General features: G+C 45.9%; 2 protein-coding genes across 2 annotated transcripts in view; one reads left to right on the top strand and one right to left on the bottom strand.

The window, feature by feature from the left end:
* The first annotated feature begins 5,516 nt into the window (after window positions 1-5,516).
* CD9 (CD9 molecule) lies at window positions 5,517-44,012 on the top strand. The gene is made up of 8 exons (XM_055000461.1): window positions 5,517-5,722; window positions 32,359-32,458; window positions 34,651-34,748; window positions 38,060-38,134; window positions 38,819-38,911; window positions 40,153-40,242; window positions 41,895-41,978; window positions 43,621-44,012. The coding sequence occupies exons 1-8, from the start codon at window positions 5,657-5,659 to the stop codon at window positions 43,684-43,686; spliced, it is 672 nt and encodes a 223-aa protein (XP_054856436.1). The 5' UTR covers window positions 5,517-5,656; the 3' UTR covers window positions 43,687-44,012.
* Window positions 44,013-68,011: 23,999 nt separating this feature from the next.
* Window positions 68,012-71,507, bottom strand: part of LOC129344167 (uncharacterized) — a 6,017-nt gene continuing 2,521 nt past the window's right edge. The window contains exons 3-4 of the mRNA XM_055000686.1: window positions 70,982-71,329; window positions 68,012-69,410 (exon numbers count right to left, since the gene is read on the bottom strand). Of these exons, the coding sequence (XP_054856661.1) occupies window positions 69,385-69,410; window positions 70,982-71,329 (374 nt within the window). The 3' untranslated portion in view covers window positions 68,012-69,384. The remainder of the gene's footprint in view (window positions 69,411-70,981; window positions 71,330-71,507) is intronic.

The following is a 71,507-nucleotide window of genomic DNA, read 5'->3' on the forward strand; positions in this document are numbered from 1 at the left end:
TAAGAGAAGCAATGAGAGATCTGTAGAAGACAAGCAAGTCATCACTGGAAAAGCAAATATGGAAGAGAATATAGATATTTGGATGAATATTTGGATGTTTGTCAGAGATGCTTTAGGCTGATCCTGCGCTGGGCAGGGGGTTGGACTAGATGGTCTGTATGGACCCTTCCAACTCTATGATTCTATGAAATCACGGCACAAGAGGAGGTGACATAAGAATATGGACAGACTTATAAGAGCCCTGCTGCATCAGACCAATGATCCATTCAATCCAACTTCCTGTCTCACACACCGGCCAATCCATTTATCCTCGAGAGTCAACAAACAGGGCACAAAGGACACAGGGCCTCCTAATGCTGCGGTTCAGAAGTTCACTGCCTCTGACTACAGGGGTTCTATTGAGTTCCATGGCTAGTAGCTACTGATCAACTTTTCCTCCAAGAATCTGGCTAATCCCCCATTTAATCTATCTATGCTTGCGGCCATTGCTACTTCCAGTGACAGCAAATTCCTCACTTTTATTAATCAATGCATAAGAAGGATTTTATTTCCTAAGGTTCTTCCTAAAAGAAGCTTATATTTGACATGAGACAAGCCAGTGAATAGCCAAGAGAGAAACCGAGGGAGGGAGTAGTGGTCAAAATGATGAGCAAGATAATTACCCGTGCCAAAATGTTAAGAACTGGAACTGCAGGAAAAATATGAGAAGCTGGAAGAAAGGTAAGTAATACACACCAGTAGGAAACAGGATGAGTCCGTGAAACGGGTGAGGTATTCATAAAAAGGAAAGGTTGAATCCTGGCAATGTCATAAAGGGGCAAACAGTGGCACTTTGCTAGAGTTTATATATATATATCCTCAGACCAGAATTCTAAAAAAGATTTAGTTAATTGATTTATTTTATTTATGGCAGCACACTAGCTGTTCTCCCACAGTATACAGTTTAGGAATTACTGGTCTAAACAGTAACTGTGTCTCAGAATACCATTAGGAATACTAGATCCAGTCACAGGAAGCAAATCTATCTTGACATTGGCAAAAAGTAGGATGCTTTTCTGAGAAACTTCCCCTTTTTTTAAAAAAAAAGCCCTTTAGCCCTTCTTTCAACTAAATTCCCCTCCACTGACAAACGCAGATGGATCCCAAAGCTTCCTTTTCTCCACCTCCGCTGAGGTTAAAAGCAAAAGACGTAGGAGGAAGACAAGAACATTTGTGGAAATATTATGACCAGCTTCATCTGACATCATCCTGGGAAAAGAGGGAAGTTTAAAAAAAATGTGGCAGTGGAAACAGGAAGGCCTGTAAGAAAGCCAACAACATGCTGGGGCAGCTTGAACAAGCAGAGAAGTGAACAAGTGTCTTTCCGGGCATCCACCAAGAGGCACATTAAATGCAATGCGATGCGGCTATTCCACTCCTCTTGTGGAACACAGCACTGCCAACTCTACGCTGTTAAAAGACACACCCAGATGACAGCATACCCATCTTTTCTTTAAACCAAGCAGCAGGATAAGGAGCCTTTAAGTGCATATGTATATTACAGTGTAATCAATGGGCTTCGATGGAGGGAACTCTTCATAGGATTGCAAGATTAGGGTCCAGTAGCACCTTAAGGACCAATTAGATTTTCAGGGTATGAGCTTTCAAGAGTCAAAGCTCATGACCTGGAAATCTAGTTGGTGTTAAGGTGCTACTGGACCCTAATCTTGCTCTTCTACTACAGACTAACATGGCTACCCACCTGAAACTATCTTCATAGGACTGTGTTCTTACACACTTAAAAATTGGTTTAACAGGTATTGTCTCTTGCCCAGAAACTCTGGGAATTGAAGTTCTGAGTGAAGAGTATCCCAAGGGATCTTTAACAAAAGTGCTTGTAAAGGGCTATAGGCACACACCTCCGCAGTCCCTGCTGACATCCCTTGTCTAAAACTCAGCTGGTTTACTACTTTTAACACCCAATGCAAAACATGTTAGACAGCAGTCCTTACCATGGGTGTGTTTCCTGGTACCATCTTTGGATAAAAGAGGCTCCTTGGGGAGGCGGGAGGTTTAGGGGATATCTTGGCAGCTGCCAAACGTTTCTATCTCTCTTCTCTCTCACTCTGGTCTGCAGGTAAGAAGTATGGAGGCGGCCAGAGGCACAGGCCAAAGGGCTCTTTGGCCTGAGCCTTGCAGCTTTGGCCCTTTAACAGCAAACCCAGAAAACTAGGACACAGACACACCCAGAACGTGTGGCCTCTTTGGGGAGCAAAGCAACATCAGAGTGCCTTAATTAACAAATAAAATCCAAATCTTGAAAGAAATAAGGGTGCGGACTTGTGAGTTTGGGGTCACTCCTGACCAGCTGATCAATTAACAGAGAACCAATCCTGCCCTCCTGCCCCATGGCAGCCATTTTGTGACCGATCACAGCCCCACCCCCACCCCCCACTTTCTATTCTTCCTCAAAATTGCAAGTGCCCTCAGGGTCAAAAAGGTTGGGGGACCCCTGACATAGGATTTTCATCACAGAGATGCTACAGGAAGTTGGCACATATTGAGAACCACGGCCAACAACAGCCTTACCTTTTAACCCAAACTTCAGGCTTTGCGTGGATAGTATTTTTCTGTGCTTCTAAAAAGAGTACTAACCGCTCTCACCAAACTATGATTCCCAGGAATCTCTAGGGGGAGCCAGGTCAACAAAAGTGGAATAAAATTCATTTTATTTATTAAAGCATTTATACCCCATCTTTCCACATAGTTCAAACCAACTTAAGTGCCTAGTATGACACCACGCATTCATACAGACCTTCCCTTAATACTCTTTTGCAAGCAAGGAACAAACCAGCCAAATTTGCTGTTCCTTCTTCCCTCTGGCTGACGCTGGTCATTCTTGAGTGCATCATTTTTTTATGCAATGAGAAATTTGCCCAGCACACCACTGAGCAACTGTGTGGACCGCAGAACCATTATTAGGCTCGGTTAGAGCATAAGAGAGTATTCCGTTTCCATTTTATGTTGTTGAGTAAGAAAAGAACAAGAGGCTCCGCCAGATTCTAAATGAGTAGTGGCTAAGGTGTCAGGCTAGGATCTGGGAGAACCAGTTTGGAACCCCCACTCTGCCATGGAAGCTTGCTGGGTGACCTTGGGCCAGTCACACACACTTGCTGGGTGGAAGCTTGGGCCTGTCGGCCTAATCTATCCCACAGGGTGTGTTGTGCAGAAGAAATGGAAGAGAGAAAAAATGGAGGAAACTGCTTTGGATCCCCATTGAAGAGAAAGGTGGGGTATAAATGAAGTAAAATAAACAAATAAAATACTCAAAAGTGAGTCCTACTGAGCTTTCCTAAGCATATTAGCAGCTGAGTCCTACCACATTTACTCAGAAGTAAGTCCATTTACATATTATACTTGTAACCTCACCTTTTCTCCAAGGAGTTCAGGAGTACACCCAAGGGGCTGATCGAAGGCCAGTGCCTTGACCAGTCTCTGCTCCCCCTCCAGCTGGCAGCTCATCAAGGAGGGGACAGGCATCTCCTCCAAGGCCTACAGCACTACCAAGCAGGTCTAAGCCTGCCACTGGCTGGAGGGGGTAAGGGGTCTAGAAGGGGGGTGGGTGAACCATGCTTGGGGGAACAGAATACATTGAACCAGCCCTGGGATCATGGTCGGCAACTCTGATTTGGAAAATTCCTGGAGATTTGGAGGTGCAGCTTGGAGAGAGTGGGGTTCAAAGAGGGAACGAATCTCAGCAGGATCTGCCCTGGATAGCCCAGGCAATCCCAATCTCATCACATCTCAGAAGCTAAGCAGGGTCAGCCTTGGTTAGTAATTGGGAGACCTCCAAAGAAAACCAGGATCACTATGCATGGACAGGCAACGGCAAACCAACCATGCCAGTCGCTCTGCCTTGAAAACCCCGGCAAGGGGGGAGGGGGGGTGTCAGCAAAAGCCTCCCACCACTGTAATGCCATCGACTCCACCCTCCAAAGCATCCATTTTTTCCAAGAGAACTGATCTGTGCTGTCTGGAGATCAGTTGTAATTCTGGAAGATCTCCAAGCCCCACCTGGAGGCTGGCAACCTTGCCTAGCTGCTCCTGTGTCATCAGCTTCCTGAAACAACCCAGGAGAAAGTGAGTGGCCCACAGTCACCCACTGAGGCCCAAGGCACTCCCCTGCAGCCAGCGATACACCAGACCAGGCATGGGCCTGGGGAAGCTTGCGCAGGAGGAAGTAAATGCTTTAGCACATACACCCTTCCATGCTAAAACATGCTCAACTTCTTTAAGAGGAGATGCTGGAACTCCCTCCAGTTTATGGACACCATGACCTGAAAGCCCTCCTCCCCAGCCAGCCCTGCGGCGATCCTCTAGAGCAGGGTGTGCCCTTGGGATTCTGAGGAGTGGCGAGTGGCACCTCGAAATGGCCTCTGCAGGAGGTGAATCCAAACCCAATTTGAAAAAAGAGTCCTAGAAAGAAAAGAAAAAGAAACAAAGAAAAATCCTGGAGGAAAGGGAGGGGGAGAGATACAAAAAGGAAAAGCTGAAGAGGGGGAGGAACCGCAAGCTGGCTCACTGGTCTTCCTGATCCTCCAGTGACTCTGCCAGAGGAGCTACGAAGCTTTTATTTGAATGGCAGCAGCCAATAACAAGCCTGCCTTTCAGTGGCCCTGCCTGTGCCTTGGTGCCCATGGGCACCATATTGGGTAACTCTTAGACAATGACGCAGATGTCTCAAGTGGGCACAAAATCCCAGAGGCTCTGCTCAGCCACAAGTAAGTGGCCCACAGAACCTCTTTGGTCGTGCAATTTGCTTTCAAAAGATGTGCGGGTTGGATCAGAATGGTGTGAGTAGATAAAAGGAGGGGGGGGGCTCTAGCAGAAGCCAGAGGAACACTCTGCATGTGCTCAAGAGCTCTTTCCTCTATTTTAGGGACATTCCCGAGAGGAGCCCTGAGGGCGCCTGGCACCAGTAAAACCCAGAATGCCGGAAAGCATGATGAATATATTTATTACTGTTGGTTATTTATGTTCGTCCCGCCCAAGGAGCTCAGAGCTGCGCCCCCCCCCCCGTTCTCCCTGCCTCCATTTTATCCTCACAAGCACCCCGTGAGGTGGGTTAGGCTGGGAACGACTGGCCCAGGGTCTCCCAGGTGTTTCCTTGGCTGAAGGGGAGACGTGCTCTCCACAACCCCGGCGGAATGCCCGGCCTTACAGGGGGCAGCGCCAATGCCAGAGCGCCAAGGACGAGGCCCCAAAGCAGGAGGCGGCGGGGGCGCAGAGCCATGCCGAGAAGCGCCCTCTCCCGCGGCGATCAACAGGAGTCTCCTCCGGCCGAGCCTAGGTCGGGCGCTTCCTTGGGGAGAAGTCGCGCGGCTCGAGGTGGCGCGGCCGGCTGCGCCGAGCGGGAAAGTTGCCGAAGCCGCGCCGGCGGCCCGGGGCCTCGGCGGGGCGGAGGAAGGGAGCGGCCTTCAGGTCGGGGTGGGGCTTGGGGGAGGCAGGGGCAGGCGCGAGCAAAAGGCGCGGCCGGCGGGGCTGGGCTTGGCACAGAAGGGCCGGCGAGCCGCGCAAGGAGCCTCCGGAGCGGCACTCGGCGCAGCCAGGACGACGCCTCGGCCAAGTTCGCCCTCTCGCCCCGCCGCAGCGCCTCCGCCTCGCCCCGCGCGCCACCATGCCGGTGAAGGGCGGCACCAAGTGCATCAAGTACCTGCTCTTCGGCTTCAACTTCGTCTTCTGGGTAAGGCCCCGGCCCGGCCCGCCGCCCCCCCCCCCACGGGGGCCCTCGCGGAGGGGCCGCGGACGCGGGCAGAGCGCGGCGCGGCTCTCGGGGCTGCACAGGCAGGCGCACCTGGGCGAGGCGAGGCCGCCTCCTCCGCGCCCCCGGGGGCGACTGGTAGCCCCCGGCCGACAGCAAGCCAGGGGGCAGCCCTGGCCCTGGCGGAGCCCTCCCCGGAGCAGCCCGCCCGCCTCAGGGGCCCCGTCCTTGTTTCGCCCGCGAGGCGAGCGTCGAGCGGGCTGGAGCGCCGAGACGCTGAGGGGACACGCGAGGGAGCGGGACTCGGCTCCCCTTGGGCTGCCTCCACTCCTGTGCCGGCGTGGGGGGGAAAGCTCCTGTGCGCGTACAGAGTGCGCCCCCCTCACTCCTGCGGCGCCAGCGAGGGTCTGGGGAGCGGGATGCGGACCTTGAGCCCCGGGGCGCGCTGCGAGCCGCGTCCCGAGGGGGAGTTTGCCAGCGCCTGAGCGCGCCTGGCGCAGCCTGCCTTTGCTTGGCCCGGCGTCAGGGGAGGGCGGGGCAGGGCAGGAGGCGCGCCTGTGCCGAGGCGCTCCGGCGGCGTGTCCCGGGCGGGCTGGCGGGGGCGGGCGCTGGAGCAGCAGGGTGTTGCCTGTTTTTCTCCCTGCGCTCCCTTGGCGAGGGCTGGGCCGGGCTCCTTCCCTCGCGCAGGCCCCCGGGGGAGCTGGCTCGAGCTTTCCCACCCGCGGCCGCGCCTCGACAGCCCCCCGCCGGCCGCGAGCCGGGCTGCTTGGGAAAGCCGCGCGCGGAAGGCGGGGTTCACGCTTGGTGTCACGCCGGAGCCCCTCGGGGGCAACCCGGAGGCCCGAGGCTGTGGTTTCTGGGGGCTTTCGTAGCCCAGGTGCCTCCCTTTTAAAAGAGACGGGCTGTTGAAATGTTGTTTCCTGTACATGTTTGCTAAGGTGCCTGAAGTAAAAAAAAATAAGCCTATTGTTATAACTCAACAGTTACACGCTTGAGCAGGTTGATTGCCAAGTTCTTTTTATGGTATTCGGAAACCAGTTTACCTCTCAGGGAAGTTTCTTAGTGGCCTGGTGGTTGCCCTACTTTCCATAGTCAATTCACCACTATCTTGCTGTTAAATTCTGTATTTGGCCCTTCTCTTATTTGTACTAACATTATAACATTCATTTATACACCACCCTTCAGGACACCTGCCCACTCGGAGCGATTTACAAAGTATGCTATTATTATCCTCACAACAATCACCCTGTGAGGTGGGTGGGCTGAGAGAGCTGTGATTGACCCAAAATCACCCAGCTGGCTTCAAGTGGAGGAGTGGGGAATCGAACCCTGCTCTACCACTACATGAAACTGGCTGTCATTTTCTCACGTTGGATTTGCCTTAGGTCTACACACACACAAAATTTTTTCCCAGGACACAGGTAATAACCATAAATAAATTCAGACATTTAGGCCACCGGGCATGGTGGAGAGAGCAAGGCACTGACTCCGTGGGATTGGACTGTGGTCAGTTAGACCAGGCTTGTTTGAAACTGCCCATCTGTGGGAGAGAAAGTGCCCCTTGACAAAACTGGTAGCTCTGGGGAGGGGGCGACTTTTCGTCAAGAGGGAGGCTTCCTGTAAGTTTCCCCAGAGATAAGGAACAGTTCCTGGGCCCATGACAGAGTTGTGTCACCTCAGCACGTGATCAGCATTGAGGGAATTCCAACGTAAGGCTGAACCAGAGCTCTGTTTTTGTCAAGTCAGTGATGTCATTCTTTCCCACGCAGACACACACAGGCCCCTATTTTCCTAGACTTGCATTAATGAAGACTGACGTCATCAACAAGGTAGTTTCCCAATAATCGCTCCACCCACGGAGAGAATCTAAAACCCAAGACTTCCTGTCTTTCTTCACCCTCATTGGACGTTGAGAGTGGTACACGTAAGCTGCCCGATGGCCTAAATACGTAATACAAAGTACTCAAAGTATTTTTTTTCTCATTCATGAAAACCTTGGAAGAAGGCAAAAATTGGAGAATATCAGGGACTTGTATGCAAATAACACAGTGTAAGTCGATACGATCAATGGCTGAGACATTCAATGAACAATAGGGTATAGATTGCCGAAATTTGAAAGCAAAGCAAAAAGAGGGCTCCTCCGAGTCTGGAAAGCTACCCAATGAACAAGAAAAACCTCAGAGGTACACTAAAGATAAATGGAATATTTTTTAAAAAAAAATTGTGCAAAGTGCCAAAGTGCTAATGTACATCATTCAATAAATATTATATATAAATATCCAATAATTACATATATATACACAAATTCAATCAAAAGTCCAACCGGTATAGCTTCACCACAGGGTGGTGACTTGAAACCTCCAGAGATGCAGTTCACAATGAATTAATCCTTTTTTTGTTGTTCTCTTGTAAATTGCGTTGGTTTCTGTGTGGAGTCTTTCCAGGAGACAACATGGTCTAATGGTTATAGTTGGAAGCCAAAAATGTGGCTGAAGAGCCTGACGGGTTTTGCCAGCTTGTAATCCCGTTTTGGCAAAATGCTTTTTCAAAGGCTCATAACTATATTATACAAGTTACTCCAACATCATAACACTCAGTGTCGAAATTTGAAAGCAAGCAGAAATCTGATAGGGAACTGAATTAATGCTGAAATAAAATATAAGTAAATTAACTGACATATTAAACTATACAGGAATTACCTAATAGGAACATATTGCAGCAAACAGTATGCAGTAGTATAGTCTACAGTCCCTTACCAGTACATCTCTCTCAACCATTTTCTTACATCAACCATCCTGCCTGTCTAGGAAAGCCCAAGTTTTTAGAAAGCCAGGAGAATGGGAGCTTTCTTGACCTTGTCAGACAGGTCATTCCATATGGTGGGGGCCACCACTGAAAATGTTTCAGCCATTTGACCACAGCTGTCAAGCAATGACCCAAGACCTCTGTTGTATCACCAGGGGATTGGGATTGCAAGAAATAAAGAACTGGGAGTCATCTGCATTTAATGGCATCCAGTTTGAAAGCTATGAATATTTTCTCCTAAAGGCTTTACATAAAGGCTGAATAACATGGGGGATAAGATTGCGCCTTGTGGAACCCTGTAAGATAATTGCCACACTGATGGTAGCTGGTTTCCAACAGCAGCTCCATGAGTTCTGCCGAAGGGCAGAGAATGTTACAGTAAATTAAGTATAATACAGAATCCTGAGATTTCCAGTCACTCTATAAATCAAGAAGTTTCTAGCCCTTATAATTGTGCAGCGAATATTTATACAGTCACCGTTTTCACACGTTTTACTGGCCGTGCAAAACTACGCAAAACTCCCAGAATGACGGTATCTTCCTGGCACGATTTCCCATCATGACTCCGGTTTGTGATGCGATTCGCACCACAAACCGGAGTCATGATGGGAAATCACACCGGAAGATGCTGTCGTTCCAGGAGTTTTGCACAATTTTGCACGGCTGGTAAGACGTGTGAAAACGGCCCCTATCTTACCTGAGTGGGCCTCTTACTTATTTGTTTATTTATTTATGTCATTTATAGTCTCCTTTTCTCACTGAAATTCAAGGTGGATTACATAGTGTAAGTCCATGCAGTCAATGACTGAAGCTGCTTAACAAGCTAAACATACTGACTCTGTTTAGTGTGTGTGAGTAACACAAGATGAAATCCTGTAGTTAAGCTTGTAGGATCTCTGGTGGCCAGGAAATGTGGCTTTAGGTACCAAACAACTGTTCAGTGCTACAAACAGGTGAGGAAAGATGGGGGATTTGTATTTAAATATTCTAGAGACACGTGCTGATGAGATGAATGTGCAGTTTTGCAGAATTCTGCTCTTCATAGGGCAGATTTTTGACTGGAATTCTTTTTAGGGTGTAGCGCACACTCCCTTGAGCATATTTCATTTTGTTTGTCTTGGCATTTCATCTCTGTTATTCTTTATTTCTTGCTTTGGATAAGCTAGGGTGGAGTGGCTTTTGCTGCTTCTGTGCTATCCGGTGTTCTCTATGTTTATAGACTGGTGTCTCAGGTCTTGAATTACTGATGGGATACTGTAGCTTGAGGAGAAGCTCAGTAAATAAGATTGGTAGGCTGGAAACCCCCAGTTTAGGTAGTTCCCCCGCATTTGCGGAGTGTAGCATAGCTTGCAGCTGGCAGTGATTGGCAGCTATGGGACGGGGGTGGGGGCTAGGAACAATTTTCCAGAACTAAAAACAGGTGTGCACAGATGATGTGCTAAAATGAAGGGTGTATTATTTATTTATTTAAAGCATTTACATGCTGCCTTTCCACCCAAAATATGGTCTCAAAGGCAGCAAACAGCAGATAACTACAACAATAAACTTTAAAATGTGTATATAAGTAGAATAAAAACATATAGACCTATAAACAAACACAAAAACCAGGTGGAGGGCCTATAAAAGGTAACTAGGTATACACCAAAGGAAACAAAGAGGTCTTCACCCACTGGTAGAAGACAACGGCAGAAGGATACATGGAAATCTCCCCGGGTAGGACCAAAGTTTTGTTGCTGTGGATGAAGGCCCTTTCGTGCGCTGCCACCTGTCTTGCCTTAGATGGCAGGGGCACCCCCCAAAGCAAGGCCTCTAAACATGACCAAAGTGGACAGGAAGGTTCATACGGGGGAAGGTCGTCCTTAAATTATGCTGGCCTCAAACTGTATAGGGTCAATACCAGCACCTTGAATTGGGCCCAGAAACAAACTGGGAGCCAATGGAGATAGAACAACATTGGATTGGTGCAGTCCCTACAACAAAGTCGGCACTCTGACTGCAGCATTCTATACCAGTTGCAGCTTCCAAACAGTGTTCAAGGGCAGCCCCGCATACAGCACATCGCAGTAATCTAATTTAGATGTTAATAGAGCATGCACCACAATGGCAAATTCTTTCATGCCCAAGTAGGGCCTCAGCTGGCTCAGTGCTGGTGAAGGGTGCCCCTGACCACCACAGCTAACAGTTTATCCAACAGGAAGTTCAGGTCCAGCAGCACCTCCAAGCTACAAGGTGCCACTGAACTCTACTATTGTGCAACTACAGACTAACGTGGTTAACTCCTCAGGATCAAAGTCTCACTTAATCTATGTTAAAAATAAAAGCCCCCTTTTTCTGTTGTTCATGTTTCTTAATCCATAAATCCACATTATCATCAAATCATTGTTGTCTATTTCATGTAAAAAGTCTATAAATGGTTTCCATTCAACCAAAAACGTAGATAATGTCCCCTCTCTAATCAGTGAAGTAAATTTTGCCATCGACGCAAATTCCAAAACCTTTATCCACTATTCCTCCATTGTAGGCAATATTGAAGTTTTCCATGTTTGTGCATACAGTAGTTTTGCTGTCATGATCATATATAAAAATAAAGTTCCAAAACTTCTTTTCAACTGACTGTTGGAAAGCAGTAGCAACTCCCATTTTGTCAGAATTAAGTTTCAGCTTTTTAGTCTTCATCCATCCCGAATATTTTTTCTTCTCTTTTGAGAAAATAAAAACCAGAGTAGTTTTTAAGAAAGGGCTTCAACGTGTGGATTTTTGTTTCCCTCCATGATAAATCTAGACTTATTTCTGCCAATGTGATTTTTGAAGAAAAGCGTGAAAGACATTCTAAAAGCTCCTCTAAATGTTATGACTCCAGTCAAAATCTAACAAAATATCCAAAAGACAGGAAACCTCAACCTCCTGTTGGATCTCTTTCCGATTCATCATTTTAATTTTATTCACTTTGCTGTCTCCTGGGGTAGGGGGATGCCAGAGATGGCTTATGATAGTATCAAAACAGAATAAGACCATACAACAATCAACCAACAATTAAAACAACTAATCTACAATACAATCTGTGCAAGAGATTAAAGGGCAGCATCTCACCTGAGCTCTTCTGAGTCATGTGCTTAGGCTCCCAGGGTAAACTGTGAAGTCTCAGCCTTCATTTTTTTAAAGGACGGATATAGTTAGAAGTTTCCAGTTCCCAAGTCTTTTGCTTCTTGCTGGAACGGTTCTTCTGTCAGTTCATCCTGCTAAACATGCAAGCTTTGCCTCTGACTCAGAGAGCAATAAAGCCAGATCCAAAGGCACAGGGATAGATCTTTCTTTGCTGATGCTGTGACCCTAAGCAGTGAGGACAATGATACAATTTCGGGATGATACAATTGCACACTTTGTTTCTATTATTACATTATATAATTATACAACTCGCCACTGCAGAATCAGGGGGAGCCCTGAGCCTCGCTGCTCGCCTTCCTGCCCCTTCGCTGGCGCTACCGGGTGCCCTGGCAGCACAGCAAGCAGGGAAGCAGGGAGGCAAGCGGGGAAGTGGGCTGCCTCGCCACTCGCCTTCCCGCCCCTTCACTGGCGCTGCCATAGACCACACTACGCCACTGGTGCGGCTCAGTTGCTAACAGGCCACGGACTGGTACCAGTCTGTGGCCCGGGGGTTGGGGACCCCTGACCTAGAGGAAGCTCTTTCCTTTGGAGGGAGGAGCCCTTGGGGAAAGCTCCTTCCGCTGGAGGAAAGTATGTCCGCTAACGGAACAAATCTGCGGGACCCATCCCATTCTGTAGTTTTCAATGGTTCTGCCTTTGGGGAAATCTTTCCACCTTGACACACCTTTCTTTGAGCCCCTGCAGATTCTGCTGAATTTGAGGGTGTCACAAAGTATATGTGAAGTGCTAGCCAAGCATGTTGGGAATTGCTGTTCTTTCATACCTCTCGTGACTGTCACAGAGGAGAAGATGAAAGAACAGTGGCAGACTGCACAAGGAAAGAGTTTGCAGTGTTGTTCAGAAATGAAAATTTTCCATTCATGCAGTGTTATGATGACCATTCTTCAGGTGCATGCTTTGCCTCGAGGGTCTTTTAGTTGTCGCTTCTCAACAACAGACACCGTTCTCCTAGTGGGAGACTCATTTATCTGTCTAGGCAAACGGAAATGTTCTTTCAGATTACTATGCAGGAGAAAGCCCACTGAAGTAAAAGCCCCCTAGCAAGATACAGCACTTTGGAGAGAGGAGACTTGTATATCTCGTTCTCACGAAAGCGTCCTTCTGGAAGATGAACCTTTGCCTTCAGTCTCCCTGGTCGTGTGGGCTGGTTCCATGAAATGTGAACCCCCCCCCCAAAAGAACTTGTAGCACTTTATGAAGAATAACCCAAAAGCTCCATGCCAGTTTGTGCAGCTCCAGGATGTGGCAACATATACTACCCTACTCTCAAATACCAGTTGGTAATAAAAATGACTAACTTTGCAGAAACGTTGAGAATAAGGCCAGCCTCTTGCTTAGACAATAAACCGTGATCTGAAGTGAATTGGGCTGTAATCCAGAGCCTGCTCACTGTGGAGTAGGTCGTATTGTGTTGGATCTTGTCAGCTTTTCCCACTTGCAATAGGGAGAGATGAACCAAAAGCCTCTGCTAGGGATCTTGGGACTCTTGTGGGATAGGACCTGCCAGGGAACTGGGTCAAGTTGAGTGAGAAAGCTGGTGGAAGCCCATCTATTGAACTTGATAGAAATTACGTCTGGTAATACGCCTAGGAATAGGTTCATCTGTAACTATATGTATAAAGTGCCATCAAGTCACAGCTGGCTTATGGTGACCCCTGCTGGGGCTTTCAAGACCAGTGGGAAGCAAAGGTAGGTTGCCATTGCCTTCCTCTGCAGAGTCTTCCTTGGTGGTCTCCCATCCAAGTTCTGACCCTGTTGAGCTTCCGAGATCAGATGAGATTGGGCTATACCATGCCGCCTTCCCTCCCTGTTCTCTACTACCTGATAGTAAAAGCCTTTTCTTTAGCTAACAAAGCAAAGAGGACTTCCAGGGCATGTTAAAGGTCTCATAGCAGTGGCAATGGATTCTTGCAATAAAACTTTATTTTCGTACCAAGAAGAATTCAGAGTGGAGTGCTGTGAGGTGTATAGTGTGTTTGTGCTGTTTGAGCCAATTTGGCACACCGCAAAATTCCAATGTGATAACCACATATAAGATGCTCATATATGTGTGTAAATCTCTATCTGGTGTATATGCTGGAAGGCATGCACATTGAGAGCCAGTTTGCTGTAGTGGTTATGAGCGGCAGGACTCTAATCTGGAGAGCCGGGTTTGATTCCCCACACCTCCGCTTGAAGCCAGCTGGGAGACCGTGGGTCAGTCACAGCTCTCTCAGAGCTCTCTCAGCCCCACCCACCTCACAGAGTGATTGTCGTGAGGATAAACCACTCTGAGGAGTGTATAAATTGAATGCTATTATTATTATCATGCAAATAGGGTTCCCCCAAATACTTACCTGGAAGTGGTTTCCTCCTGGAGTGCCTCTTCCACAAGTTAAACAGACATTTGTTTGGGAATACAATTCAGTGTACAGATACGTGTGGATTGAGAAAGAAGCACATTTCAAGTGTTCAGAGAACTTCACAGTTCTAAATGATTTCATTTATCTTTAAGACAAGCCTGTGTTTGTTGTAGCTGAGGCTGAAGGTCGATTCACATGTTACAAAGCGTATGTGATTGCTGCAAGGCATTTAGGTCAGATGTGGGCCTGGAGTTCTTTGCTAAAAACTCTGTTCCTAGGCCCAATTTGGATCAGTGGTGAGAAGTGACTGAGATAATCCCTCTGTGCTGTTTTCCTGACTTGGGTCATTTCCACACACGTTGAATAATGCACTTTCAGTGCACTTTAGAAGTGGATTTTTTGTTCCACACATGGAAAATCAGTTTAAAATGTTCACTAAAGAGTATTGAAAGTGGATTATCCAACGTGTGTGGAAGCAGCCTTGGAAAGCCATTATTTGCCCCACAGAGGAAATTCATATGTAGTCAATCATCAGTATACTCAAGTTTCCTAAGGGCACAAATAGCGGTTCTACAGAGCCATTTCAGGGCATATAAAAACAGCATGGGTGGGGGAGGCTTAAGCCTCTTCTCCCTGCAGCACTGATGTGGATCAGGTCCACACACCCACAGGAACGGGGTTCTCAATGAACAGCTCCCGGTGCCTTCTGACTGAAATGGTCAACACGAGAACAGAGAACTTTGCAACGGATGAATTTGCCTTGAGTTGCTGCACTGAGCTCAGAGCAGCATCGAAGATGGAAATCCTCTCTCAGTGCCAAGCTACAAGTGACGCCTGACACAGGTTGGACACTTGTCAGCTTGCCTCAAGTTTTGATGGGAAATGTAGGTGTCCTGGTCTTATAGCTTGGCTCTCCATTTAATTGAAGTTTACAGAACCCCCCCCCCCCACACACACACACCCAGCGGAGGGGAAGGGGGGCTCCTGGAAAGAGCCTGATGCCTGCACTCCCCTCCCGACTGCATGTTCTCCCTCCCATAGACTGCTGCTCTGTAAACTTTAATTAAATGGAAATCCAAGCTGCAAGACCAGGATGCCTACATTTCCCATCAAAACTTGAGACAAGCTGACAAGTGTCCAACCTGTGTCCGGCGTTACTTGTAGCTTGGCTCTCACATGGTCTAATGTGGCTTTTGCCTCTTGTCTGCTGACAGGAGAGGAGGCTGCAGCATAACATGGGAGAAACAGGCAGGATATATGCGTTGTAATGTTGGACTAGGATTGAGGAGTCTCCAGTTCAAACCTCCACTCTGCCAGGAATCTTACTGGGTGACCTCTCAGCAGTCCCTCTTTCTCTGTCAGCCTACCTTACTTGGCAAGATTGTTGTAAGGACAATATAGAAGAGAGAAGCGCAAGGCATGCTGCTCTGAATAAAGGTACAATATGTTGAATGCCATAAATGGATTGACAGGCCTTTGTGCTCTTTTCCAGGAATACCACTGCCCACTGTACTGCTATTAGCAATTTATGCGCCACCATGGCCGCCCATGCTTGAATGTTCCTAGGGTTGTCTGTTCACCCCCTAATGGTAGGAGTGGCCCCTAGGATTATTTTCTGTGGTTCTCATATTTCTCCATAAAAGAACCTTAGTCAGTCCAAAGCATTGTAACTCTGCAAGGTGCTATATTGGGGGCTGGTAAATCGTGGTTTTTCCTGCAGCCCCCCCCCTTTGTTATCCATGGTTTTGAATTGAGAGTACTACCACAGACTCTGGTTCTTTTGTAAACCAGGTGCTGAAATGGTTTGAAGAGGATATTCTATCCATGTGCTAGATCTAAACAGCAAGGGCTTGCAAAAAGACATTCTCATTTAGGGGTCTCTGAGAAGAAGAGTGTGTGCTTCATTTCTGAAAACATGGAGGCCGTTTGATGGGGCCTATTTTGATGTCTGAGAATAGAGTCTAACAGAAAGTTATTTTTTGTCTACTTGTTGAATTGTAGCCCTCTTAACCTGAGCGCGAGCTTTAAATACAGAGTTTAAGAACATATGTTGGAAGAATGGTGTGGAAAGAGGCAAGAGGCTCATTGTTGTAGTGTTTGAGGTGTCTAATAGCATCATGTAGCATAGGTTGTGTGCCAAATGCAAACTTCTGTTGCCCCATCCAATTCAGACCAAAGCTCCAGTGGGAACATGAGTGTATTCTCAGTGGCTGTGGAGAAGAGCAATAGTCACAAAAAAACCCCAGTTCTCCTGTACGTTAACAGTTGTGTAGAAGAGGGAATTGCTTCAATTGTGGCATGTCCCGGAGGACTGCAGTGTTGTGCCTGCTGAAATTCTCTCTTCTGGCATTACTGCTGCGGGGTCTGGCCTTGCTGTGCGCTGTATCCGGCCACTCAGAAATGAAGATGGGTGAATGGTTAAAAAGAATAGATCCTGTATAGCTGATTGTCATCAAACATGAATTGGGGTCTGATAAGGTTTCAAGATTGCTGATGTGGGAGAGGCAAAAATTTAAAAAAGTAGAGTTGTAAAAGACTGGAATAAAACTAGGGGTGGAAGAATTGTGTCATCAGCAGAAATGGAAAAGGAATGGTGATTGCTGTAGCCAAATCCAATGCCCATTTGTTTCTCAAATTGCAGAGGCTGTACTTTGCAAGTCAAAACACAAAAGTTTGTGCTTTTGAAGCCTCCTCCTTTGTTTGGATTTGGCTCATTTTGTCCTTCCTTCCTTTGGGTTGTTATTAAGGGACCAGAGCAGAATGACAGTGTTGCTTGCCCCATTTGAAAACAATTCCACCCTGTGGCAATTTTGGGGTCTTCTTTTTAATAGGAAAACAATCTGAAAGTTTGTCTGCAAAGGGGGAATGGGTCTCATTTTGGAGCAGCTTCCTCAGTGAGGGATTATCAAGTACATAACATACTTCAAGACCTCCCCCCTTTCTACGGAGAGAGCAATTGATTGCTTTGCCATAATTTGTCAGACAAAAGAAGGCGGGGCCTGAGATGACGGCCGGACAGCCTAGAGAAGGAAAATTGGGTTTCAGAATTAATAGTGTGCCAGGGAAGCATCAGGCGAAGATGTGGGAGACTAAGATTCAAATCCTCGCTCTGCCGTGGAAGCTTAGGCCAGTTGTACTCTCTCATTCTGGCCTGCCTAACAGGGTTGCTGTGAGGCTAAAACGGAGGAGAGGAGAATGAAGTAAGCCTGCTTTGAGTTTTCATTCAGGAGAAAGGCAGGGTACACGTGAAGTCAATAACACGAGTCTTGCTTGTAAGCCGCTTAGGGGAGGGATTTCCCTTGTTTTTGTTAGTATGTAAAATGCTAGGTACGTGCAGGGTTCTGTATAGTGCTGAAATCCTCAGTCTTTTCAAAACCTTTGCCTGGGTGTTCCTAGCCTCTGCACAATGTCTCCTCCTTGTGTGTAGTAACCAGAACAAACAACAGCTGATTCCTGCAGCAATGGAACATTTTTGTCTGTTCACATCCAGTGATCGGTTCCTTGCTGAAATCCTGGCAAAAAGAAGCTCGAGTCAGGAATGTGGTTGCCATGTACGTGTGGGTGATTTGTCATGAAGCTGATCTGTCTGCTCCTTGAACACAAATAAGCAACTTAACAGGCACCTGAACAGCTACTTACATGAAATGGCTACGTTTCTTTGGCTTTGGTTCAAGACTTCCTTGTAAATGTTGTATCAGTTAACCGTGGTAAATGCAGTATCTGGGGGCTGGTGGAAATAAGTTAGTCTCAAAGCTCCCTTGCAGAGGTTGGAAAAAAAATATTGCTTTGTCCCTTGCTATAAACAGTGTATTTGTCGGGCGTGGGAGTGAGGGTGAAAACCGATATTAGAAAGATTCTCTCTTGTTGGCTGGGTAGTTAAATGAATGTCTGTGTGTTGAGGCTCAATCCAGATAAGGGCCTTTTTCACATGTCTGTCCCTCACATGAAGTCATGCAAAACGACGGCGTCTTCATGGCACAATTTCCCATCATGACTCCGTTTCATGACGTGATTTCAAACATCATTGCGCCATGAAACGGAGTCATGACAGGAAATTGCGCCATGAAGACGCCGTCATTCTGTGAGTTTTGCACGATTTCACGTGAGGGGGAAAGACATCTGAAGATAGCCAAGGCCGAGGCACTGTTTAGCAGTTGGAATTTAATCACTTCTAAGTTTGGCTAAGTTTTTAATCACTTCTGGCCATGTGGCGTGGAGGGCAATCTAAACTCCCCTCTGTCTGGAGATCTGGGGGCACTGCAGCCAGCCATGTGACCATTTTCACCAAGGGTGATTTAAACTTTAAAAAACTCCTCCCTTGTTCCAGCTGACCCAAAGTGACGTCATTGTGCAGTCCTGGGAGCGTGCACGCACTTTGTGCATGCACATGTGGTACCAGGGGCACTACCTCTCACCAAGAGTTGCCCCCTGTGCTGACAACCCACTGAGTTCCACCACCTCTTTTCCCAGAAAAAAAAGCCCTGAATAGTGGATATTAATAGTGGATATTAATTCCTTGGATTAATAGTGGATATTAATCCCTTGGATTAATAGTGTCATCCAAGTGTGATTAAAAAAAAACTTATAAGGTCCCAGACCATTTAGGGGTTTCAAAGAATCTCCTTACTCCTTTGTGAGCGTGCCTGATTCTGGTTGCTCTGGTTAGTTTCCATTGGCATTTTGCATAGGCGTGTGCCCCACCCTTTGAGAGGGGAGGTGAGTGAAGGCTAGGAATAGAGCCTGTTGTGGCACCCTGATTATGGCTGACTTCTCTTTCCTGCCATTGGACTGCCCTGAATAGGGGGGCTATGCAGTGGCAGTTTTCTTTTTTGCCTCACCTTTTTCAGTCGGCTACAGTCTCTCTTTCATGTTGCCTCCACTCCTTGCATTTATGTTGTACTGATTTGATTCTTTGTAGAATGGATTTTAATTATTTGCTACTGGTATTTAACAGAGCTTATTTCTTCAGCTCCTAGCTTTTTTGCATGCTTGTATTTGCATTTGTTTATAATGAATTTTCAGTGGTTGTATGTTTTGGTGTAAATGGCCCCATAATTTTATTTTTACAACCTCGTCCTCTTTTCCTTATTCCCCTTATTTGGGAATGTTTATTGGGCTCCGTTGATTTTCAAGGAAAACGTGCACAGGATTGCAGCATAAATGGAAAAGTGCAAAGTCACATGTTGTGTGAAGATGGGAGACCCTCCAGAATAGGGATAGAAAGGGCCACTCAGTGTTTGAGCCACATGTCCACCTTGCATTAGACCCACTCCCAGGTATTCTGTCTCTGTGGGTATTCTCTGCAACGCCTTAATCTGCGTTGACTTAAAAGCTAGACTGTACAGGCACAGCATATGAAATGGGGGACGGTGTGCTGCACAGTACCTTAGTTTGCATGTGTGTGTGTGTGTGTATACACACGTGTCCTGGATATAAAGTGGGAGATTTCATGGTGCGCATCGTGTGATTATTTTCTGGACTCCTAAACAGAACGCAGGTGCAGGGGCTGCTATTTTAAGTGGCAGACCAAAAAGTTCCCCTGTGCTGTTTTCCCTTCCAAAAACAGAAACCCCCAAGCTGCTTATACCCATGCTGGCAGCTTTTTGTATTCTTCTCCCACACACACACACACACACACCCCTAGGTAACAGCTGCCTTGGGTTGGGGGTTTCCAGTGGGGGGAACCAGTGCAAATGAGAAAGAGTTAAAAATTCCCCTCCCCTTATGTCAGTTAGCCTGGGTTACAAAAGTAATCTTGGATTTACATATATAACGTGCAGTTCTGCCCTACCAACTGACTTCTAAAAACTGGAAGGAGGGGTGTGTGCAACCTTGAGGGGGAAACTTCAATTTGGTTATTAAAACAATTCATCCCCAAAAGACAGGATGGATATTGGCAGCTTATCAGGTACAGTTGTGTTCTTTTTTTAAAAAAAAAATCCTGGCTGTCCCTAATAAATAGGGGACTCCTTGGTCGTATTAAACTGTATGCTTCAAGTCCATGGAAACTGGGCTGGCCACACTGCTGAGAAAGTTTTACTGAGTTTCGCCACACTCCTCCCTTGTGACTGGCAAAGCTTGGTTAGTCAGACAAAATTATACATGGAGATGTGAGTTAGCTACGTTTTGTTCCCCCGTGTGGTGGAAAATTTTAGTAAGACATATATGTCTTACCGTCTTCTTTGAGAGCCGATGGGCCCACCCAGGTGAGGAAGCAGGCAGCCTTTGATCGCTCCTTGTTGATGTCGATCTTTCTTCAAGGCTAGAAAAACATTCCCAGGGCGCCCCCCCCCCTCTGGTTGCTAAGGAAAATCCCTTTGGCACTGTTTGTATGCAGTGTTAAGAAGAGCCAGGCAGCTGCAGAGGATCTCTTCTCATAGAGTCACTTAATTTACAGGATTCTGCGTTCTGAAAAGTTCAGTGGTGGCGAAATGTGTTCTCTGCATTATATGTAAGTATGTGCCATCAAGTTGCAACCAACTTACGGCAACCCCGGTGCTGATCCTTTCAAAGCGAGTGAGAAGCAGAGGTGGTTTGCCATTGCCTTCCACTCCCATCCAAGTGCCAACCCTGCTGAGCTTCCAGGATCTGCTGAGATGGGGCTATACCATGCCACCTTCTCTCCTTCTCTGTATTTTTGGCCTTCTTTGTTTCAACTTGATGAGGGCAATAACCACAGTTTTTAAAAAGCTGTCATTACAACGAGTAATTGAGTTGTGGTACATTCTATAGAACTCTGTACCATTGGATTGGTCTGCATTTTGTGATTAGCCTGGGAAGAGAATTCTTTGAATTATCTGATCTCAAAGTTATTTCTCCCTTGTGGGATGTAGCCAGAAGAACCCGCACTGTGTACTAAGACGCATGCCTACCTTGTTTCATTAACATAAACGTGAAGAAACATTGCACAGGAAAAAAAATCAAACCAGCGTAACATAATCTCCATGTCTTAATACGTAAACAGCTTTATTTACATAGTTAAAAGATGAAACTGTGGTGCACTTTAGATATCGTTACATGCAATCAACGCAGCATGCTTTTAAGAAGTAGGGCATTCCTTTGACTTAGTCCCAAATATCTATAGAGTTCTGTTATTCTCTATTTCAGTTCCAACCATTTCCAAGAACAGCTTTGTGGCAGAACAGCCCCACTGACCTGTGAGCACTGGTTTTTCACAGCCCCCGCCTCCATGGGACCCACCGTCCCCCTCCATTCCACAGGCATCCTTGCCACAGGAACGATCATTGATATCTCATGAACCCCCTGGAGTCTGAATGCCATGTTGGGTGCAATATCAGAATCTGACACCAAGGGCCAAACTACAAGTGACGAATGACACTTGAACGGCAAGTGTATTCCTCCCTGTTCACTTGCACTCCACTTGATCCACTTGCCATTCAAGTGTCATTTGTCACTTGTAGCTTGGCCCCAAATCAGCCTGCATTAAGGTCACAGAGGAACCTGTGTCAGTGCATCCCAAAACCAATTGGCCTTTCAGCTGTACCGGTTCCACCCCGGCTGCTGATGGCTTCACAGTGGCAAAAAGGCTCTCACAGTTAATTACTGCCACTTGTTTTTCCTTAACCTTTTGGATGACTGATGCTTTTGGAGCAGGTTTTGTTAGCAGTCAGGCCATACCCTCACGCTAATAGGGAAGAGAAGTTAGCCATGTTAGTCTGTGGTAGCAAAATCAAGAAGAGTCCAGTAGCACCTTTATTGCTTGGTTAGTCTTAAAGGTGCTACTGGATTCTTTTTGATTTTGCTAATAGGGAAGTTTATCAATATGACTGTTATCAGAACTGCCTCCCCTCATGTGCTCCAAGCACATGTCTTGTTGCCTGGAGAGTCAAAAACCGTTCCCAACTCCAGCTGGAGATGGAAAATTACTGAAACGTGAGTCATAAGGCAGGACTGGCTTGCAGCGCCACACCCTGAAGAAGTGCATAGATGAAAAGACAAAAAGGTCTTCCAGGAGTTCCTGCATTAATCACCCACTCTCTGCCAATCTTCCCCTCCCTCCTTCCTAATCAGAGTTAATCAGGGACCTGATAAACTCTTCCCTTCCACTAATTGTGAGTCATCAATCATTATTTTTACCAATAGTTCCACCCAGGAAGGTTTAATCAAACCTTTCCCATTTTATTGTGTTGCCTCCGGAGACAGCCATTAAGCTATTGTTTTGGGGCAGAAGACGCTAGTTACCCCCGTCACTGCTTCTCCTTGTATGCTAATTCCCCCAACTCACAAGGAGACCTCTCCACTTAAGTAACCGTTTGGAGGTCTCTCTTTGTAACTTCAGGCAGGCAGCCTGCACGTGGTTTGTCCCTCCACAGTTAAAGCATTTTCTAACCTGGGGCTGGTTCCAGTTAGCTGAATCAGGGGCTTTCCTAGCCTCTGCCTGCACAGAAGTCCCTTTGGGTTGAGATTCGTCCTTCCCATCTATCCCTTCCTTTCCCAACTGGGAAGTTCTCCAGTCCAACCCCTCCCTGTTTAGCACCAGCTGATCTGCAATTTCTGATGTTTCAGTGGCATCTTTGGGCTTTTTGTCCTTCCAGACATTTTAGCTATCTGGGGAGTTTGGAGTAAAATTGGTCTAGCACCATTAAGTGGAAATTAGCCTCCAAATCCCTCTACTTTTGCTTTCTCCACCCACCTCCTACCAAACGCACTCATTTTTACCACATATTCATTGTAAGTTTTGGCCGCTGTGGGGACAAGCCCCGGAACTGCTTCCAAAAGTAGTCAGCCCCCAGTTTGAACCTTTTGAAAACTCTGGCTTTGAAATCCTTAGAAGTTATTCCCCCCTCCACCCTAGGTATACTATTGGCAATGGCAACCAGCTCTCCAGTTAAAATGCTGCAGAGGTGGGGCATGTAATCTGCCTCTGCAATTCCCCATTGAGTAGCCATTTTCTCAGATGTTGAGAGATACACTGGGGGGGGGGGGTCCTTTCCCCTGCTGATAGGGAACAAAATCTTTGGGGGTAGCTTTTATTTCCTTGCTCTGCTCAGCCTGTAGGTGCATCATCTCGAGGTCGTGTTTCCACTGCTCCTCTTGCGTCTTCTCCCTTCTCTCCCCAAGCTTTTCCTCCCTCTCATGCTTTTGCCTGCGGGTTTCTTTCCTCCCTGCACAATTGTTCTTGCATCTTCAGCTTCTGTACCTCAGCTGTTCTTTCCTTCTCTGCCCACAGCTGCAACTTCTCCACCTGTATCTCCCTGAGCCAGACTTCGTCCCACCGGCTTGGGCACTCAGCCATGGCCACCCCATCAGCTGGCTGGTACTTATCAAGAGAGTCCTCATCTCATCTGCTGCTTCTGGCATTCGTCCCACAGCTCTTGCTTTGTCATCTTCAGCACTTTCACTTGCACAGCTAACTCCATCCTAGCTACCCTTATCTGACCTTATTCCAGTCAACTGGCGGTGGGGGGGGGGGAACAAACCTTCCATTGCTCTGTGCGCGTACCAAATTCAAATTTCTTAGTCAATCAAGTTCTTTGTTTTTTCTTGTCACACTTCTACCACAAAAGTGTGTCGGAACAGAATGCTGCACCTTCTTGCCCTCTGGGGTTCACCAGTGGCCAAGTCTCCCCCTGGCATGTGCCATCCACGTGGTGCCCCCCAACTCTCAGAAGGGCTTTTGCTCCTTCTCTCTTGCACCCACTGCCACCACTTGGCCTTTGTGGAAATTGCCTGTGGGGAGGGCCAAGAGACTCCCCAATTCCCTGCCTTGTGTCCAGTCTCCTGCTACCATGCACCTGGTTACCACAGGGACTGTTTACCACTCTTGTGCACCACTAGAGGATCAGCCAGTTGCCAACAGACCACCCCCTTCCTGTGGCACCCGTTTTGGGTAGTGTGGTCGAGCAGTGGGAGTCTATGTGGTACACTGAACAGCTACCAGCATTTAAGTATTTAAAAAGCATTTATTAAAGAAAAGAAAAAAAATATTCTCTCACACACTTTAAGGATGGCATCAAAGCAAGGCAGGAAACTCAAAAAGAAATGGGTAAAAACACAATTCCTCTGTCTCTCCTTCTATACTTGCCTAACATAGATCTTCTGTTTAGGCAGGCTGTCTATCTTAGAAAGTTCCAGTTTTTTTAAATGTCCTCATACTTCCATGGTTCAGGCTTCCAGCCTCTACGTGGTCAATGGCCAGCACTTACAAGGGGCCACCCTCTCAGCTCCTTCAGCTTCCAGCTCAAGTCAGCCAAAGAGACCCTCCTTCCTGTGCCAGGAGGTTTTATTCTGTCCCTTTGCTCACCCCTTGGGCAGGTCCTGGAAGTTAATTAATTAAAGCCAAGGTAAAGCATAATTAAAGCCAAGGTTTCCCTTCCCTCTTCTGCCCATTCTCCGCTAAGTTGCACTTTTTAAACGGGCGGGGAGGCTTTTGCTACAGTCCAAACCTACAAATAAAAAGCATTTCTCCACATGCTTCATGGATACTAATAGTTTCAGGTGGGTAGCCATGTTGAACTGCAGTAGAATAGCAGGATTTGAGTCCAGTGGCACCTTAGAGACCATCAAGATTTCCAGGGTAATAAGCTTTTGAGAGTCAAAGCTCTCTCCTTCCGATATCTTCAAGTCTCTGAAGAAGGGAGCTTTGACTCTCAAAAGCTTATACTCTGGAAATCTTGTTGTTCTCTGAAGTGCCACTGGACTCAAATCCATGGATACCAATGACACTCTAGCAAACTTCAATTTTGCAATTACTTGCAGTAAAACTTGGTACTTTTTATCATGGGCAGCTCAGTCCTATGCCCCGAGGCAGCGTCGTCGCTCATGCGCCAGCGTAAATGGGGCGCCGCTCCACAGCTCCCTGTGGACTTTTGCAGGAGAGTCCTGCTGGTGGCACCCGAGCATGACAAGGCGACGTGTGGCCCCTGCCAGGAGCGCCTGCCTGCCATTCCCCTTTCAACCCCGCTCCCACCAGCCAATGGCCACTCCCCTCCCCTGACATCCAGGCGAGGGGCAAGCAGTAGCACAGCCAATGGGGAGGCCATGATCTCCGCTGCCGCCAATAGCCCCCCCCCTGAGAGCAGGCATCCCTGCCAGGGAGGGGGGCAGAGGGGACAGTGAAGGTCCAGATCGAACACCCACCCTCTCGCCCGTCCAGCCTCCATTTCCGATGAGGGCCAGGCCGGTGGCTGCAGCTTGGTGCGCCTGCAAATTCATGCTGTCACCACCATCACCACAAGAAACAGGTTTCCCCTCCCTGAAAAGTAGGGCCAGATAGTAGGGAATTGATCTCTGTTGCCTGGAGATCAGTTGCAATTCTGGGAGATCTCCAGCTACCACTTGGAGGCTGGCAACCCTAAGTAGTCCCTAGGTTCCGGAGAAGCAGGTGGAGGGGAGGCGGGGCCTTCAATGAGTGACAGGAATGCCCATTGGGAACCACACGGGAGGCCGGGAGGCCATTTGGAAGTGAGGGGAATGAAAAGCACGCACAAACTTGCTGTGGCACCACTTGAACACATCACTGCATCTCTACAATGCGAGAACGAGGGCTGGACCTTGACAGCCATGTCCCAGTACTGGGGAGATGCCCTCCCCAGCGTGGACTGATGGGCCCTCCCCGTGCCAGATTGCCCAAGTCCATCCCTGCATCCGCAAACACATCCCCCACCCCCTGGCAGCAGCTTTCCACAGGCAGCGATCATCTTCCTGGCTTATCAGATGCCAGCAGCTCAGACTATCAGAGAGTGAAAGTCCTCAGTGCCCCCCCTCCCCGCAGACATTCATGGGCCACACTTCAATTTCTACCCCACTGCCTGAAGTTACATTGAGGGGAGGAAGGAGGCAGGGAGGCACAGAGCGCCACTTGAAACATTTGTGGGGATGTGTGAGAGGTCATTCCGACAGGGAGTTGAGAGGGTGGCTACTGGCAATTTCAGGCAGGCGTGCAAAAACAGAAGTTTGTTGTTTTCCAACTCGTTTTATTAAACTGGAAAAAGTGCCAATGTCCCTCAGCTGGAAAGGGAGCCAAGGCATTCCTCGCAGCCTTCCTTCTGCACTCCCAGGGGCGAGGCTGAGATGCGGACTGCCTTGAGATATTGCTTCCTGGGCTGGATCTGAATGACGCTCGCAGAGGATTACGGGGTGGGGTGGGGTGCAGAAGCAGACATGCTTAGTTGTCTCCCAGATGAGTCATGATGTGCCTGCAAGGGAAAGACACACATGTGCTGCAAGTAACCCAGCCCGGTCCATGGCCGAGGCAAAGCCCACACTCCAACATCCGAGAAGATGCACATAGTAGAGAGCAGCAGCGGCAGCCCCACAGGGCAGCTAGTGACCAGCTGATGCAAGACCCTGTGGCGAGGAAGCGCTCTGCCTTGGGGTGATTTTACCTTTAAGGGAGAAAGTTAACAGGTAGTTACAAACACCTGGTCAAGAGTAGTTTTCTGGGCAACTGCCTCTGGGGCAGGCAGGGGCTGCCGCCACCGTCCTCTCCCCCACCAAGCCTCACCTGAAAAGGCTAATGGTCAGGCGAGTTCAGGTGATGGGGCAGCCAACACAAATCAGTGAGCCACACCGCCCCATCTCCTTCTTACCTGTAAGTGCTACCTTGCTACTTACTGAGATGGAACTTCAGAGTCAGATAACCAGCAAGGAGACTTGAGTGGTTCTTGTTAGTTAGCCAGACAGTCTGGACTTTGCCCTTCTTCCCTTGAGCGAGTGCAAAGTTCTCCCAGTTTTCTCGCTAAGTCCCCCCAGTGCACTCAGTGCCCACCACCGTAAGTACCCTCTCTTGGTGGGGGAGAGGACGGTGGCGGCAGCCCCTGCGAACTTTTTTGGGATGCGTACTATGATGGATGTGAATTAGATAAATGTGACTTTGCTCTTGGTGTAACAGGCTCTCTTGTCCGTGTCTTAACTAAGCTTCCACTACTCCAAAGGAAAGATTTAATCTTTTCCCTTGGATAGCGTTCGGCAATTAGTTCAAGACCTGTCAAGCAAAATTGTTCTTTGAACCGTTTGCTTATCAGTACATTTATTTATAAAAAGGTTCTTTATTGCTTTGCCGCTTCTAATCAAAGTATTCAGACACCTGTTAGAGTTTATTTCTTTTATGGAAAATACATTCTATTTTTTTAATGAAGCAAGTAGTTAAAAATATATGATTATTAATATAAGTCCTACAAAAATAGAACACAGAAAGGCAATCAGAATTAAATTTGCTAACATTTCCTAACTGACTCTTAAGTTTGAGATAATCAAAGTTCTTATGAAATGTATTAAGATTTTCATAGCCTACATTGCAAAAATAAGAATCTCATCTTTTTTTTTTTAATAAAATTTTTATTGGGTGAGTAAAATTTAATATTACAATTTTTTTAATTAATACCCTCATTTCCATATTTCCCCACCCTTTCCCCTCCCCCCTTTATCTCAGACTTCCAACAGTTTTCCAACCTGCTGTCTAAATCTACTACTTACATCTCGTTTTCTTTTCTTGTCTGTCCTAATATACTACTAAAATAGATATTATATATTAAACTATAAAAGATCTGATATCAAATTAACAATTACAATATATTTCTAACTTATCTCTTCTCCTCCTGTAAAGATCCCCCTCTCTTCCCTTATGCCAAATTAATAGTTATCTAATACCCACAATTCTCCCTTTACGTCCCACTTCTTTTCCAAATACTGTTTTAGTTTCCCCCAATCATTAAAGAATTCCTCTGGATTCTGTTCTCTCAGCTTTCTTGTCATTTTGTCCGTTTCTGCCATGTACAGCAATTTTTGTATCCAATTTTCAATAGATGGTACTTCTTTCGTCTTCCACTTCTGAGTGTATAAAATTCTCGCCGATAAGAATCTCATCTAATCTTCATGAGATCTCCTCCAGTCAAAACTCGTTAACTTGTTATCTAGATTAGAATGTTTTAATAGGTTATCACATGCAAATATCTAAGATCTTTTCACACAACAGCATAAGCAAACTATGATTGGTTTAATGCTTCATTGAATATTCATAATTTCTTTTTCTAATTTCTAAGAAACGTTAATCTAGATGGAGTCCACTATTTTTAATTAGCTGTCAAAAGATTAAAGGGCACCGGTTTTAGTTACCTAACACTCTTAAAAAAATGCATAGACAGTTCATGAAAAGTTTAAAAATTCACTCAGAATACAAGCTATTACTATGTATTAGCTTAGTATTGATTAGAATAATATGCATTAATCTATATTATTGCAACATTGGCTTAAAGGAAAATACAAAGAATGCTGCTGTAGTCATCTATTTATAAATACTTACTACAAACATTTCAAAGTGCATATTCACCTGAAAGAAAGACCAAAAATCTGGCTGCCAGGAAATAAAACTAGTGACTAACAGTGTAATCCTAAACAGCAAGGTGGAAACCGCACAGGAAGAAAAATAAGCCTAAGTGGTGGTTCAATTGGGAAACCAAATGGAAATTCAAGTAGCCCACCGTGGACGTGATTAGTATCCTCTTCTTTAAGCCTAAAAGGGTATTCTCAGTACCATTGCATGCCTTTGTTAAAAGAAGTCGATTCTTCAGTACGTTTTTTTTTTCTTGGTGCCAATTTGACAAGATAAATTTGAACATTGCGGAGACATCTCTTCTGTATTTTATGTTGTAATTCTGTCTGGCAGGTAAGATATGAGGAACACGGGTAACAATTAAATTGTTTATGAATTTGTGAATGAAAGAAATCAATTAAACTTAATTTTCAGAACAGAATAGTAGCAGCCTAAACTAAGACTATAAGGTTGCATCCTGGTGAGTGCTCAGGAGCCAGTATTCTTTTTTCAAAGTCCTGCCATTGGCCATAGCAATAAACTTGCCCAGAATCTTGCTACTTTCTCAGATACTTCCAGCAGCTCAACCTCCAGTCATTTTTTCCCTTTACATTTCAGCAGTTTTAACTAATGCGCCCTTTCCCCTTTCAAGCCATTTCTTCAGCTATAGTTCTGTTTCTGCTACAAGGTTTCTTCCGCTCTAAGTTTCCCCTTGATTCTTACCTAGATGTTCTCCCTTTTTCCACTCTCTCCTCTGACCACCTAAGCAGTCTTCTAAGCACTTACGGTTTAGTTTGTAATTGATCACACCTCAAAAGTTTGCACAAGAACTCACTATTGCAGAGTAAATGGGTTCAGAGTACAGCAGCCAGAGAAGTCAGTTGAGCAATTTCCAGGGGCCCATAAGTTCTGGCTTGGAATCCTTCCTTCGGCTATACTTGCTGCTGATACTAAGTTCTCTGTGGGTGCTAGGAGGACTTGGGTGGGGGAGAGGCAGGAGTTGTATTGCGGTGAGCTTTAAAAAAGCAAGTGGTGCCATTGAGATTCTTAAGCAGAGCTTCTGCCTCCTCCAGAGATTAATGTGACACGTGATCATCCCCTTGCAGCCAAAATAAGTGTTTGGAAACGAAGTGCTTTCGTGTCATTCTGAGCTCTGGAAGGGCAGAAGCAGCCAGAGGGATTCTTGCCTCTTTGACCTGTTCTAGGACTTGGCACAGTATCTCTCTCTCACATGCACACTCACACTCACACAGAGGCTTACACAGAACTTGAGGGAGGGAAGGGCTGGTACAGCACAAAGCTTCAACACCTTCAGGTTAAATTTGTGACCTCAGCCATTCTGTCTGTGGTTAACATTGCAGCAGAAGTAATGGTTAACTACAGTTAGTCACCACAGGAGGAAAGAGGAGAGAACAGGGGGCATCCTGCTGCAGCTGTTGATTTCTTAAAACTTATGTACGCAGTACTGTGAGTTAAGGTGCGCCAGCATATTTTGACATTTTCCTTGATAAGGCAATTAACATTTAATAGTGAGTAGGGACTGGAAGCCGAGACCTGGATAGACCAGGCTAGCCCGATGTTAGAAGCTAAGCAGGACTGGCCCTGGTTAGTACTTGGATGGGAGACCACCACAGAAGTCCAGGGTCTCTACGCAGAGGCAGCCAATCGCAAACCACCTCTGAACATCTCCTGCCTTGAAAACCCTGGGGGCTGTGACCTGAAGGTAAAAAGTAGGGCAGACTGGAAAGATCTAAGAGCTGACAGACAGCAGGGTGGAGTCCCAGTTTCTGTAGGGACGCAGTGCTCATCTAATAAGTCTGTTGCTGAGTTTTTCCTTCATATATTACACTTCCAGTTTTTGTGTTGTGCTAACAACTGAAAACTCGTTTACAAGCCACTAATAAACTGGAGCATAGTGGAGGAAGGGAACCTCAACACTCCTTTGCCCCTCCCAGTTGAAGGCTGAGAAACACAAAGAATGCATGTTGGAGATCTGAAATCTGAGAAACCCGCAAGACTGGTTCTCCTCTTGGGTACTGGTTTTGCTCTTCTTACTGCTGAAAACATTTCAGATTCTTGCAAAAGGAAGTTGCAGTGACGATTGACCTGTGACGGCCCCACCCCCCACCCCCGGAATTTTCCAGTTGAAAAAAATGTCGAATTTAGCGGGTCAAATGAAATACTTCATTGTTTGTATCAAAAGACCTGTTTTACGTACTAGAATGCTTCAGATGTTCCCTTCTTCAGTCAGTTTGCGTATATAAGAATCTTATCACATCAGTCACTTACCTGATTTGAAGACTTGCAGTTGAATATGGTGGTTGGGAGATATCTTGCTAAAAGCTCACAGCTGCTCTCCGGTCTCTCCCCTCCCCTCCTCTTGGAGATCTCTTTTGAACTGGCAGGCATTGAACCTGGGACCTTTCGTGGGTAAAGCATGTGATCTAGTGTTTAAAGAAACACATTGGTACACTATTATTCATAGAGCTTACATATATCCATCCAAAGATATGCATAATATTGCTAAGTCATAGTTTTATTTTTAATCATAACAACAACAGCGTGCTCATATAATGCCCTTCTGGACTGATTAGTGCCATACTCAGAGCGGTGAACAAAGTCAGTGTTGTTATTATCCCCACAATACAGCTGGGGCTGAGAGGAGTGGCTTACGCAAGGCCACCTACTGAGCTCATGGCAGTAGTGGGATTCAAACTAGCAAGGTGCTGATTCACAACCCAACCACTACACCACAGCAGCTCTCTTGTTGGCAAGGGAACAGTTTGTAGGGTGCTCAAGGAAAGGGGGAGGGAGTGCACAAGAGGGGAGTAGAATTTCCCTTTGTCCACGATCCGTGGTGGGTCCACTACTTGTTTTGTCTGTTTCCATGTGGCCGTTAAAAACTATTCAAACAGCATGAAAACAAAATATTAATATGTGAATCAGGATTAATATTTTGCCATATTAATTAATTGCCAAGTACGGCTTCAGTGATTCAGTGGTCAGCAAGGGCAGTTCTTATGTCTTAACTCTGTAGGATTCTCCTTCAATTTTTTTTTCTTTTTTTGCACAGTTGCCTGTCATTACTGGTTAAAGGTAAAATGTTGGTATGCTCAAGGATCACTGTCAGGGTTGCCAGGTCTCCTCAACCTCCCAGCAGGAGGTTAGAGGCCTGGCCGTTGCCCCCTTTGCCTGCTCCTTGTGCACACGCTGCCACACCGCACGATGACATCACTTCTGGGAAGTGAAGTCTTCACGAAGGCCTCCTGGGAGCTCTCCTGTGCTCTGCAGGGGGCCAAATTGGGCTGCTGCAGAGCACAGGAGAGCTGTGTTCAGCAGCAGCCCAGTGCAGGCCTGAATTCGGCCCAATGCGGGCCCAAGTTGGGCCGCTGCGGAGTGCAGGAGCACACCATGCTGCCCAGGAGCATGCCCCGGGAGGTGCGTCCCCCCCCCCAACCAGGTGGGTGGGGGTGGGGCGAGGGATTCCCCCATCCCCAGCGGGGGTCTGGCAACCCTCATCACTGTTATGTGGCTGCAGTGCTTAACAGAAGGGTGTTTTCCCTAGAGCTGGTGCTCCAGTGCCTTTTGGTAGCTAAGGACTGTTGACCTGAAGGCTGCAATGCTGTCCACAGTAGGGTTCCCAGAAGACAAATGGGTTGAAAGTATGGTCTGCATTGACTTGCCTGCTCAAGAATCCCCGCACATATGCTGTGTAACTTCTGTGCCTTACATAGTGGTTTGTCCCATGTTTTCTGAGACTGCATCCCTAAAACATTTCTCAATCAATATGTTGTTGGGGAAGATCCTTCCATGGAAAGAAGCTTATGTACTTACGTAGCGATCTTTCCTCTGAGGAACTCAAATACCAACATTTTTGGGGAACTCAGTTAAAATACCACTGTGAATGTGAATATAAAACAAAGTCAGTAGTATCTGGGGAAGTTAAACAAAATTGACTTGAGGCAAGCCATGTGTAAGATTAGGTATTAAGAATGTATAATTAAAGTACTTTTTCTTTCTTTCTTTCTCTGCAGCTTGCAGGAACAGCTGTACTTGGAATTGGCCTATGGCTTCGGTTTGATTCACAGACGAAAGATATTTTTCGGGATGAAGGCAGTACAACTTTCTATACAGGTATGTCGCAAAGGAAAACAGTTTTGTTTAAGTTATATGAACAGCAGCACAGTTCTGAAACCGAGATATTTTTCTTAACGGTTCCTGTAACACCAATGAGGTTTGACCAAAATGCCCTAGGTCCTGTCAAATAACTTATTGATAGGGGAAAGCCATTATTGTATGTATGTAAAGGTACTTAATATTGAATGGCATACTGTGCAGGAGGGGGCAGGATCAAAATCGTTAAAAGGATTTCCAGACTTCCTAGGAAGCCAAACCCTTGTACACAAGTAGTCAAAAGGTGCCATAATCTCCTGAAAAGTAAAACAGATCTCTTCTCTCCCCCTTAAAACGGGGGGTTGCAGAGAGTACCCCCAAATGGAGACATACTTCTACAATTGCTAGAGATTTGGTGTATCTACAGAATACATACATACTTTAGAAGTCTGAAGATTGGGCTGTTTAATAGCTAGTGGGCAAAATACGGAGTATAAATTTTGCTTCTTAATAAAGACGAGCACAGGGCAAGTCACACTTTTGCAGGACTTTGCTTTCTCCTTTGGGGCTAAACTAGACATCTTTGTTTAAAATCTGAGCCTCCCCCGTTGTTAATGAATGCACGGGTCCACTTTTAGTGTGCTGGGGGAATGTGGGTGAGAGGTCCTAACCATGACACCTGTCCCAGGCACTGTTTGGGCTTAGATCTGCTCCGACCTCTCAGTATCTTCTGATTTGGGGAAGGGCTTGTCCACTTATTTCTCTGTGAGTGTTCCACTGATGGTAAGAATTGCATAAATAAATAATAATCAGGGGTCTGGAGACTGAGCCCTAGGAGGAAAGGCTGAGGGCCTTGGGAATGTTTAGTTTGGAGAAGAGGAGGTTGAGGGGGGACATGATTGCTCCCTTTAAGTATTTGAAAGGCTGTCATTTGGAGGAGGGCAAGGAGCTGTTCCAGTTGGCAGCAGAGGGTAGGACGCGAAGCAATGGGCTTAAATCACATGCACAAAGGTACCGGCTGGATATTAGGAAGAACTTTTTCACAGTCAGAGTAGTTCAAAAGTGGAACCAGCTGCCTAGCGAGGTGGCGAGCTCCCCTTCACTGGCAGTTTTCAAGAAGAGGCTGGATGAATACTTGTCAGAGATGCTTTAGGCTGATCCTGCACTGGGCAGGGGGTTGGACTAGATGGTCTGTATGGCCCCTTCCAACTCTATGATTCTATGAATAGCTGAATGTTGAACAAGGTTGTTATGATCAGAGGCTACCTCAAACAAAAACCAATGGTTCTGGCGCAGCCTGTTTTTATAGAAGTGTTTTCTCATCCAGAACTCTTCTAAGCATGTAAATACATGTGTTTTTTCCCCCTAAACTACTGAACATTTAGAGCAATTTGAGAGAACTAGAAAAATAACTTGAAGTATTTCCATGATTTTCCATGTGTAGATTGACACACTTACTGTAAATTCTGTCATGTATACAGTAGGATTGCTGACATGTGCCTTCAAAAATTCTGGCCACGTGGTTGCATCAGGGGTGTGTGGAATCTACATGAGTAGGTTGGCAGCCACAAGTACTTGGCACGCTCAGACTCTTAACAGCTGGTACAGTCAGCTGGTAATTTCATTGTTTGTGATCATGACAACAAACGTGTGTCCTGGGCTGTGGGTTGCACCCACCATCTTGATATGGTTCTTACTGCCGTGGATGTCACGTGGCTCTTTGGTGACACACTGTGCATATGCAAAAATGCAGGTTATGTGCAGCCATCAAATCCCTTATGCCATTGAAAGGCTTTAGCATGGACATTTGCCAAAGCCACACATTATAAAATAAAAGGGGGGCTTATCTTTTAAAATACCAACTTCACCAACAAAACTCTGCAACCAACAAAAAAGGCGGCAGTAGGAAACCTTGATTTGTTCTGAAACAGCTGTAGAAGTAGGTAGATTTTTTAAACAAAATTATAAACTCAGATTTAGATAATTTATCCCATGTAAACCGCCATCTGAAAGGTTTCTAAAGCCACCTGCATACAATTTGGTAATCAATTGTCAATCAATTGTTATTGAAACCACCAGCTGAAAGAGCGCATGAGAAGTCTGGGTAACCAAGGGTTCTGCTAGAGGCAGTGGAGCTGTCATAGTTCTCAGTCTTGGCAAAGCTTATTAGCTGAGGGTAACCCTCCTCTTTGTGTTTTATACTCTGCCCCTAGGAGTTTACATTCTGATTGGAGCTGGTGCACTCATAATGCTTGTGGGTTTCCTGGGATGTTGTGGAGCGATACAGGAGTCCCAGTGCATGCTTGGCTTGGTAAGTATAGCAGCTGTCCCAGAGAGGCAATAATCAGCAGAACCAAGTGGTAAAGATCTTGCTGAGCTGGAATCCTTCAGGATGCAAAATAATAGACATGTGAGGAGCCATGTCTGAAATTCTCTCTCTCTCTCTCTCTCTTGCAAATAGTATCCCATGCAGGTTAAAAACTAGCACGGCTCTTCCATGTGTTGTTTTCCTATGGAATCTTTTTTTGTGTTGGAGGACTTTCAACCTTGAGCCATCCTAGTATCAGCCTGAACGGATACAGTTCAGGAAAAACTCTCCCCCTGTGATTTTACTCTTGTTTAAACCGTCCCTCATGTTTTTGGCTGCCAATTGTAATGCATTTGATTTGCGGAAATAAATCTAGAGGTTTTAATGTTGTTGCTTAATATTTGCCTTATTCCGCTTTGGAAATAGTGTATGGAAAGGATGTTTCATTTGCAACACACATCTCTTGCAGGACCCGCTGAACACATGCATTGGAAGTTGCCCTAATATATGAATTTCTCCACAGTATTTAATACTGTGTGATGGAGCAAGTTTTGTATCCATACCAGTTCACCTGTAATGGTTCATTCACATACTTATTTATTTTTCAAAGCTGTTTTCTTAGCAATGCTCTCAAACAGTTCAGGGTGGTTTTTTTATAAAAAAAACTTGCAATAATACAACATATAAAATTATGAAGTGGTGGAATCAAGGTGAATTTGGAAAAAAGCTCTGTGATCTTTTTCTTTTTTTTTCTTAACAAAGAAATGCCTTATGAAACTTCTTCATGCTTTCTGAAGGTAAAAAGGGCAGGTGACAAATTAACTTCCCTGGCCACAGCCCCACAGTTGGGGTGTCATGTCTGAGAAGACCCTGGTTGCTCTGCCTCTGAGCCAGGCGGGGAGAACTTCTGAGTACTCACTCATCTGAATTACAGATGATGCTGTCCAAAACAGAGTTCAATCAAAAAGAGTCCAGTAGCACCTTTAAGACTAACCAATTTTATTGTAGCATAAACTTTCGAGAATCAAGTTCTCTTCGTCAGATGCATGTTACAGAGACTGGTCAAATATAGAAGAGGAGGAAGGAGAAGGGGAGGAGAGAGAAGAGGCAATTACGGGGGGAGGGGGAGGGTGCAACCAAAACATTCCTTTGCTAGTATATGTAAACATCTCCTTTTGGTGTGTGGATCAGTTGGCTTCAAAGGAGTTTGCTCTGTTAGTTTGTAGCAGCCAAACAGCTAGACCATCCAATTCCAATGCAGTATGAGCCTTCAATAACCACAGCTCTCCTTGCCAGATGCATCTGACAAAGAGATCTGTGGTCCCCGAAAGCCCACGCCAGGTGCCACTGAGCTCCCCCAGACCCCGCCTCTGTAAAGGAAATCTGTTACCTGTGATAATGTGATAACCATTCATAGTCCCTATTCAGTCCCAGCTTGACAGAGTCAAATTTGCATATGAATTCCAATTCAGCAGCTTCCCGTTGGATTTTGTTTTTGAAAGGTTTCTGTTGAACTACTGTGACCTTTAAGTCTTTGATGGAATGTCCTGGTAGACTGAAGTGTTCTCCCACTGGTTTCTGGACGTTTCCATTTCTAATGTCAGATTTGTGTCCATTTATTCTTTTGCGTAGAGGTTGGCTGGTTTGTCCAATGTACAGAGCAGATGGACATTGTTAGCACATGAGGGCATATATCAGATTGGAGGATGAGCAGCTGTAACAGAGTTAACAGCCTTCTAAACCCATTGACTTCAGTTGACTTAGAACAGAGTAACTAAAGGTTGCCGTCTTCCAGGTGGGGCTCGAAGATCTCCTGGAATTATAATATACGTCTAGATTACAGGGATCAGCCCCCCTGGAGAAAATGACTGCTTTGGCACTGTCACCCCTCTGCAGCCCCCCCCCCCCCAAAACTCCACCCTCTCCAGACTCCTTCCCCAAATCTCCAGGAATTTGGCAATTCTAGGTGTCCCTCTGCTTAGGACAGTACTGGGGGGCTCTAGTCTTAAAAGCACCATTAATAGGAAGCAAGTTCAATTGAGCCCAGTAGAATTTACTTCTAATTATTTGTGCTTAGAGTGGCACTGTACATCTTGGCCTGTAGCTCCTGGCTATAGCAGGAAATGCTGCGTACTGCTTGCTTGGTCTTTGATGGTAGAGGGGTGTGGAAGAGAGAGAGAGAGAGAGGCCACAGAGCTGGATTTCTAGGCAGGTGTGGCTCACCCACATCCCACACATACTGCTTTCCTCCTTAGCTGGCTGTGAGGGCTCAATAGAGAGAAAGCAGGGCTAGAGACAATATAGCAGCAACCACAGAGGGAATCCTTGCCCCCCCTCCCCCGCGCACCATGTCTGCTTACAGCAGGTCTGGATTTATTCTGTGTTTGCAGAGGAAGAGAAAGAGAGAACCTCTGGAATGTCTTTATTCATCTGCAAATGTGGAGATCATCTTTATTCATCTGCAAATGTGGAGATCAAGCACACCCAACCATGCTTAAGACATTTCTTTGGGCATCCTCTGCAGAGCAGAGATTTATTTATATTTATTTATATTTTATTTATATTTCAGTTTATATACCGCCCATCCCCAGGGGCTCTGGGCAGTGAACAGTTAAAATCGATAAAAACATGAACTAAAATCAATATACAAACAATAAAACAAATTAACAAAGTGCAGTGGTGGGGAGAACCCTCCCCCACCCCAAAGGTGGGAGGCCCACTTGGCGCCGCCCCCTTCAATCACCAAATGCCTGGCGGAACAGCTCTATCTTACAGGCCCGGCGGAACGATAATATGTCCCGCTGGGCCCGGGTTTCCATTGACAGAGCGTTCCACCAGGCTGGGGCCAGGACTGAAAAGGCCCTGGCCCTGGTTGAAGCGAGGCGGGCTTCCTTAGGGCCGGGGACCACAAGTAAATATTTATTCGCTGATCGAAGCGATCTCCGGGGAACGTACAGAGATTTAGAGCCTTAGCACTCTGTCAAGCAGGAGTAGACAGTGACATGGCAGTAGAGGCCACAGGATATTTAAAATCATTATGTCCTTCAAAAAGAAGAGCACTTCAAGAAGCATGGCTGAACGACTTGAAATAGCTCCACCTTGTTTAAAACAAGACACGCTGTGTGTCCCCAGAATGTCTGTCAGTCACTCTAAATTAGCAACAGGTGTTACCTGCCTGCTCAAATGTGTGTGTGTGTGTGTGTGTGTAAAAAAATTGTTGGATCGTTGGTTAGAAAAAAAGGTGCCTTTCATTGATGTTAGTATTGGAAGATAATTTGGATCTCCAACGGTGTGTTTTTTCCATCCTTCTGCAGTTCTTCCTCTTCCTCCTTGTGATTTTTGCTCTTGAAGTAGCTGCTGCCATCTGGGGATTTTCAAACAAAGAGAAGGTAAGATGATGTCTTCTCGATCTTGAAAGATCAGCTATGCTTGAGGAACAGCCTCCTGGAAGAGGTCTGGAGGCTGCCTCGGTCCTGGGTTCCAGTGAGGCTGTGTTCTGGAGAGCTTTCGGGGCAGCCTGAACAAAGGGAGGATATCCTGTGCAGGAGGCATATAAGGTGTTTGGGTGTTTTTACAGTTTTTATATTGTTGTAGCCTGCCTTGGGTTCTGAGTTGCTCAGCAGAATGGCGGTGGGCATATAAATATTTTAAATAAATAAAATGCCCTCTAGGATAGTAAAGGGATGTTCATGGGGGTTTTAGATGGTAGCAGATCACAATAGATATGGATACAAAAGCTGCCAATCTAGTTTTTTTTTTAAAATAGTGATACTACCATTACTTTTTCATGCAGTTTACAATGTAACATAACCCAAGAGGTTACAACCTATGGTGGGAAGGAAACTGGGGGAAGTGACAAACTGACCCAATTAAAGTTTAGTTGTTTGGCTTTTCTCCACCCACCCTGACCCCCAGTCCCTGCTGCTTTGGATCCCAGACTGCCTGATCTCAGATGGGCTTACTGGCCCTGCTAAGCCTGTGCTTCTTGAAGCATATTTCTATTGTATGTTTTTTCTCTCTCCTTTTAAAAGATAAAGACTGATGGAAGAATTTGCTTTTCTTTTGGGTTCTAGATTATTAATGAAATCAAGAAGTTTTATGACAAGGTGTATGAAAAAAGAAATGAACAAGGTCCTAGAGAAACCCTGATCGCCATTCAGCATGCTGTAAGTCAGATCTTCCGTTTTGCTTTTTGTACTACTTGAGTTATCCGCGTGGAAGGGACTTCTTGCTGCAGGGAGCTACAAGGAACTCGCTTTTGTGCTGAGTTGTGCATGTTGTGAATGTACACTACTCTATTTAAAAAAAAGAATTAAACATTTGTTTAATTTTTACCCTCTAGGCAATATCAGTTCAAGGTACTTTGTCACCCAAAGCAAGGGATACACACGACAACTAAAAGATACGACCTTGCTGGGGATATCTTCTAAAAAAGGATCTGGAGTGCAAGCAGAGAAGCCCCCCCAAGTAGGGAGCTGTAGAGGTTAATTGCTGCTCTTCAGGACGCTGCACACACCCCTTCAGTTCCTGCAAGTTACATTTATAATCCCCATTATGAATCTTTAAAACTTTGAATTTCCACAGAGAACTCTCAATGCCATCAATATGTTTACAAGACCAAAAATACTCTGTCATCATACAACCTAAACTGTGTACTGTTGAAAACGGGGGGGAAAGCCCAAACCACAGAACAACTCAAATAACTTAAATCTGTATCAGGCTTCCTTGATAAGGAAAGAGTTCCATCAACCACATAATTTGACATAAAGTCATGTGTGAATGTGGAGACAAGATCTTGTTTGATCCACTCCCCCATGAGTAAAATTTTACAGAAGTATTTTTGCCCTAAACTCTCCTATTACATTCTCATAAGCCTGTCATATATTGTAACCTATCGTAAAAGGATGGACACACCTGGCAGTAGCCCTGCCGCTCCTATTTCCTGCCATTGGTTCTGTGTGTTCAGTGTTTGAAGTATACCCTTTGCATACGTTAGCATAGTTATACAATACTTAGTAGCAGTAGAAAAGAGCAAGAGTCCTGTAGCAACTGTAAGGCTAACAAAATTTTTGGTAAGGGATGAGCTTTCGTGAGTCACAGCTCACTTCTTCAGATAGCATCTGAAGAAGTGAGCTGTGACTCATGAAGGCTCATACCCTCCTACAAATGTTAGTCTTAGAGGTGCTAGTGGACTCTTGCTCTTTTCTACTGCTACAGATGGACCAACACAGCTACCTAGCTTGATATAAGTAGGATTTTCATAACTTTTTCTTAAGGTTTGTTGAGAGATTTTAGCAAAGCTCCTCTTTTTTTGGATAGTTTATATGGCTCTGGGACATTCCTCCTTGATATGCAATTTTTACAGTGAAGCACAACTTTTTCTTTTCTTTCTTTTTTTTTGCTGTAGCTTTACTGCTGTGGCTATGGGGGAGTCATAGAATCATGGCTTCGGGAAACCTGTCCCAAATCAGAAAATGTACTGGACTTATCGCTAAAGGTATGTACGTCTAATCCTGTGTTTTGGGAAATTGCATGTGTGTGTTCTTACTTGCAAATACCAGTGCAAGCTGAGCTGGAACTGAATCCTCCTCCTTCAGCAAGGACTTGCAAGCTTCTTTTGTGACAGAGACCACTTTTTGTGTAGGCAGCTGGAAGGTACAAATGGTGAACACTTGGGGGGAGAAGGAGAGATGAGAGCAGTAGGGATGCATGTGACAAGTGAAGCTCCTTCCCAACAGGCTGAAGGCGAAGGGATTAAGCCAGAGGCCGGGAAAGGGTTAGCAGCATGAAGAAAGAGAAAGAGAATGAATATAACACTCTCAATAAAAAAAGAAGAAAAAGAGAGAGTTGGCAACCTAGAGATGCCCTGGGATGCCGTTCCAGGGGCAGCAAAGAAGCTGATACAGAGTAGGGTGGTAGAGCTGGAGCAGCTTAGAACAGATTGAATATAAAACGAGGGCAGAAATACAAGGAAGGTAAGATGGGGAGGCTTTTGTCAGACTAGGACAAGCCATCTGTACAAGAGTATCAGGCTTTAAGGAGGCACATCATGTTGGTCTGCAGGAGCTGGAAGGGCAGGAATTGGGTAGAGGTCTTGGAGTGGTGACTTTCTCCTCCAGTAGATACTGTTGTGTGTGGAGGGGTTGCTAATCCTTTCCCTGTCGCTGCTTTCTGTGTTTATAGAAAGCAGTTCAGAAATGTAACTCTGTATGAAAAGTCTATTTTGGAGGGGAAATCTTTTCTTTAAAAGCTAGCCTGAGTTTTTCCTCTGGCTGCAAGGGTGCCCCCTCGGTGGGGCAGTAGTATAGCTCTCTGTGGTTCATTGGTATAGGAAGCAATCTTGTCCTCAGTGGAGAGGGCGTGGCATCTTCACCAAAGAACAGCGTGCTCTTGAGAGCGGGAGTACTCTGGCTCGGTTTGCAGCGACACAGTTTCAGGAATGGAAGTGCCCCCTGTATTTTTACCTCTTTTCCCCATCCTCAGCTGCTTAGGTGTGTGGGAATGGCCTATGGGGGGGGGTAGGATTCTTCAAGGATATGTTGGGTGGCCATTAGTTGAGGCTTGCGTTAGATTTCTGTGTACTTTGTTGAGCTGAGCAAGGGGGTTGGACTAGATGACATGTCAGCAAGCAGCAAAACAAGAAGCCGAATGAGTTCCTTGGTGGGCCATTGTGACCAGCTGTGTTTGACGGGAAGGTAGTCGTGAGTTGCACAATAATAACAACAACATTTGATTTATATACTGTCATTCAGGACAACTTAACGCCAACTCCCAGCAGTTTACAAAGGGTGTTATTATCAAGCTTAGCAGTATGACTAAAGTTCTCATTTTCCTTAGCAACTAAAAATATTTCTCTTTTTCCTCCTTTCCGATAAGCGGTCAGTGGTCAGAGCTAGTGTTGTTGTCCAGTGTTCACCTCAGCCACTGGCTGGCCCAGGTAGCTAGCCAGAATCTGTCCTTGCCACCAACCCTTTCTCTGATTTTGGGCTGGGGCAGATAGATGCTTGCTGCCAGTAACCTTGTTTACTGAGCCCTACTTTTTCAAGCTGGTCAGCTAGTTATAGGCCTGGATCGAAATCTAGCAAATTTTCCTAACTGGCACTTGTGTGTGCATGCAGCAGTATATAAAAGGACGGATTTCTCTTCCAGCCATGCCCGACAGCCATTGAGGAGGTCTTCACTTCAAAGGTGAATGTGATTGGCGGCATCGGCATCGGCATCGGGGTGGTGATGGTAAGCCGTTACCTTTTTTATGTCGTTGGTGCACATTGAACATGGCCCTGTGTGCAAAGCTGCCATTGTAGGCAAAAAACCTGTATGTTACAAGGGCAAAACTCTCATACCGTCAGTGTTGCTCCTTCTTGAATTCTGTCCCATTTGGTTTGATGCAAGCTGTCTAACAGAGTCCAAACCCTCTCCTTCTGGCTGAACATGAACTGGAACAGAATGCAAAAGAATAAGGTTTTTGTTCAGAATAAGAACTAGACAAGAAGACAGACAGTACTTCTTTCAGCTCCGCCTACTAGAACTGATCGTGGGTATTAAAAGCTTGTATCACATTGGGATGTTGTTGGCTTTCTGTTGCGTCCTCTCAAAGAGGAAGGAAGCAGCAGGGAGACCTGAGTCCTTCCGTTTAAAGAGCCATGGCCCTGCAAAATGTCAGCTTACTCCTGGCGGGTGGGGTGGAAGGGCCAGCTGACGCAGGCATGTGCTTTACTGGGAGGTTTGCATGAGTGAATGAGTCATCACAGCTTAAGATACAGTGGTCCGTATAACCTTTTGTCACCTCTGGTAAACACCTTTCATGGGACGCCGGTCATGTGTACAAGTCTGTTACCTTATAGCGTATGGATTTCAGCCAACTGCACCTGTCTGCATCATTCCTCTTTTGGCTGCTGCACAGATGGAAGAAGGCTGTTATTTCTTCTTCTCCTTCAGCCAGTTGGGCAGGCACCACCACCCCAGCATACATGGCAACACACCAGCCAGATCCTTTTGTTTGGCACACTGGGCCAGTTTTCCACCCAAGGCACCAGGCAAGCAATAGCAATGTCACTGGAGGCAATGTCACTGGAGGCTCATCTTTCATACTGCGCCCCCCCCCTTTGTTTCCTGGCACACCAGTATCTCAGTGGGAAGGCTGCTTAGCCTTGCAATTGGGGCCAGGCGAGCAGTCGGTAAACCACATCATGCATGCCATCCCAGTCTGTTGCAGTGCTTGCTAATCTTGGGTGAGGTTTATAAGAACACTGCACCTGGTACAGATGCAACAGGCATTTTGTGAATGTATATCTAGCAAGTGTAAGCAAGAACTGCACCTGCTGAACTTCTGTCTGAACACATACCTACCCCTCCCCCAAAATTCAGTGTCCAGTTGAAAGACCAAGGCAACCAGTGGATGCCTGAAGCCAGCATAACATACAAGATGTAAAATATGTTTACTACTTCCACCATGTAGAAGCTAATTTGTGGCCTTACCTTACATTTTCCATGCTTTCTGAAGCATGGGTTAATTACTCGGCAAGGGATGTAGCATTTCTCTTAAACCAAAGGTGTGTTGATCTTGGAATTAATGCTTTCATCGTTTTTAAGGGTTAGGGCTGATTTTTAAATTTCTCTACCTTACCTCGCAAATGTAGTGCAATATGGATCATATTATGGTATGCCATGGGACAGGGAAATGGACAGATTTGGGAAGCTTGCTGAACTGGTAACCAAGCTTTTTATTGGCTGAATATTCACAATTGCAGCAAGATTAAAAAAAAAAGAAAACTTGAACCAAGATACAAAATGGTTTGACTTTCTGGTCGGATGTGTATTTCTTTGCTAAGCTATCATCTCTGCCGACACTGTTTCTGGTTTGCTTGTTTTTCAGATCTTCGGAATGATTTTCAGCATGATTCTCTGTTGTGCTGTCCGCAGAAATCGAGAAATGGTCTAAAGCTACTTCAGGGGACCCCCTCCCTTCAAGAAATCTTTATTGCTAACTAGCATTATTAAAGCATTTCTAAAATTATATTTGTTACTTTTTAAAAAAAAATGCTTGATACTGATGTTCTTAGTTTTTTGCTTTTTATGTTTATAAAACTTTAAAAGGATTTGACTGTTAAAAAGGTACTATATTTGTTAGTCTGCAGACCAAAACATCTTGTATATAAAGTTTTTTGTCTCTAAATAGTTGCCATTTTTCTTTAAACTTACAAATGGGATGTAATTTATGTTGGAGAAAATTTGATACTTAATAAAAACTTAAGACCACCAACTGTTCTCCAAGTGTGCATGCAGTTTCCATAGCAGTTTTTCAGTGGGCCAGTTTCAGCCTCAGGAAGGCAAGGCCAGCTTTTCATAGATGTCTTGTGATGTCTGCTAAGGAAGCCATTGGAATTGTACAGGAGATCTTTCTAGATTTTGGAGGGAACTTTTACCTTGAGACTAAATTTAATTGGGGCTAAACTTAATGGGAGATGTACTAATAAGCCCCGTAACAGTGGCACGTCACGATAGCTAAGTGTTTCATGAGTAGGTTAGATCAGGCTTGCATTCTTATGACCCATCGTCAGGGCTTTTTTTCAGCAGGAACGCAGTGGAACAGAGTTCCAGAACCTCTTGAAAATGGTCACATGGCTGGTGGCCCCGCCCCCTGATCTCCAGACAGAGGGGAGTTGAGATCTGAGCGGCACGGAGGGCAATCTCAACTCCCCTCTGTCTGGAGATCAGGGGGCGGGGCCACCAGCCATGTGACCATTTTTTCCGAGGGGAACCCACTGAGTTCCACCACCTCCTTTCCTAGAAAAAAAACCCCTGCCTATTGTGCCAAATGCAGTCAGCTGTTCGATACTTTTTTTTCCTTTTCAGTTCTAGGCAAGCAACGAACCAAGGAAATATATGAAGCACCTTTTGGCCCCAGTCATCCTCCATTGTTTCTTATTGGGGGTGGGGGGGATCCAGTGCTTTTTCCAGAACACAGAAGTCTTAGCCGAACACATGAAATAAACAGAGTCCAACAGAACCAATGCCGAACCAGAGAATCCCAAAAAACGAGGGGCAAAGCTGCAGGGCAACCACAGGAGCAGAGAAAAACCCCCACAGCAATTAGTAATTGCAGGTGCAGACGCGTGAATCCAAAGACAGTATTTGTGGTTTATCTGCACAGTCATAAACACACTCTCATCAATATTTGAAACATAAACATATTTTTACATAATAACAAGCACAACCACGAGTCAAAATGGAGAGGACCACCTTCCCCAAAGTCACTACAGTACAGAATGACATTTCCCAGTTCAAAAAGCAATTGTACTCTCTTCTCTGAGGGCTGCAACGGTCCACCAGCAGAAGGTCTCCAAAGCCCACTCCCAAGCCGGGAGGACCTGCGGACCAGATGCAGTCAGAAGGGGAAGGGGGAAGCCGCTCCACGCTCAACAGGACTGTTATCTGGTGTTCGTATGGAAAAAGAGGAGAGAGTGAAGTGATGGTGAACAGCACAGCTGTTATGTGCTCTTGAGAAAGAATCCCGAAACAGGAAATCAGCGTGCGTCCTGTTGAGCATGGAGCGGCTTCCCCCTTCCCCTTTTGACTGCATCTGGTCCGCGGGTCCTCCCGGCTTGGGAGTGGGCTTTGGAGAGCTTCTGCTGGCGGACTGTTGCAGCCCTCACAGAAGAGAGGAGTGCAATTGCTTTTTGAATTGGGAAACGTCATTCAGGACAGTAATGACTTTGGGGAAGGTGGTCCTTTCCATTTTGACTCGTGGTTGTGCTTGTTATTTATTATGTAAAAATATGTTTATGTTTCAAATATTGATGACAGAGTGTTTACGACTGTGCAGATAAAACACAAACACTGTCTTTGGATTCATGTGTCTGCACCTGCAATTACTAATTGCTGTGGGTTTTTTTCTCTGAACCAGAGAAACCCAGCAGTACCAACCTGGCAGCAGAAGACATGCGCTCCCAAAAAAGTACTCTGGTTTGGCAACCAGTCACAGCAACTTTTCTTTTACCATTTGCAGCTTTCCTGGGCAAAAGGAGGGCGGAGGGAGGCAGTTCTCCCAGGCGAATGGAATTGCGCGTTAGGGGGAGTTCAGTGGTCCATCTGATCACAATTCTGTCATAGACAACATGAGATAATCATCGTTATTGGACAGACAGTTGATTTCTCCTGAACATGTGATTCCATTTGCCTCCCTTCTCTTTTCCATTTTTTGCCTAAGGAAAGCTACAAATGGTAAAAGAAAAACCCTGAGACCTTTAATATGCCAGTCCCAGTTATTTCTGAATATTTGGGGGCTTAATCAGGACCGGCAATAACAGTTTATTTGAGAATACTGATACTGATCAAGATTCTGGAGTATTCCCCCCAAATACCAAAAAGATATTTTGGACTATATTTTTGGACCAGATAACCCAAACCACACACCCCTAGTAATCACACTTCCCCCTCACCCCAGCAAGAATTTCTTGTCAGTGAAAACTGAGGCCACGCGAGGTCAGGTGACAGGCAGATATGGGCTCAGCCAGTGGATATTTCCCCCAAGTGATCAGAGTTGTGTAGTGATCAGAGTGTTGGACTAGGATCTGGGAGAACCAGGTTTGAATCCCCAAAGAAGCCTGTTACAGCGACCTTGGGCCAGTAATGTATTCAGCCTAACCTACCTAGCAGGGTTGTTGTGAAAATAAGACGGAAGAGAAGAGACTGATATTGCAGAGACAGGCAGTGCATAAATAAAGCAAGTAGATATGAGAGGTGTGGCTGGGGGCCTTATGGAGTGACTAGATCTGCCCCTGCAGAACCCAATATTTGGGCATCATCCAAGAGAACCACTGTGGTATCGTGGTTAGGTATGGAGACCTGGATTCCTGGATTCCTGGCTTTGACGTAGGATGATAACAACGTTCGGTTTATATTCTATTCAAGATAACACCCACTCAGAGCAGTTTACAAAGTGTGTTCTTACTATCCCCACAACAATCACCCAGTAAGTTGGGTGGGGCTGAGAGATGCTCCGAAAAGCTGTGACTGACCTAAGGTCACCCAGCTGGCTTCAAGCGGAGAAGTGGGGAATCAAACCTGGTTCTCCGGACTACAGTCCTGCTGCTCTTAACCACTTCACCAAACTGAGTGATCTTGGGTCAGTCACTGGCAGCCTAAATTATCCTGCAGGGTAACTTCTGTCCCTTCCATGCTCGCTCAGATCTAGATGAAGTTTCTCTTTACTTGTGAAGTAAAACTTTTTTTAAGAATCTGAGAGTCCTCCGTAGTGCTGCAAATATGATTTCCTTCCATGAAACTCCCCTATACAGAATCAGACCCTTGGCCCATCGAGGCCAGTATTGGAGTGCCAGTGGCCCTCCAGTGTCGTCAGTAGAGGCCTTTCATATCAGCTTCTACCTGATCTTTTTTTAAAAAAAACCACTTTTTATTTATTTTGGATTTATTTATTTTGGATTTTTGAAACAACAAAACATTAACAATATACAATAACTGGAACTAGAGTGGATTTAAACTGATGGAACATAAATGCACGTAATCAGTTAGTGAGAACAATTATACAAACTATGAAATAGAAAATGCCCAAGAATAATAAGTTTCTTTATATACATTTAAGGGGTTAATTGAATAAGCTTTATCCAGTTGTAAGCCCAAATTGGCCATATAGTTCAATACTGGGAACCACATTTCTAGAAAACTAGAATAGCAACGCTCTGTATTTAGATAAGTAATTTGGTCAGTAATTTTTCCCGTAAAATAATGATCCCGTATCTTTCTGTGCCATAAAGAAAAATGGAGGTGCTTGCGCGAGTCCTTCCACACTGTTTCTATAGAAGCTTTTGCTGCTGCCAGAAGTATGGCAATTAACTTTTTAGAACTTGGTAGTGTTTCAAGATCTGCCCATAGATTAAGTAATACCAGTTCTGGAGAGACAGGAAGAGAACAGCTTGTTACCTGCTTTATGTCGGACAATATATCACAGCAAAATTTGTAATACAGGTCTACCTGATCCTTTGAACTGGAGGAGCTGGGGATTGAACCTACGACGTTCTGTATGCCCAGGCTGTACCACTGAGCCACGGTCCCCTCCCACCATTGCATTAGCCTTTCAGAAATAAAAACTGGAGAGCAACAGTTTAGACAGCTGTAGCATATCTTGATATGGATGGCAGCCACTCTATGGCAGGCATTTTCTGGAAGCATGTAGCGCTGGTGCATCAGTGGCATATACCAGCACTTCTTTCTTGACTTGAAGGAAGTGCTGCTAACATCCTCCAGAAAAGCCGCTGTTCAGGACTTGCTGTGGGCGGATCCTTGTTCAGCCAGCCATGGCCTTAGCCTGGGATTGCAGAATTTCTATCTTTAGAACACGGGTGGTTCTCATGGCTTTCGCCATAATTGAAAAGAGCATGTAATAAGCTACATCTTTTTGTATGTCTTCTATTCTTATAAAAAAGCACAGAATTGGGGAAGGGAGTGCGGTGTTCCAGCTACCAACATTCAGAACCCTGAACGAGTTATTGAGAACTAGAGGCTGTTTTGTGCACTTTGTAACCAGAGTGGGAAAACAGATGAGAGATTTTTCCAGTGTGGGACACAGACTGCAGCATTCTAGTCTTGCTGAAAATGAAAACTACAAGGAAGTCATTCATGGGGCACGAATGCTTCGCTAGACTGAGAGTCCTGTTTCATGTTCAATAGATCTTCAGAAGTGGGTTAACGGCTGGGCTTTTTTTATGCTCAGTCCCTCAATTGTGACATTTATCCCAACGTCCCAATAGAACAGGCTCTGGCAGAATTGATGTGCTATGATACAGTAGGAGCCATTACCACCCTATCTTACGATGAGCATTTTGAAAAGGGTGGGGGGGGGAGGGCTGGCCTTGCTAAACTGTGAAATACAAGACAGTCTTGTGAGTCTAAATATGGGTTCTGGTCAGGGCTTTCTTTCAGCTGGAACGTGGTGGAACCTCTTAAAAATGGTCACATGGCCGGCAGCCCTGCCCCCTGATCTCCAGACAGAGGGGAGTTTAGATTGCCATTCGGCACGGAGGGCAATCTAAACTCCCCTCTGTCTGGAGATCAGGGGGCGGGCCGCCAGTCATGTGACCATTTTCACCGAGGGCAATTTAAACTTTAAAAACTACCCCCTTGTTCCAGCTGACCCAAAGTGATGTCATTGTGCAGTCCTGGGAGCATGCACGCACTTCGTGCATGTGGTACCAGAGGCACTACCTTCTGCCAAGAGTTGCCCCCTGTGCTGGCAACCCACTGAGTTCCACCACCTCTTTTCCCAGAAAGAAAGCCCTGGTTCTGGTGTTTGATGACTAGGGATTTTAAGGGCTAAATTACAGTTTATCTCACTGAATGCCTCGTCTTGTGTATCATTGGCAGAGGCAGTGGGAAAAATCACAGAACAGAAAGGAGCAGGCCTCTCTCAGCTTGCCAGTCCCCTCCTAATTTGATTGACTTCTAGAACCCAGCTAAGGGAAAAGCTGCTAAAATCCAGACTGGAGCAGGAAAGGGGTATTTTCAGGAGAGACTTAAAGCTAAACCACATGAGACAAATTATATGACGCACAAGTGAAGGGAGATGCAATGTTAGCTGGGAAACATAGTTTGAATTTCACCTCTCTAGCCGGCAAAGGTCGCTCCTCAGTGGGTTTGTTCATTTCCTCTTTGCATCCCAGAAGGCTCTGTCAATTATTAACAAACCCTCCGAGGAAGGATACATGCTGGCTCTGTGTAGAGAAGCGAAGTTCAAACTATGCTAACATTGCATCTCCCTTCACTCGAGCGTCCTTGTGTAATTCATCTTGTGTGTTTTAGCTCTTAGAAAAGGGTTAAGCACTATATTTTTCATTGGTTGATTCTTTTCTGCAAATGTCCCAACCCCTGCTTCAGTGTTATGAACAGGAGAATAGAAACTCTTTGTTTTCTCCCTATCGTGTCGTCTTCCCCTGCCCTTCCTAAAATGTGTCTTCATTTCTATGCAGTTCATCTTTCAGCAGAAAATCTGATTAGGCAACAAAGTGAGACAATAAGCATAGTCAACTCTTGAGTCAAACTCAGTGGTTTTGCCAGGTGTCCTTGTAAGAATTTCAGCAAGAACTTGTCCAGTACAACCTTTTGTTCAATTCACCCCTTTGGCATTCTCTTTGTATGTTTCTGCTAGTTTTGTTATTCACAAACCTAATGGAACCCTGAGATAGTGGAATGCGGGCTTTGAACACCCATTCAGGGCCCTGGTTGGGATTTCAAATTCAAAGACCAGCAACCATTTCTAAAGGACTGAGCAAAATGCCAGTGGCAGTTGAGCTAGGAGAATGACAGCTGGTGATCACAGTCAGGGCACAGCTAATGCTGCCCCATTTGGGGTGGGGGAGAAGCCAATCACATAACAAAATGTTATAGGTGGTATACCACGTGTGCTATCCTGAGGTTCCTGGAAGAAAGGCAAGATAAAAATGCAGTAGATAGCTAACATCCCTCAAAGACTGCAATTGTTGAGTGAAATCTGTTTTCCATGATTAAGATGCGGTTTTCTGAAGTTTTAACATCTGTGCATGCCTCAAATCTGTTTTCAAGGTCTGGGGAAGAAATAGATTCGACTGCAGCTTCTGAAGCAAGATTAACCAATATTTGTCCAGAAAGTCTGGAAACCCAATAGTAGTTGAAGGTCCTAATCCTAAGAAGAGTTGCTCCAGCCTAAGCCCACCGATTTCAATGGGCTTAGACTGGAGTAACTCTTTTTAGGATTGCCTCATAAAGGAAGCAGGAAGTGATCTCCTCCTGCCCTGAGTTTCTCCACCACAAATTACAACTGGCTTCAATTTGCATAGGAAAAGCTCCAGCCAGGATGTGAAGGTTCAAGGCTGAAGTAGATTCTGCTCTGACCCTCTGCCTTAACCTTGGTTGTACCCAGGGCTTTTTTTCTGGGGAAAGAGGTGGTGGAACCCAGTGGGTTGCCCTCGGAGAAAATGGTCACATGGCTGGTGCCCCCCCCCCCCGATCTCCAGACAGAGGGGAGTTGAGATTGCCCTCCGCGTTCTGCGGAGGGCAATCTAAACTCCCCTCTGTCTGGAGATCAGGGGGCGGGGCCACCAGCCATGTGACCATTTTCAAGAGGTTCCAGAACTCCGTTCCCCCGCATTCCCCCTGAAAAAAAGCCCTGGTTGTACCACTGCTAAGATGTTACCCACATCTATGCTTATTAAACGTGGCTTTATTTCCATGGAATTATTCAATTAACATTTTGAATAGCCAGGATGTTCACTGCCAGTTATTGGTCTGTTGACTGTGGTATTGTATTGCCTCTTGTAACTGACACAACTGATGTATCTGACACACCTCTATATTTCCTAGTTAACTTTATTAGCAACCCTTAACTATAGCACTTTTAGTGACGTTTATTTGTAGCTTACCTGATTCCCAGACATAGAAATGCACTGTACAAATATTGACTCCTTGACACTGCAACGGATTAAGCACGTTGCATGTGCTCAGTCACAACGAAATAAAAGAGCACGTGACTAGGCCCAGGATCACACACACACCCCACACACATCTTTCAAAGGGTCAGTTTTAGCACAGACTTTCCTATGATGCCCTTTGGTGAAAGCTGCAACTCTGCAGGAGCATGGGAAATGAGCAGAAGGCCCTATTGAGTGCAGAATTCAGCCACTTTCAAGTCACTCTGGTCAGAGAGGCTGCAAATTTCACAGAGCACCCATTCAATAGCTGAACGTACCTTCTGTCATGACTCCCTCTGACCAGGCCAGCGACTCAGACCTGGAAGAAGAGCCTGAGGTCCAGAAGGCAGGGCAGGCTTGGTGCTGCAGAGGCACCAGCTGATCACATGCCAGCAGCATCAAAGAACACTGCCAGAGAGCCTGCAAGCGAGGCACTAGCCGACCACGCCCCAACAGCACCAGAGACCACCCTGCCGTAGCCTGCAAGAGAGTCCTTGCTGCCTGCCTCGGAGATCACCACTGCGTCCTCGCTAGGCAAGACACGAACCTAGGCCCATCGCCCCCCAGGATTGCCTCCCATGCCACAGGAATGGTGGTGGCAAAGGCCCAGGCAGAGGCGGCACAAAGGAGCTGAAGTGCGAGGCTAGCAGCATGCCACTTCCCTGGAGACCCAGAACAGAACACTGGGTGGGGTACTTCCGCATAGGAACCTGGCCAGAACACCACGTAGACTCCTGAGCTCCAACACCTGCCATCGAACGCAGCAGAGCCAGATCATCTATCGGTCTATCTAGGCTGAGGCTCCAGAGAGCTGCATTGCTGGATCAACCAAACCACTAGGCGCATGTGGGTTGGAGGAATATTGCAAGCCTAACATGGCTAGCATAGATGATCAACTGGCAAGCATTTTTTGTTCAAAATTATTGAGTGTTTAAGTTGTTGTTACTGACAGAAACGACAAATCTAGGGGAGGGGGGAAGTATCTGTAAGAGTGCACATGCATGAAACCTGATTTCTCTGTACTGTACTGTTCACGTACTTGAACAGCAAACAGGCTTAAATTAATTGTGCGCAATGAACCGACTGCCGGGCAATGAGCTCCCTGTTCGCAACCATGAATGGAGGACACAGAACCAACAGGTGTCCCAGCATCCCAAATTCTAGTTGGAAAAAATAACACTTTTGTGTGAGATCTGCCTTCCATAATGCTGGCGAAACCCTGATCAGCAAAACCAGAATAAATTGTGCAAAACATGAGAAACATACAAACATTTGCGTGGGATACACATGGCACAGAATCCAGCTTTCTTGGGACAGAATTTGGGTTGTCTGGTTGTGGAATTTTAATCATTTTTTTACTGCAGCACATATAGCCCTGTGTATAAGGTGAAGCAGCCATATTTTGGACCATTTTGCTCTGTTCTGTTTGTCTGTTTGTCTGTTTGGCCAAGGTTCACTTATATTCCAAAGGACAAAATGGAAAGGCAGTACAAATCCTCTTAGCTCAACCAACGTTCATCCCCACAGGGAAGAAGGTTACTGTCACAAATGCCTGACAAAAGGGGAGTTCCAAAGGGCAGAAATTGTGAGATCATCCTGGGCCTTTCAAAGCACATTGTACACCATCCCTGGTGTCAGGTCTGTTACCCACAGTCCCTCCATCTTTGAGGACTTTGCAGTCCTCCTCTGTGTGTGTGCGTGTGTAGTTTTTCACATAAGCCATCCAGCTCCTGGGAAGACAGAGCTCTTATCTCGGATGGCTCACCACAGCGGCCTTGGGATGGTTCCTTCCTATTCTCCCACTGACTATACCCAGCTGGTTGGGCACTGAGGGTGGGGGGCTCACAGGGAGGGACTGGAACTTCGTAGCAAGCATTCCATACGTCATTCTCAACAAGAGATCTGTGTACAGCCAGACGCTTTCTATGCTTCTGTATAATCTATGGACATATATACGCTATAGTTACGATTTCTCAATAAAAAACCTTGACTCAAGAGAGCTTGGATTTCTTGCTGCAAGGGGGGAAGTCAGCTTCAACTTATCCTGTTTTCCATAGGCTGACACCTGGCAACTGGGTTGTTTCAATTCTATCAATCACCCACATGAAGGGATGATATTCAGTGAGCTTCTTCCTGGACCAAGCCTAATTTAGGCCTGAATAAACTATTAATCTGCATTCTGTTACAGAGACCTTTCATCAGAAATGCAATCTGAATTCTTTCACATTTATAGTAAGTCTTACAGTTGTTTTAAACTATTGACATATCCTTCTCTTTTGACAGGAACTTGGGAAAGTATTTCTTGACTGAAAGTGGAGTATTTCTTTCCTTGATTTGTTTTATCTGCATATCACACTTTATTACAGTGCATCTTACTCAGGGCTGTACTATCTCCTGGGGGCAAACTGTGTGTCCTGGAGGATACATTCAGGACTTTGGGGGGCAGATGGGAGAGGGGCATTTGGGATTTTAGGCAGCCCAGGCTCCTTACTCTTAAGGGCTTCGGTCAACTAGCCGTGGAGAGTTGTTTTACAAAGCCTGCCACACCAAGAGGATAAAATCCCAGATCTGAGATTCCCAGATCAGGTCCTTAAAAATAGGAATCAAACAGGAATGCCCCCCCCGGACCCTGCTTGGGGCAAAACACTTGCACAAAATACTCCTCAATCCAGGAGACCAATTGCACATAATAAACTTGCAGAAAGAAAACACGGAGCGGGGGTGGGGTGGGGGGCAGATCCTATAATAGGATCTGAGATGAAATAGATCCTAAAAGATGAAACAGATCCTAAAAGATAGTCAGGCTCAGATAAAAACATGCACCTTTTGAGAAGCAGTTCTGCACTTGTCATCATAAGCAGGGCTTTTTTTCTGGGAAAAGAAGTGATGGAACTCAGTGGGATGCCCTCAGAGAAAATGGTCACATGGCTGGTGACCCCGCCCCCTGATCTCCAGACAGAGGGGGGTTTAGATTGCCCTCCACGCCGCCAAGCGACGTGGAGGGCAATCTACACTCCCCTCTGTGTGGAGATCAGGGGGCGGGGCCACCAGCCACGTGACCATTTTCCAGAAGTTCTGGAACTCCATTCCACCGTGTTCCAGCTGAAAAAAAAGCCCTGTTCGTAAGTATATCAATATAAATACATCTGCCTTTTCTGGAGGGCTGTTTCATGTGCCCCGTGGACTGGGTTCCAAAGGCCGGCATGAAGCTGCTGTCCTAGATAAGAAGGTAGCACCTAACAATGCAACAAAGCAAAAGGAGCAAAGGGAAGAGAGCAGAGCAGCTCTCACTTTTGAGGGGTACAGGAGGTAGGCCCCTATTTTTTCTTAGCAGTGTAAAAGATGTCTGTTCACCACAAGCACACGGCTTTTAAAAAGCCAAGATGGGAGAAAACGACGGAGCCCCTCCCTACCCTTTTGGCAGGGAAGTTAAACCCAGAAAGCTGGATTCCGTGCTGGGTGGCAACCGTGCGTAGGTCATTCTCAGCGCTATAAATCTCCTGGGCCCCCTCGGCTGTCACGGAGCCCATTCCAAACCCTTCCTAATCCTGGTGCCTGGACTTTCCTGTCCTCTGTTCTTCTATGTAAACATCCCTCCCTTTTCTTATCGTTGCCCGTGAGTGGCACTCATGTGGGGTTTTCTTCCTGTTCCCAAATCCCCATATAAATTATTCTGTTTGGGGACTGATAACAGAAGAATCTAGTTTGAAGTGAATAAGGCACTTCTTTTTCCCTGAAGCGGCCTCGTGGTTTACGAGAGGATTTCTTGTATTTGGGATACGCTAAAGGTCATTCTTAAGTGTCAAGCTTTATTTTATTTACATTTTTATTTATTTTATTTATAGTCCACCTTTCTCACTGAGACTCAAGGCAGATTACACAGTGTGAGTCAGTCATATCAAAGACATTTTTTTAAAAAAATGTAATGAATATGTGCATACTAATTGTATATACAGTAGTTAAGTGGTTGGGCTGCAAATCAGCACTCCACTGGTTCAAATCCCACTCCTGCCACGAGCTCAGTAGGTGGCCTTGGGTCAGCTGCTCCTCTCAGCCCCAGCTCCCCAGCTGTATTGTGGGGATCATAATAACACTACCTTGTTCACCGCTCTGGATGGGGCATTAATCTGTCTAGAAGAGCGGTATATAAGTCCAGTTGTTGTAGTTGTTGTTAAAAACTGCAGAAATTCAATGCAAAGCTGAAGAAATGCTGAAACAGAGAATAAGCAACTCTACTACAGACATATTAACAGCATAGGGACTACTCAGTAGAGTCATACTTACAGCAATAGTGGAGGAATTTACGGTCCCCCAATAGAGTGGTAGAGTCTGTGGTCCCTGCTGATAGATCTCTCTGAGATCTCTGAGTAAAAATCCCTCTTGAACAATTCATGTTTGCATTGTTTGCAGAAAGCAAGGAGAATGGGAGCTTTCCTAACCGAGTCCTCGGGTAGGCATGTCCTTGCTTTTCACAGATAAATAGGATAAGATTTAGGATATCTGGGTCCTCTTCAGACCTGCCTTGGTGTTAAAGGATAGTTCCGATAATGCTGTTGAGAAAACACTGTGTCCGGGGTCTAGGTCCCAGCCCCCAGACTTGGTAGGAGGGAACAGCAGGTCAACCGGTCTGACGGGCATACAGAGGGGGCAGCCAGCAGCCAGCAGGCCAACTGGTCAGCCAGCAGACAGCAGGTCAACTGGTCGGCCAGCTGACAGCAGGTCAACCGGTCTGACTGGCAGGCAGAGGGGGCAGCCGGGGGACCGCAGGCCAACCCCTCCCATGGGCAAATGGGGCCAGAACCTGCCAGTGCCAGGGACAAGGGGCAAAGGCCCAGGGCCTCAGGAGGCAGGGGGAGACAGAGAGAGGCCAGCGAGTCCCACTCCCCTAGGGAAGGAAAGGGGACTAAGCAAGGCGGAAGGGGGCAAGGGCAGAGGGATTGGGGGCCCAGCAGTCACCCACCCAAAGGCCTTACCTGAGGAGGAGAAGCAGCAGCAGCCCCAACAACCCAAAGCCACGTCCCAGCTAGAAAATAGTAGCCTGGCCCAGGAGTTGCCAAAAGCCAAGCCACTCCAGGTGGGGCTAGTGGAGGCACTCTGCATGAAGCCCTGGGCAACCAGCCAGGGAACTGCAGCTGGACAGGCCTTCAGCAATCAGCCAAGGCAGGGAGGCTGGGCAGCCAGGGAACAAGGCACAGCTGGTGCTGGTCAGTGGGGCCAGATCAGGTGCAGCCCAAGACCAGGCTGGAAGAGGGGTGGGACAGTAGAAGGAAGCCCTATAAAAGCTGGCTGGGAAGAGCCCTGGGGTGGTGGATGTGAGTAAGGAGCGATGATGTGGAGTGAGAGCGGTGCAATGCAAGAGTGGAGGTTTGGAGGAGAGTTCTGGAAGGAGGGGATGAAGAAGGACACAGGGGGTAAGCAGGCCAGGTTGAGCAGGCCAGCGAGTGGACTGAGAGGGAGTCTGGGTGAGGTATACCTCCCCTCCTTCCACAGAGCAGGGTCCTGCATCATCCCTGGCCCCCCTATGATGTCAGGAGCAGACTGCCCAGTGCCACGCCCAGCGGCAGCGGCGGCAAGCCCTGACACACTGGAAACCAGAACATTCTCTGTTCCATCTTTTTCGGTCTCCTTTTACTATGAATTCTGCTCAGATATCTACTATGGAACGATTAAGATGGCTGATGTCGGCAGTCCTTTGCCATTTCCTGGCTTTGCTGCCTTTTTAAAAATGTTGTGACAAAAAGTCTGAATCATACAGTTTTATATATGTTTCAGGTGTTTTAAATTGAGTTTTAGATTTTAATATGTATGGTTTGAGTGAATGTTCCTTTTTTTCTTGAAATTGTTGTTTGGGAGGCTATAATTTAGGAAAGAACTGCTACAGGAAAAGGTTAAATAGGCAGCCTTACACATAGGCAGGTGCCATCTGGTTATCTAAAATGGCCCTCGAAGAAAAGCTAGAGTGGGCCCCATAAATTGTTCCTCCCTGAGCTTATGCGTTTTACCTACATGTCAGGGAAGTGTGCAGATCAGAGGCAGGCCCAAACCAAAATACGAACCAAAATTCATCACGAACCGGGCCAGTTCATGGTTCGCGAACTGGAAGTTCATCAGAACCCGTTTCTGACAAACCGCCACGAACTTTTAGGCCAGTTTGTTGGGTTCGTTTTCAGTTAGTCACTGCAGACAGCCTGGCACTGATAAATCAGTTACCGAGGCAATGGGGGGATGGGCTTTCTCCAGCCCCAGAAGTGACTTCTGCTGCCTTGGAAGTGACATTTTCATGAACTAAATGAACTGGTTCACAAACCAGGGTAAGTTTGTGGTATGCAAAGAACCATGAACTGCATGGTTCATTCCCCCCCCCCCCCCGTTCATGCCCATCTCTAGTGCAGATCTGTCCCTAAACTAAACCTTTATAATAAGATTAGGTAAAGCAGGCACTACATACTCAAAGGTGCCGCTTAAAGAAAAGTTCTGAGTGGTGGAAATGGAAAAGGAAGTAAGGAAGGTGGTAAGGTGGGTATCAATGAAGCATCCTACCTGGATCCACTACCTACCACAGGTAGCAACAGAGTCTGGTTATGCTGGCCCATTTCAACACAATCATGCAACAGGCTCTTCATTCTAAACAAATTGATCTACCCTTGTTGCTATTACAATTTGTAATGCTGCATAACAAGCAGGGCTTTTTTTCTGGGGAAAGAGGTGGTGGAACTCAGTGGGTTGCCCTCGGAGAAAATGGTCACATGGCTGGTGGCCCCGCCCCCTGATCTCCAGACAGAGGGGAGTTGAGATTGCCCTCCGTGGCGCTGAGTGGCGCGGAGGGCAATCTCAACTCCCCTCTGTCTGGAGATCAGGGGGCGGGGCCACCAGCCATATGACCATTTTCAAGAGGTTCCGGAACTTCGTTCCCCCGCGTTCCCCCTGAAAAAAAGCCCTGATAACAAGGCAGAAATGACAGATCACGAGACAGATTTGGGAAAGAGCCGTGTATATGGAGAAGTGCAGGGAAAGGAAGGGGAATCCAGAAACTGCTGGATTCAAAGCCAAATAGGTACATTCTTTGGAATTTATACTTTGGCTTGGAAATGGAAGGGAGAGGTAATTTGAATTGCAGGGTGAGAGTTGGAAAGTAGCCGATTTCAAAAGCAGCCTCTTGAGTACTTGCAAGAGGTTGGATTCGGACCAAATGGGCACTTTCTACCAGTTCCCCTTGGCATTGCAGACACACACACCACTTTCATTCCCTGTCCCCTAAGATCAGATGTAGAAGAGAACCAGTGAACCAAAGAGGGTGCTTAGCCAGCTCACTAATTCTCACTAATTTTCTCTTCTTTCACTGCCACACACCAGATATTTTAGTTAGCCACCCCAGTAGTTTTATATTTGGAAGCAAATTTGCGGGGGCGGGGGGGGGAATCTCTGCTTCTGAATCTGCTCAAACTTTAGGGGTGGAGTTTTTAGGGAACAACTGACTGGCAAGAGGGAGACGGTAAGCACCCCTCCTGCCCACCAATTTTCTCTCTTCCTGCATGTGCGTTATTTCAACAAACATGAATATGGGAACATGTGTTTGCCAGCATAACTGTCCTGTTCCACTCTAGAAGGCAGACCACACAATGGCAGGATGCCTCTGCAAAATGTAATTCCTGTGAAAAATTATTGCTGTGGCTGCAAGGTGCAGAAACACTTACCACACAGATCTGAGCAGGGAGCAGGCACTGTGCATGCCCACACACACCCCATGTTCCAGACAGCAGGCAGAAGGGACATGAAGGGTTCTGAGATGATGCCCCTTGTCTACAGAGAGAGTCTGTCTGTACTATATGTAGAAGAGAATAATTTGCCACAGAGATCTCTCTTTTTTAAACAGCAACCTATAATTGTGTCACCAGCTCTAATGTCCAGATCTGTAGTCTTAATTTTATATTTATTAGTCTGTTTAAATGCTAGGCCATCCCTTTGGAAGGGCTCTAGATGACTAACAGCGAGGGGCACACACATGGCTGTAATGGTGTGAAGAACATGTGTCAGCCTCTAGGTGCTGCGCATCCAAGCTGCGATGGGCTTCTTAGGTCAAATTGGCATTGTGAATTGTGCTTGGAAGAAAAGCTTCCCCTCACACACCAAGACAGCAGAAAGTTGGAAAGTCTTTGGTAGCACCAGCTGAGCATTCCTCCCCCCCACTCCCCGAAAGCCTGGCAGGATTCTACATACATTTGTGCTGTGTGCGCTAACTGTTATCAGCACATCTTGTGCCTGGGAATTCCATAAGCTAATTATGTTATAGCTCAAAGAAGTATATTTTTAAAAAGTTTTTCCCCCAGATCTACTGCCAATCATTTTAATTGCTTATGAGAATCCCCCAGCTTATGAATAGGGTGAAAAACAGCCTGTCTCTTCATGTCCTCCACGCCACGCACCATTTTAAAAATTTGAACAACATCCCTTATTGGCCATCTTTTATTGTGATCTGGAAAATTCCGTAGCCTTTCCTCTGAGGGAAAGTGTCTATGATACTTTAATTTGTAATTTTCTGGCAACATCTATTTCTAAGATGGGTGACCAGAATTGTACACATTATTGCAATGTGGCCACATCACAGGTAAGAAAGGACATGATATTGTGTTAGAACTGAAGTTGTCGGTTTCAAGAACAGTCTAATGATGGGGAATTGCTTGCTTGCTTGTTTTCTAGAGAGATGACGCTTGTTTGAAAGAGAGATTGTTCCTTATGACATGTACACTCCACCTCCATCCTACTGGATGTTATATAGCTCAAACCATTTTCAGAGGCAGCATACCTTTGAATCCTTGCTTAGTAATTGGATGGGAGATCTTCAAAGAAGACCAGGGTTGCAGAGGCAGGCAACAGCAAACCACCTCTGTTAGTCTCTTGCCATGAAAACCTTGCCAGGGGTCTCCATAAGTCAGCTATGAATAACAAATTCATACCTCTGAATAACAAATGATAGCTATTTCTACTATCATGCTTTGCTTGTAGCCTCCTGGCTGGCCAAAGTTCAAAACCAGATGCTGAACAAAATAGCTCCCTGGTCTGATCCCACAGGGCTCTTTTTATATATTATTTCAAAAACCTCCCCAAACCGTTTGACTAGAGAAGACAGTTGACTGAAAGTGTGTGTGTGCACCACTGAAACTGCCTTGGGGATGGTTCGCTGAGATTGTGGGGTATAACTATTTTAAATACATAAATACGTGGGAACTGACCACTCCCTCAAGCAACTCAACTCTTTTTTTAAGAAGATAAATTTGGGGAGATACATAGAAAAGGTTAACTTTATCGTACTATATAAAAGAGTAAGCGTGATGACTCACTTCCTACCCTGGTGCACCACCATAGGGCACTGCTGTGACAGAAACCCAGGTTGGGGTCAGGAGCGGAGCAGGTGGCAATGCACGCCCCCAATTTCACATTGCTGGAATTAGGAGCGGAGCAGCTGGCAATGCTCACCACCTGCCTTCATCCGACCAGGATCAGGGGTGGAGCAGGTGGCAGTGCCCACTCCCCACTTTCACCTGCCCAGAATCAGGAGCGGAGCAGGTGGCAATGCCTCCCCCACCTTCACCTGCCCAGAATCAGGAGCAGAGCAGGTGGCAATGCCCGCCCCCCTTCACTCAGCCGGGATCAGACGTAGAGCACGTGGGAATGCCTATCCTCCTTCACCTGGTCAGGATCAGGAGTGGAGCAGGTGGCAATGCCCGCCCCCACCTTCACCTGGTCGGGATCAAGAGGAGAGCAGTTGGCAATTTCCACCCACCCTCCCACCTTCACCTGACCGGAATCAGGCACAGAGGAGAAGGCAATGCCTGCCTTTCCACCCTCACCTTTCTAGAGCCTGTTGTATTTTTTCTCACAATGGGCTTTGTTGCTAGTGTATCAATAAGACTACAAGAATATTGTTTATAATGGTGTTATAATGTCGTAGAGAAAACTGAAAATGGTTGATTATATATGTATTATTTTTTCTTCTTTACTTATTATTTTCTGTCTCTTTCCTTTTCTTTTTTCTCCTTATATATATTTTCTTTTTCCTTTTCCCTTTAATGGGATTTTAATCTATTTAAAAAAAAAGAAAAAGAAAAAGAAAGAAAATGATGTTCTCCAGTACTAGAAAATGTGCTTTTAGAAAAATCATATGATGAGTAATACAGTGAAAAAAATCCATGGGGTGTGTGTGTGTCGGGGGGGCGGGTGTTGTTGTTTTGTTTTTGTTTTGGGAGTCTTGGCTTGAGGAATGAAAAATGGAGGGAAGTCCTAACAGCCTAAACCAGAGTAGCTCAGCCACATAGTCCATTTGACTTTGCTTGTGGCATCCCATCACCAAAACAAGTATGGCACCGTTTGTGGAGACGAGCTGATGAATCATAGTGATAAATCATACAAACCACACGGATTTCGTAACTTTGAGGTTCCTTCCAGCTGAGCTGAGTACTGTACTTTCCTGTATTTTCATTCCCAAGTTTACCTATGCCCTCCTTCTAGAAGGAAAGCTGGATTAGATCTAGAAGAAAGTGAAGTGAAAACTGGTGGAAGGAACATGAACCATTTGAGATATGCAGATTACACCATGTTACTGGCAGAAAATAGTGAAGACTTGAAATGACTACTGATGAGGGTTAAAGAAAAAAGCGCCAAGGTAGGATTACAGCTGAACATCAAGAAGACAAAAGTAGTGACTACTGAAGAATGACACAATTTTAAAGCTGACAGCGAGGAAACTGAAATGCTTCAAGATTTTCTATTCCTTGGCTCAATCATCAACAAAAGGGGAGACTGCAATGAAGAAATCAAGCCTGAATTCTCCCTAGAAGTTAAAATGTCAAGACTAAAGCTATTGCACTTTGGTCACATTGTGAGAAGACAAGATTCCCTGGAAAAGTCAATAATGCTAGGAAAATTAGAAGGCAGTAGGAAAAGAGGAAGACCTACAATGAGATGGCTTGACTCAATAAAGGAAGCCACGTCCTGAAGTTTTGAAGATCTGAGCAAGTCTGTTAATGATAGGACATTTTGGAGATCTTCCATTCATAGGGTCGCTATAGGTCAGAGGCGACTTGACAGCACATAACACATACACCTGTATTCAAAAGTGTTGTATTGTGTGCAAGCAGCCACTAGGGGACAGCTTTCTGCTTTGTGTGTTCTTCAGTCTTAGCCCTTCAGGGATCCTGGGGTGGCTGCTGAGGCTGGACTGAGAGGCTAACTCAAATGCAGGCTGAGTCCAAGTGAGAGCTAAATAAAAACCTGTTTATTGTATATAAAGCTGGTATGTTATGGTGTTCAAGATACAACAAAAAGCATCACAAACTTTAAAAATGCTGCAACAAGCTGAAGGCCTCACTACATGCTTAGGGGGCTGAGGGAGAGGGAGAAATGGCCAGATTTTACCTGGGTTATAAAGCTGGCAGCTGTCCTGTGGCTCCCAGAGACAGTTCCCCCCCTTTCGTATATTATTGTGAGCCACACAAACCCTCCCAGCGGAGAGAGCAAGCCTTCAGAGGATGTATGTGGCTTTTCTACACACCAGGGCACTGGGAATAAATCCACTGTTTGTAAGCTGAAGGGAGCTCTTCGTGGTGTGGAGACGTTTTGTCAGGAAAAGGGAGGCAGAATTTGTGTGGCTAAAGAATGAAATTCCTGAGGAAACTACCAGTCTATTGGGGCCTATTTCTAAAAAAAGAGAAGGTCCAGTAGCACCTATAACACTGACAAAATTTGGAGTAGGGTATGAGCTGTCATGAGCCACAGCTCACTTCTTCAGATAGAGCTAGAAGGTGAGTCCATCTGTCCTTATATCTTGGAGAGTGGAGTGATTACAGAAGCCGAATGATAATAGCAGGTAACTGACCAAAGGCAGTGAATGGCAATAGCAGGCGTGAGTGAATAGGGTGGGGTATGCAGAAGGGTAGTGGGTGTGGAGAAATCAGCACTGGTAATGAGACAGGAAGCCGAGGCAGGGCCGGATTGAGGGGGGGCAGGGGGGTAACCTGCCCCCGGTGCCGCCAAAGAGGGGGCGCCGGGCGTGGCTGCCAGCTGCTGGGAGCGCACCAGAGCTGGTGGCTTGCCGCATGGGAGGCTGAGCGCAGGGTTGAGATGCCCTTGCCTGCCCCGTCGATGGGGCAGCTGGCTTGCCACGCAGGAGGCACGGAGCAGGTGAACTGCGTGGAGGGCCTCCTAGGCCAACACTCAGCTGCTTGTGCGGCAACCCGGCCACCCCAGCGCACGCTCGCACCGCTGCCACCGCTGCTGCCAGCTCCACGGCACATCGGGTACTGGGGTGGCCGGCTTGCCGCGCATCCGGCACACCTTCTGCCCTGTGTAATGATGTCATGGAAGTGATGTCATCATGTAGTGCTGGGAGCACGTGCGCTGCACGTGCTGCACACACTGTGCACACATGCAGCAGGCTGAACAAGGGTTGCACGGGACGCTGGCAACCCTAGATCCCGCCCTGAGCCTAGGTCTCGATTCAATCCAGGGTGATGTATACCCCCCTCCTTCCACAGAGTGAGAACCAGCATGGTCCCTGACGGCTTCCCAGAATTGAAGACAGGCACACCGGCGCTTGATATAGCTGCGCCAAGGGCAGAACCTGACACCCACCTTATTCCTATTTCTGAAAGGGCTCTAGAATGTTATTTATTTATTTGTTGGATTTATTTGTTGGGCGGCGTGGAGGGCAACCTAAACTCCCCTCTGCCTGGAGATCAGGGGCGGGGCCACCAGCCATGTGACCATTTTCAAGAGGTTCCAGAACTCCGTTCCACCACGTTCCAGCTGAAACAAAGCCCTGGCATATTGTTTGGAAAGGACTGATATACAAGGCAGTTCCAAGTTGTATCCTGAGTGACAGCCACTCAGTCTGTGGTCCCAAGGCATCACAGTTCCACCCCCCCCACACACACACCTTATTGCTGATACATTTCCTCCATGGAGCAAAGATCCACTCATGAGAAGCTGAGGCTGGAGGAGGAAAACAATATGAAGAAAGAGTTCAGCCCCTAACCCTACTCTGTCATCCAGATCTTGATCAGGAGGAGTGTTATTTACTCTTTTTGTTTTTCAGAAATGGTAGGTGGTCTTTTCATATGATGTTTACTTTGGCTGTTGAGTCCAGAGGGAAACTTTGTTCCTGAAATAATTGTTCATATGCCTGTAGAGAGAAAATTTGATGGAGGGAAAAATTTACAAATGCTGACATTATTGGCTCTTCCACTGGCACAAGGAGCTAAAAAGGTTTCTTCCTCCCCATCACGAACTTTCAGTTACTGGTAAGTAACGCAAGAACAGGAAGGCGTCTTTCAAAAGGAGAGAGGTTGTGAAAACAAACTTCAACAGACTTCAGAGAGGTACACAGAGAAATTCTGGGAAGTGACTGTGTTATTGTCAGAATAAGCTGGCTCCCCTGCATTGTAAACATCCCCCATCACCCAATCCCTTCTGTGCATTGTGGGTACAGGAAAGTTTTGTAACACACAGAACTTCCTGATGCTCCAATGGAAGGCTGGGAAACCAGTGTGCCTTCCCCAGATTTGGTAGGCCAGGATTAAGGGTGTTTCACCGAATCCTACCAGCATAACTGCCCTGACCTGGATAGCCCCGGTGAGCCTCATCTCGTCAGATATCAGAAGCCAGCAGTGTAATAATCCCTTTTTCCAGAAGCAGGTTTATCTGTTCATAATGCCCTCTGGACTCGTTTTGGGCAATGCATGGTTTGACATGCGCAGGATAGAGTAGCAGTTTGAGACACTGAATTCCAGTGGCACCAGAAAGACTAACATTTATTCCAGCATGAGATTCTGTGAAACAGAGCTCCCTTTATCAGATGCACAAGGTATCCATCCAAGCTCCCTTTATCAGATGCACAAGGTATCCATCCAAGCTCCCTTTATCAGATGCACAGGGTATCCATCCAAGCAACTAAAGTCATACTGAGTTCAAGCAACAGGAACGGGAGGGAGGGAGAGAAGGTACAAGAGACAGCCAGTGTGGCACAAGAACCAATGAATTACTCCCAGCTGTTGATATGCATGGTAGCATGTTATATGCTCAAAAATGGAAAACTTCGACATGACCTACAACAGAGGAATGGTTGGTGAAGATGATGGAGCTTGCAGAGATGGCCAAATTTACTTCCTTGATTAGAGAAAAGACATTATCTAAATTCATGGCTACCTGGAAACTCCTTATAGATTTTTTGCGCAAAAAAGAAAAAAATGAACTGATGATTTGTGCTTTTGAAGATTAAGAGGTAAAAATGTACAGGGAAAGAGATTTTGTTTGCTTGTTTATGGTAATCTTAGAATAATTGTGCCATATGTAATGTGCATGTTTTTATCTCAAGGAAAATGCCTTCCTATTTCTTTAAAGGTAAAGGTAGTCCCCTGTGCAAGCACCGTGTCATTGCTGACCCATGGGGGGACGTCGCATCACGACGTTTTCTTGGGGTGGTTTGCCATTGCCTTCCCCTGTCATCTACACTTTACCCCCAGGAAACTGGGTACTCATTTTACCGACCTCAGAAGGATGGAAGGCTGAGTCAACCTCAGCCCGGCTACCTGAACTCAGCTTCTGCCAGGATCGGACTCAGGTCGTGAGCAGAGTTTGGGCTGCATTTTTTAATTTTTATTCTGGAATGGTAACTTAATGACAATATTAATCATATACTCACTATATAAGATTTTAAATTATAATCTAACACTGTTTTGTTTCTTGATTGTTATGGCTGAGTTTTCTTTTGTAATTTGTGATTCTGAGATTTGTGCTGGTCATTAACTAAATCATTTTTTCTTTAAAAAATTAGAACAGTTTTTTTTCCTCCCAGCCTTTTTGCTGCTTTGGTTGTGTTGTATATTTTGCATGATTCATGTTTTCTGGGGGGGGGGGGAGTAATTAAGAAGTTAACATCCTCAGTCAACATTCCTCTGTGTATGAAACTTTCAATCTCACTCTGCTCCAGCTCTCAAGACACGTTCAAGAGATCACAAATTATTCCCAATTTAGCAATTACACGGCTTCTCAAAGCTGAAGTTTATGCCACATGTGTTAATCCAGTCCCCAAACCTGGTATCTGAACCCCAAAGTAGCCATGTCAGATCGCTCATGAACCTCGAGTTTGTCCTCTCATAGACCCAGCTACGAGGGACAAAAAGAGTAATTTGGAAGTGGAACTAGCCTAACCATGTGGTCTCAGGAATTCAGGAATGTGGTGAAGATGATATTTCAGCAGATCATGAAAAGCCAGTGGCGGCTTGTTCTTGCTGGATATTTGATGATACAAGTATAATAAAGCTGAAGAACAGCCAAATGTGCATAGCAGGTGGTAAATGAACCTGGCACAGACTAATAGGAGGTGATTAAACTTGGATACACAATTCAGAGCTTTCCTTTGATGGCAATCTGTTGGACAGGAGTTTTCTTGAAAGACCCCCGTTATCTTAATTCCCCCCAAAGAAAATATTGGATAAAAAAATCAGAACTGGATAAGCAGTAATGTCACTTTCACCTTAGAATGAGAAAGGCCACCTCTGATCAACGAAAAAGGAGGGTGCAAGAAAACCCAGAGCAGAACATACCATTGTCACAATACTCTATGGAAAGGAACCCTCATGGAAAAGGGTTAGAAAAGATGGTAAGGAATCTTTGTGCTGAATCAAAAATGGAAAAACAGCCTAATACATGAATGTATCAATTTGGCTTCACTTTTAAAGGTCTCTGGCATTTGTAACTGTTTAAGGTCGACATCTTTAGCATAGGAAATGTTAATCAACAATAACAAGTTAATTTCTGTGTCTGCCTGATAACATTTGGCTGAGGAAGTCCTGTCTTTCCAGAATATACGGGAGGTGATGTCCTTGCCTTCCAAAACAGGAAGTTAACTCAATACATTAAGCAAGATGTGTGTGTGTGATAAATACTTCTTTAAACAAAAAGAAGGGAGCTCTGACTCTCAAAAGCCTACACCCTGAAAATCTTGTTGGTCTGTAAGATGCCACTGAACTAAAATCCTGCTGTTCTAATATAGACCAACATGCATACCCACCGAAAGCAAAACTAGGTTAGGTAGCTGCCTCGAAGCCAAGATTCAGCACTGAGCTTGGAAAAGAGCTGGTTAGGTTTGCTTAGCAAGATTTTATCTCGCAGTTGGCGCTCCCTCCCTTATGGGTGCAATAATACAAGCTTATCTAACAGGGTTACTGTTAGGATTACAGAAATAAAACAATTGGAAGTACTTTGAGTGTTTAAGAAAACTAAGAACCACTGCCAAAACTATTGCAAAGGCCCTAGAGCTAGGCCTGGGGTATGCCCAGTTGCCTCCCTTTAGCCAGAAACCCTGGGGGGACACAGCCAAAGCCTTAAGAGGCCAAAAGCACTTTCTGAGCAACCAATCCCCCTGCAGCTCCCTTTCTGCACCCTCAGGGTGTAGCAACCAGACAGCTCTTTGTCAGAGACCGGCTGGATCATAAAAAGGCTAGCTGCCATTGACCAGGTGGCTGTTGTGTGGATCGTTAAAGGGGTGTCCATGGCCCCACTGGATATGGTAGACGCTGGGCTTGACAACATGGGGTGCCAAGGTGGAAGTCTGGCATAGTCCTTCACCCCCCAACATGGGTACACAGGATATGGTGGTATCAGTGATACAACAGCATTGTGCTGATTAGGACTGGGTAGCCCTTGTAATCCTATTATTCCAGACTAGCCAACCATAGGAGAATGCAGTCAGAATTATTCAAGCAATTAAAAGGTGCAAGGTAATACAAGGAAGAAGCCAAGCCAAAGGAGTTTAACCAATTATTTTTATTTTTTAATCAAAGACACTCAAAACATTGGGAGCAGGGGAAGAATCCTGGATGGAAATCAGGTTATTAAACATAAATGAATTCAAAAGTAGTAACTGCAGATGTTACCAAAACAAAAAGCAACATGCCTGTACAGATTTAACCAGAACTTCACTTTCTACTGTCTCTCTGCCTTCGCATTGGGCATTAGCTTCTGAAATGTACTTGGTTCGTATCACGATTAATCTCGAGGTTCTCCACTTGCACAGTGCATGTCCTATAGTGTGAAAACACACTCTTCCCCTCCATTCTGTCTTCAGGTTTTTGGATTTCTGGTTTCCTGTATCTCAGTGACTATTTTTGCTACATTTTCTATCTTTTTGCATTTTTAGCCTGCATCTATTGGTAGCCAACATGGATAGCCACATCTAGCACAATGATGTATTTTGTGGGCTGTGTGACTGAAGAGAAAATGTGTTTGAGTTTGGATAAACAGCTGAACAGTGGTGTTGATCTGTCAAAAATTTGGAATGGAATCAATGGAAGTGAATGTATAAGAAGAGGCCTTGATGATATCTTTGGAGGATTGTAGATTTTGGACTACATGATCCTTATCTTCTCTAACTCTGTGCTTCGAATTACTTTTTTTCTTCAGACAGGACAAGCAGAAAGAAAGGAGAGCTCCTGTATCCAAAACAGTTCCGGAGAAATTTCAACACAGGGCAAGCAAGGATTAAAGTTGTAAGAGCTTCCACTGAATTTGTTACAGGATTAAAGTTATAAGAGCTTCCACTGAATTTGCTTACCCTAAATTTGAGGAGCATGAGAAAGTGAGGCATCAGGGGCCGTCTCTGCTTACAATATCTCTGAATTCCTTGCCAGCCTCTATGTCATGAATGTTCCTCACCGCTGGCTATTACTGACAGGACCTTGAATATGTCTGTATTTGTCTGCACGATATAATCTAAACAGAACGGTATGTGAACATCCTAGATGAGTCCACCTGTTATTAAAGACTTAAACGTAAAATGGGTCATGTTGTCCTGGTAGAAGTGGACTTTAGGATTTTTTTTAAGCTAACAAACCAAACAAAAGAATCCTAAGTGCAAAACAACAAAATGGATTTGGGCTACTGACTGACTGTCATTGCTTCTTTCTTCAGCAGGAAATTTATAACTTAAATAAATAAACGAAGATCAGAACAAGTCCTTGTAACGAGAAAATTTCCCCCCTCTTCTTCAAGTCTTTTAAGGTGCTTCATTTTACAGTGCACATTTTCTCTCTCTTTTGCTCCAAGAGACAGTATATTAAAAGAATTTAACTCTATTACTGTTATATTCTTTTATCCCCTTGCCGCTTTTGTACAAGGAAGCCAAGTCAGTTCTTGTTCTCTTCAGAGAAATCTGAGAAGATAAAGATAGAGTGAAGCATGATAGTTGCGTGGGGTGGGGGACAGCAATAAAAACCGCGCAGTAAAGGGCCCCCCAAACCTTTTGAGCCTGTGAGCATCTTTGAAGTTCTGGCACAGGGTGGCGAGTGCAACCACAACACGGCTGAGCAGGAGGCGGAGGCGCACACACACAGGAAGCCCAGGGGCTTGTCAAAAGGGGGGTAATTTAAAAGAGGAGAGAATAAAACGAACATCATTTTAATCTGCCCAACCAACTGGATCTCCAGTGGCCAATCAGAATTACTGCGGGGCAAGCGCTGCTTCTGGTCCCACTCACATTCTACAAACATTTGGTGGCCGCCAGGAAAGGTGTCGGCAATGCCACGGTGCCCACATCCACCACGTTGGGGACCCGTGCTCTAGTGTGCCAACAGGAACAAAATGTGTCTGTGGTTTCCATAGGAAGTCCTCGCCTGGCAGTAGCTTAAAGGGGTTCAAATCTAGTGTCTTTTGTTTCTCCATTAAAAAGTCAAATACAATGGCATAAACAGGGAAAAAAAACCCCTTGCAAGTAGTGTTTGGCTTGGTTCTGCAGCCACCCCTTTCCTTTTAGCATCACCCACTTGGCTCTCTGGCCATGCCCTTTCTTTAAGCAAACCATTTATCCAAAATGTAATTGTATTTCTTGTATCTCTGGACAGGGAGAAAATGGAGCCATACTGTGCGCAAACCCCAACCAAAAATGGCACGCAAGAAAAGGCAAAAAAGAGGTTTGAGGGGAAGTTTATCACATACAGCAGTAATTGGGTATCAAAGCTCAATCTTGTCATTGTTCTTTGCAGTGGACTATAGGAAGAATCCAAAGAAAGTCTACTTTGAAGTAAGTCCTATTTTCATCTACGGGGCTTCCTCCATGCAAAGTGTTTGAAGGATTGCACGGTAAGTTTGTTCACTTGTACCACTACTCTTACAAACCCTTATGAGCAGAGACAGGCGGGCTGCAAGGATGAGGCATAAGGGTCACAGCACTGCACTGGGATGTGGGAGACCAATCGCCATTCTGCCACAACACTTTCTGGGTGAAGCTGGGCCAGTCACACCCCTCAGGGCGGAATGAGAAACACAGATGCTGTTCCTTAAAGGAAGGGCAGGATAAAAATGTACCTGATAGATCAGAGCCGCAGATGGGCAATATATATTCTTAGGGTGCTTCTAACTGGTTGCTCTCCAACCACAACACACAGGAGGCTAGTGCTGCCCATTCCGCCTCATGGCTGCCAGGCCACCCCCAATTATCTTATTCGTTTACGTGACTAGCAACAATTCACAGGAGACTGTGTATGTTGGCGGGTGTGTGTGTGTGTGTCAGTACAGAACATGGGATGGGACTGGAGAAGCTGGCTGTCCTGATGCAGCAAACCTCAGGAATCCCACAGGACAGAGCTCCGACATCTGGAACAGGGCGCTGTGCCCCTTCCAATACAGGAAGCGGCACAAGTGGGTGCCTCGTGTGACATCAGTGCTCCAGAGCACTTCATACAGGGATCATTCATGGAGCTGCCTGGACAGCCTCGCCACTCTCACCTGCAACGTTTGGTTCCTCTTGAGGGAAGCTGGCAGAGCTGGAGCCTCTCTCAGGTGGTGCCAGGGGCTCGGCCTGAGACTGGTGGTCTGGGTTTGAATCAGGATCTGCAGGTGCCATTTGCATTGCAGCGAACACCACGGTAGAGCCCGGCAGTGGTGCTCTGGGCAGCTGAAGCAGGCAGGATGTGGGAGGTACGCTCTGCTTCTGAACACCTGGCACCTGCTCGGCAGGATAACATCCTCCCCCTGAGTTAGACAACTGCATCTGCGTGCACAGCTGACTGGAGAATGGTGCTCCTGGCACATAAAACTCATTCCAGGGTACAGCCTGAAATGCTGAGATGTAGCCTGCATTTAAAAAAAAGAACAGAAGTGAAGAAAGATGGATAGAAGACAAAAGCAAAGAATCCCTTTTCATGGTATCAGTTGCCCAGGGATATCTACAGGCCTTTCCAATTGTTCTGATTTCAACACTTTGCGCCCACATTGGATCCTCTCACTACACACATTTGCAAAACACATTTTG

The sequence above is a fragment of the Eublepharis macularius genome, chromosome 16 (genome assembly GCF_028583425.1).
Source record: "Eublepharis macularius isolate TG4126 chromosome 16, MPM_Emac_v1.0, whole genome shotgun sequence".
Classification (NCBI taxonomy): domain Eukaryota; kingdom Metazoa; phylum Chordata; class Lepidosauria; order Squamata; family Eublepharidae; genus Eublepharis; species Eublepharis macularius.

Coding starts and splice junctions, on each gene's coding strand:
- CD9 (XM_055000461.1), top strand. CDS start 5,657: ATGCCGGTGAAGGGCGGCACCAAGTGCATCAAGTACCTGCTCTTCGGC. Junction 32,459..34,650: donor CAGTACAACTTTCTATACAG/GTATGTCGCAAA, acceptor CTCTGCCCCTAG/GAGTTTACATTCTGATTGGA. Junction 38,912..40,152: donor TGATCGCCATTCAGCATGCT/GTAAGTCAGATC, acceptor TTTTTGCTGTAG/CTTTACTGCTGTGGCTATGG.